Below are 62,204 nucleotides of genomic sequence, written 5' to 3' on the forward strand. Positions count from 1 at the left end.
TATTTTAGTCTGTTCAATTTCAGACGGAGGGGAAAACATTTTGGACTGCTGCGCGCCTCTCTTCCGGGATAGTTACAGAGCCCGCCCCCGCCCGGCTTTTGGCAAATCGGATTGCTGCTCCCTTCCTATAGGCAGAGACTGAGAAGGAGTCTCCGGTTACAGGACTGTGCGGCGCTGGTCTGGCCAATCAGAGGCGATCTTACAGGATTGTTTTTTACGCACGGACTGGGAGGCGTTCAAGCCAACTGGGAATCTGAACGACTGCACGAACAACGTAACCACCGACACCACTGGTTCTTATCCGGGGTTCGGTGAGCCGGTCTCAGGGGTCCGGTGCTGGTCTCAGGGGTCCGCTTAGCCGGTCTCAGGGGTCCGGTGAGCCGGTCTCAGGGTCCGGTTAGCCGGTCTCAGGGGTCCAGTGAGCCGGTCTCAGGGTCCGGTGAGCCGGTCTCAGGGTCCGGTGAGCCGGTCTCAGGGGTTCGGTCAGCCGGTCTCAGGGTCCGGTGAGCCGGTCTCAGGGGTCCGGTGAGCCGGTCTCAGGGTTCGGTGAGCCGGTCTCAGGGTCCGGTTAGCCGGTCTCAGGGGTCCGGTTAGCCGGTCTCAGGGGTCCGGTGAGCCGGTCTCAGGGTCCGGTTAGCCGGTCTCAGGGGTTCGGTCAGCCGGTCTCAGGGGTCCGGTGAGCCGGTCTCAGGGGTCCGGTTAGCCGGTCTCAGGGTCCGGTTAGCCGGTCTCAGGGGTCCGGTGAGCCGGTCTCAGGGTCCGGTTAGCCGGTCTCAGGGGTCCGGTGAGCCGGTCTCAGGGTCCGGTTAGCCGGTCTCAGGGGTCCGGTGAGCCGGTCTCAGGGTCCGGTGAGCCGGTCTCAGGGTTCGGTTAGCCGGTCTCAGGGGTCCGGCGGAGCCTCCCCCGTGGAGGTCGAGACACACCCGAGTCCCGACCCATCGTGTCTATTCGTGATGACACGCCCCTCTTGGCCGTCACTGGCTGCAGATCACGTTACATTGCTTGGCCAATCAGTGCTGCGGAAATTTAGCCCGCTCTCTCTCTCTCTCCCCGCCGCACGCACGCACACACACGCACACACACGCACTCGCATCCACACGATGAGCTCCCCATCCCAACACTGTCCAACATGGATTCACGCGCACCACGGAACGGGACGGAGGCAGCGTCCTATCGGCGATTAGTTTATACTGAGAGATGCTGCACGACAAGTCAAAGCAAACAAACACAATCAATAAAGACAATAATGCTTCCAGGGGGGGGTCCTGCACGACTCGCACGATGGGGCCCCCCAGTCTCGCACCACTTTTTGAAGCTACATGGAGATGAGGAATTGTTGTTGCTAAGAAACCGTGGAATGTTTAATACAATTTGTTACAACATCTTTGTGAGCAATCCTTTGAGGATGCTGGACATAAAAACATGAAAAGGAACAGACTTTGATGTGAGAGCAGCACCAAGGTGAAGCCACGCACCTGAGCTGTCTCTCAGGTAACAGCAGAATCACTCTGATTGGCCGGTTTGTAATCTCTCGTGAGTTCATGCACGGTTCAGTTTGTGCACCGTTAAAACGTCACACAGCCGTCTTGAATTTTATTTCCAAGCTTCCAAGAGTCTGTCCTCAAACTGTTTTGTTCCCACCGATTTGAAATACATATCACCTCAAAAAAGCACTTGGATGAACTTATGTGGTGCACCAAAGAGAGCGACGGCGAGTACAGGTGGCGCTGGAGACCTCGTTGGCGAGTTTGACATGAACCCTCATTGCATCGTTGGACAACCGACACACAACAAGGACACAAGCCGGCTTCACCTTGCTGGAGTGCGACACAACCACATCGATACTGAGCATCTTCATCAGCCTGAGCCAGAACACGGATGGATGAACACAGTTCATGGGCCCGACAGAAAGTAATCAACCATTTCACTTTCGTCATCATCTGCATTGAGCTTGCTTGATCTTTTGGCCTGGCCCAAACTTTGGAACATTGCATTCTGGGTTTCCTGTCATTGCTTTGCCACCGCACTTTCTAAATGTTTGTATTTAAATGAGAAATAATTTTTTATCGTGAAAACGTTTCTGCTGAGGAACCACATTTAACTTTTGACTGTTGTACGTAATGAAAACAGAGTCGAGTAACGAGCGGTTCTGCTAGCTGACCCACGAATACCTGACCAACAGATGACATATATGAAGTACACACAATGTATACGGCAGCAACTCAAACTGTATTCACAATAAAACGGCTCATTTTATTTCCCCGCCCCACCGGGTTCATTCTTCAGGAACTATTTGAACTGCAAACGGAGAAAGGAATCAGAAACACGTACTCATGTGTTGATGTGGAGGAACAAACTGAACATAAACTCCATCATGGCGTACACAGATATGTGCAACGCAGTGTTTGCATAGTCTCCTTATAAAGGATTTGCTTTATTCACCTTTCCCTGCTCTGTCGTTACTGTCCTCACACAATGTCAAACCTGTGTTTTAAATAGTCTTTCATAACCTTAGCAGTCGGTAAATCTTCCAACAATTGTAAGCTTTGAAGGCCGATGCAGCGACGGATTTTAATTCGACACAAGTCTTGTAGAGACCGAGGTTGTCCTGAAAGAGAAATAGAAACAGTTATTACACAGTAGAACGGAGAAATAGAAACAGTTATTACACAGTAGAACGGAGAAATAGAAACAGTTATTACACAGTAGAAATGAGAAATAGAAACAGTTATTACACAGTAGAACGGAGAAATAGAAACAGTTATTACACAGTAGAACAGAGAAATAGAAACAGTTATTACACAGTAGAAAGGAGAAATAGAAACAGTTATTACACAGTAGAAATGAGAAATAGAAACAGTTATTACACAGTAGAACGGAGAAATAGAAACAGTTATTACACAGTAGAAATGAGAAATAGAAACAGTTATTACACAGTAGAAATGCGAAATAGAAACAGTTATTACACAGTAGAACGGAGAAATAGAAACAGTTATTACACAGTAGAACAGAGAAATAGAAACAGTTATTACACAGTAGAAATGAGAAATAGAAACAGTTATTACACAGTAGAACGGAGAAATAGAAACAGTTATTACACAGTAGAAATGAGAAATAGAAACAGTTATTACACAGTAGAAATGCGAAATAGAAACAGTTATTACACAGTAGAACGGAGAAATAGAAACAGTTATTACACAGTAGAAAGGAGAAATAGACAGTTATTACACAGTAGAACAGAGAAATAGAAACAGTTATTACACAGTAGAAGGGAGAAATAGAAACAGTTATTACACAGTAGAACAGAGAAATAGAAACAGTTATTACACAGTAGAAAGGAGAAATAGAAACAGTTATTACACAGTAGAACAGAGAAATAGAAATGACTGAATTTCATGTTAAATACATTAAAGGACCACGTAATGCGTTTGAGCTTTAGTGTCCCAATAAATACTGCAGTCTGTCATAATACAGTTGCATGAAAAACAACATACCCAACTCAATACATACAGTATAAATATATGTATATATGTCAGGATCAATATGTACCATATGTACAGTATAAATTAAATACAAGTATGCACATATACTTTTTTTGACCACACAATGTCGCAAGTTGTCGGTGAACAGGGTTTGATTTAACGACAAAATCGCCGTTACTCCGTCTTTAAGTGAGGACCGCCTGTACGTCGTTCCTGTTAAAACTGAAAGGTGGGGGCGCAGATGTTGAGGATACTGGTTGTGAGTTGTACCGATAGTACTGAATGTATATCATACACTCCTTGCCATGAGATCAGTGGCTTTGTTAGCCGACTCCTCCCAAACTGGAAACAGAGATCGGGACCAAACCAGGATTTAAAGAAAAGCATCGGAGACCAACTCAAGTCAGTAGAATGAGGGACTAAAGTCCAATGAGTTTTGCTGGCAGCATCACACACTCGCGTGCCTGGAGCAGCAAATATGACCTCATTGCCATCTTGCCAGAGGAAAACTGTTTTGGGAGCCATTGGGTTTACCTTTAGCACTAGAACTGTCTGCACTTAAACATCAGGATAGATTTATTAAGAACACCAGAGTTTGTTTTTGTTCATGCATCTCTGACCCCTGCAAGACGGCCTTTTTGGGACAGTAGCTATTTGGCTGTGTAAGGGCTATTGTGTAGGTGTGTGTGGCATTTTTTATGAAAAGAAAAAAGTTAGCGGTGCTTTCAAATTGTGCGTCAAAGGGTTAGGGTCAAATTTGCTTGGAGAACTCAAAGACATCAACAGAAATTCACTTAAACATGAGATTATGGCTCATGGCAACATCATTTACATCACTCCATCTTGCAAATATAATATCATGATTGTGCTGTGATTTCACGCTGCATGCATAACTGCATCCTGAAGATGAGTGATGCATCAGTCCCGCATCAGAAACCACCACGATGACGTGTAAATGCTGCCTTGGCCAAACATGAATGAATTACATAGAAAACATAAAAAAGAAGCCTCACCTAATTTCTCTTTAAATGTTATTTCTCTTTTCAAATGTTATGTTTAGACTGACAGTCATTTTACTGAGATTGTATAATTTAAAAGTATAAATAACAAGGATGTTAATGGGTTTCAACAGGCCAAAAGTTACCACTACGTTGTACATATTATGTGTCTTTTTAATTTATTGTTATTTTGCATCTGTGCAGTAATTTATATTTATTTAAATGGTATTGTTAAATGTCGATGATTTATGTACGAAGGACTTTCAACGGAAACAAGACCGGAAGGGCTTTTTAGAAATGCTCCTCTTAGAATGGATGTTTGACTGTACTTGTACTGTAATACATGCTACTGTGTGACTGTACTTGTACTGTAATACATGCTACTGTGTGACTGTACTTGTACTGTAATACATGCTACTGTTTGACTGTACTTGTACTCCAACATTCTATCTAATAAATATATTCATCATCATCAGAGAAGGACGATGCCAGAGGAACGGAGGAGAAGAGTTCTGGTGTTCTTCAAGAAGAAGGGAGACAAACAGAGTTGTAGAAACTACAGAGGATAAAGCTGATGAGATACGATGAAGTTATGGGAAAAGGTGTTTGAGGCTAGACTAAGGACAGAAGTGAGTATTTGTGAGCAGCAGTATGTCTTTATGCTGATGAAGAGTACCACAGACGCAACGTTAGCGTTGATGCTAGCAATGGAGAAGTACAGGGAAGCTCAGAAGGAGCTGCATTGTGTCTTTGTAGATCTAGAGAAAGCCTAGGACAGGGTGCCCAGAGAGGTACTGTGGTACTGTATGAGGTACTGTGGTACTGCATGAGGTACTGTGGTACTGCATGAGGTACTGTCGTACTGCATGAGGTACTGTCGTACTGCATGAGGTACTGTAGTACTGCATGAGGTACTGTAGTACTGTATGAGGTACTGTGGTACTGCCTGAGGTACTGTAGTACTGTATGAGGACGTCAGAGTAGTTCAGGACATGTAGGACAGCAGTGAAGTGCAGTAGGAGTAACAGGGGAGTTTAGAGTAGAGGTGGGATGCACCAGGGACCAGCTCTGAGCCCCTTTTTGTTTGTCATGGTGATGGATAGACTAACAGATGAGGTGAGACAGGAAGCTCCTTGCCTGTAACATTTTTCATTCATAATAATTTGGAGGGAGCTGCTCTGTGCAGAGTTTCCACGTTTTCTTCTTGTCTATGCGAGTTCTCTCTGGGTTTTCTGACTTTCTTCCACCACCAAAAACAGGCAACGGGTAAATCGGTCACTCCAAAAATTGTTTGTAGGTATGGACGTGGGCATGAGTGGGTGTCCGTCTTTCTGTGTGGCCCTAAAATGAACTGGCGACTTGTCCAGTGGCCACCTGTAGCCAGCAGGGTTGGCTCCAGATAAAACCTGTGACTTTTAACCCATATGCAGATTAGAAGTCTTAAAATTCTAACTCCACTAGTGGTGAAATTAAGAATTACAACTCAATCAAGTGAAAGTTGAGAGTGCGGACCATATTCCATTATATTTTTATAGTTTGTTGTGGGCAAATAAAAAATAGCAAAATAGCTTGTATACTGTAGCTTGGACGCCACTGTCCTCGAACATTCAGGTGGCCATCATAGTTGCCTGACTTCAAAACAACATAAGTAAAAATGGTGGGATTAGAATGTGGTTGCTGCAGCGAAACCCAGGAATATTACATAACTAATGGCCTTTGTCTACTACGGATGGCCTATGATTCTCCACAGTCACTGCCACAAGTGGTCATGCATCGTGTAACAATAGCAAAACGGAAACAAGACCGCAAGGGCTTCTTTGAAATGCTCCTCTTAGACAGGATGTTTGACTGTACTTGTACTCTAACATTCTATCTAATAAATATATTCACCATCATCAAATGTGCTGTAAAAAGTACTAGAGACACTTGTCAGTAAGGGGCTGAATCATTTTGAGATTGTAGTAATCAAAACCATTGAGCAAAAATAAGTATGTTTTGAGGCATTACAATATTTTGTACTTGTGAAATGGGGAGTGTGTTAGTGAGACTCACTGGTGACCTCCTGCAGGAAATCCAGGCAGGGCCGGCTGACGTCAGACATGCTAATAGATACCGCTACTGGTGTCTGACCCTCATAGTTTCTGGTGTTGGTGTCAGCCCCATGTGTGTAGAGCATCTGGGCACACAACACATCATCCCTGAGTGCTGACAGGTGCAGGGGGGTCTGACCATCTTCAAGACGTCCCAGATTAGTGTCCGCTCCCCGCTGAAGGAACATACGGCAGTATGAGTGATTGCCTTTGATGACTGCATACCGTAGCAGGAAGCCATTCTGAATATCAATATTAGCATTGTGGTCCAGGAGGATTCGTACGCAACTGGAGCGCTCTCGGATGATTGCCAACTGTAGTGGCGTGGTCCCTTTATCACTCAGTGGGTCCACCTCAGCCCTAAACTCAAGGAGAAGGCGTACAAACGAGTCTCGTCCATAGTGGGCAGCGACATGCAGTGGTGTCCAACCGTCATTGCTTTTCGCATTCATGATATCACTGCGAAAATCAGATTCCAGCATGAGTCGGGCAATGCGTGCTCTGCCATGCATAGCTGCATAGTGGAGCGCTGTGAAGCCACCAATGAAGTCCTTCACAGTCGGGTCAGCTGCACAGAGGAGAGTAGAAAACAGAGACAGTCAATTTCAGCAGGGGTGGTGCCTGGTGACAAACCGGTCGGACACAGAGTCCCTATCGTGCCCTCGGGAATCTAAGATCTGAATTTTGTTGTTTGCCAGGATTTAGCAACTGTAGTTCTAACAATCAGCTATACGCATTTGTTGTTGTGTTTCTGAAGGCTACGACTATCTTACACAAACATCCCAAACATTCTATCGTCTGGACTTCCACCAAAGTGAAGGACAGTGATGTAAAACTAAATTATGTTCAAATATGTCTCACAGCAGCAAATATGTACAGTGGGAGGAAAAATGTAAGTGCAGTAATACCTCGACATATGAGTGTTCCAAGACACGAGCAAACCTGCAACCAAGCATTTTGCTTTGAGACAAGGAGACATTTGAGATACAAGCAACTTCCAGATGCGAGGGTGCTTCACTCGTTCATTCAGGTATTCACCACTTTCCATACTCAAATATGGGATAGTGCCGTGTTTCCATTATTTACATGATTTGTATGGAATCTGGGAGTATTCCTTATAAGTGATGGGCACAAAAGAGCAGGTGGGAAGGATGGCAGCGACAAGAAATGATGCGTGACGACGATGGAGATGAAGCATGAAACTATCGATAAACACGACCGTGATTTGCACACCAGTACGAGCGGAGTACAAGCAGAGTACAAGAACACAAAGCCTTCAAACGGCATAACTATTGCAGTTAAGTGTACGTGGAAGAAACAATTAGAGTACACAGGACCTACCGGTACACACTGTCTTTCTCTCAGTCTCCCCCCACTGCCGTTAGCCAAACTCATAATAAAACCACATTTTATATTACAGTAATACTGTATCAATTATTATATCATTTTGTGTGTGTATCTATATAGCAATTGAAAATAAATTCCATTGTTCGAAGACAGAGACGAAGACGAGGAGGAAGACGAGTGCATCAGCAGCGAGAGAAGAAGGAATAGAAGCGTTCAGGACTGAGAGGAGGGACTCTGAATGTTGGGACGATGATGGGGAAAGCTAGAGGACATGATGAGGAGGAGGAGGAGGAAGGTGGACGTGTGTCCAGGAGACCAGGAGGAAAGGAAGCAAGGCTAGAAGCTGAGGAGCAGGATTCAAGTTGTTTATAACGGAGGAGAGAAAAGAGGAATGGAGGAGGAAGGAAGAGTTAGAGGAGAAGGAGAAGTTCTTACGCTCCACAGGTAGGAGGTGAGTTAGAGGAGAAGGAGAAGTTCTTACGCTCCACAGGTAGGAGGTGAGTTAGAGGAGAAGGAAAAGTTCTTACGCTCCACAGGTAGGAGGTGAGTTAGAGGAGAAGGAGAAGTTCTTACGCTCCACAGGTAGGAGGTGAGTTAGAGGAGAAGGAGAAGTTCTTACGCTCCACAGGTAGGAGGTGAGTTAGAGGAGAAGGAGAAGTTCTTACGCTCCACAGGTAGGAGGTGAGTTAGAGGAGAAGGAGAAGTTCTTACGCTCCACAGGTAGGAGGTGAGTTAGAGGAGAAGGAGAAGTTCTTACGCTCCACAGGTAGGAGGTGAGTTAGAGGAGAAGGAGAAGTTCTTACGCTCCACAGGTAGGAGGTGAGTTAGAGGAGAAGGAGAAGTTCTTACGCTCCACAGGTAGGAGGTGAGTTAGAGGAGAAGGAGAAGTTCTTACGCTCCACAGGTAGGAGGTGAGTTAGAGGAGAAGGAGAAGTTCTTACGCTCCACAGGTAGGAGGTGAGTTAGAGGAGAAGGAGAAGTTCTTACGCTCCACAGGTAGGAGGTGAGTTAGAGGAGAAGGAGAAGTTCTTACGCTCCACAGGTAGGAGGTGAGTTAGAGGAGAAGAAGAAGTTCTTACGCTCCACAGGTAGGAGGTGAGTTAGAGGAGAAGGAGAAGTTCTTACGCTCCACAGGTAGGAGGTGAGTTAGAGGAGAAGGAGAAGTTCTTACGCTCCACAGGTAGGAGGTGAGTTAGAGGAGAAGGAGAAGTTCTTACGCTCCACAGGTAGGAGGTGAGTTAGAGGAGAAGGAGAAGTTCTGGACTGACTTAGATGAAGTGCTTCAGAGCATCCTAGCAGAGAGAGAGTCCTGATTGGAGCAGACCTCAATGGGCGTGTTGGTGAAGGAAACAGAGGAGATGAAGAAGTGATGGATACGTTTGTTGTTCAGGAAGGAACCTCGATTTGATTTAACACAATACTATCATTCTGAAGGCTCATTCCTCTGAGTCCCCTTCCGTAAAGTAACCGGGTAACTGTCATGGGCTTTTCCCTTCTCTTACATTTTAGCTCAGATATCTTAAGAAAAGTTGAAATCGTCAATTTCTCGTACGTACTATAAGTAAGTAAGATCCAAGACACGGCCGCCATTTTCGTATTTACCGATTGTTTCCTTCTTAAATTCAACAGTTGTTCTCAGAACGTTCCTCTTTTCTTTTCCAGTAGTTTTACTGCTGCTGGCTAAGTTCAGAAGAATAAATGTGAAAAAACACCATTCGTACACTTTTTCTCCTACGGCAGGTTAATTACGCTGAACCTACTCGGGCAGACTCCGCCTTCATTCGCACATCTTCGGTTTGCCTCGGCTCCACTCGCGTGTTCAAACTCCGAAACTCTGTTCAACTTCCGAGGCAATTTAAACTCCCTTTTTTGGTCTTCCGAGTCTTTCAAGTACCGAGGTTCCACTGAAATTACCTTTTCCTCCCAATGTACCTGAACGTAGTAAATGGATCGCAGGGTAATCCTCGGCCCCGTTGTAAAGGATTCGTTGGGCTCTTGCATAAAGAGCCTATTTTCAATGTTTGTTCCATGTGTGCTTATGTCTTGAATTACTTCTAGAGTTGAACCAAAGTCTAGTTCTTGCAGTAAAATAATGCCATCTAGTGTTGATAACTTGTCATGGCATAATGTGGACCACAAAAACTGAAGCCATTAAATAAAAAGGTAAACAATTATTAGAAGAAAACAGAAAACAAAAGCTATAATCGAGACTGACCTCCGTGCTCCAGGAAGACTCTGACGCATCTCTCCTTTCCTTTTGCAGCAGAGAAGTGCAGCAGCGTCCAGCCGTTGGCGTCCCGTATCCTCGGTGAATATCCTTGCTCCAGCATTCTCCTGACAGTGCAGACATCGCCGGCTGCCACGGCAGCCTGGATCTGCAGTTCTTCATGAAGCTCAGGGTTTCTTCTGCACTGACGGTTCAGCATTCTGTCACAATTCAGAAAAGGAACGGCCATCGGTCTCTAATGTGAAGTTGAAGGCTGATGACATTGGCTGTTATTAAAATTGAAACCATTAAAAAATAATTAGCATCTTTAACATATATATAACACCCACTCGTTTTATCTGACTTCCTTGTTTTATCATCACTACTTCATGAAAGAAGAGCCAGGTTTATGTTCAGCTGCACGTACCCACACCGATCTACGGTGTCGCGAGGAAAGGCGAGGACGTCCAAAAGATTACAACCCCATTCAGCCATTTTAAGACAAATAAAAAATGTATTATTGGGGGGCGGCGCGGTGGCCTCACAGCAAGAAGGTCACGAGTTCAAATCCAACTTGGGGCCACTCTGTGCGGAGTTTTCTCACCTTTCTCCCCGTGTCTTCGGGGATTCTCTCTGGCTTCCTCCCACCACCAAAAATACGCACTTTAGGTGAATTAGTTTTGCTAAATTGTCCGTAAGTGCGAATGATTGTCAATGAACTGGTGGCTAGTCCAGGGCGCACCCCTCCTCTCACCTGGAGACCACTGGGATAGGCTCCAGTAGATCCCGTGACCCGGATTTCAGATTAAGCAGTTAAGAAGATGAATGAGTGAATGAATTTTGAATGAAAATGAATGAATATGGTCACAATCTAAGCCGCCATGTTTGGAGAAGGGCCAACGAGATTGGATACCAAGGAAAAAGTCCTCCTCCCAAGAGTAAAGCGCGATAGTGGCGATGTGGAGATCCGGGGCTGACGGTACCGGATGATTCATTATCATCGAGGGAAACACAAATTCTACGATCAGGTCCTCAGACTCGAGCCGGCCGACATTTTGTGTGGTCAAAAAATACGTACATTAGCTATGTGCGTACGTTTGTACGTACTCACTCGCCACTCCACAGCCAGTGCATTCTGCTCGTTGGAACAGCGATTCCTTGTCGCTATTCACATGCTTTTACATTCTGGAAAGCCCGTCATCATTAAGTGAGGACCAGCTGCACCATCTGCCAGTCTTTCCCTCAATTAAATACGATTAATCTATCTTTACTCACAGGCTATGTACCCAAGTCTTTAAAACAGCAGTCATTAAACCGCTTCTCAATAAACCAACATTGGATCCTGATGTCTCGGCTAACTATCGGCCAATTTCAAACCTTCCATTCCTGTCAAAGCTTCTAGAGAAAGCAGTTTCCAGTCAGCTGTGTGAATTCTGACAAGACAATCAGTAATTTGAGCTTTTTCAGTCGTGTTTCAGAGCTCATCATAGCACAGAGACAGCATTAGTTAAAGTCACCAATGACCTTTAATAGCGTCTGATAATGGACTTGTCTCTGCTTATTTTATTAGATCTCAGTGCAGCCTTTGACACAATAGATCATCAGATTCTGTTCTGTTCAGATTCAGAGGCTTGAACATGGAAAAGACTTGTCAAAGGTGCCGTGGAGTCCAACATTCCACTGACACTCGACAGCAAAAGCTCTTACAGGAAATCCCATAAGATCTAAGGCAGTGTTTCCCAACCGGTGTGCCGTGGGAAATTATCTAATTAACCATTGTCGGGTGTCTGTGCTGTAATAAAGTGTGGCAGATAAAAAAATGCATTTATTAAAAAACAAAACAAATAATTCCCAAAAACCAGTTCTTCATGCTTTGGCTTTTGCCTACTCTACACTTTGTGAGCGCTTCGGTTCCCTTTGAGGAGGGTCATCCTCAGAGGCAGTTTGGGATCACAGCAAGACGAGGAGTGACAGTGATGGAGACGTTTTTGAGAAGAGAAAATGCAAATGCAGAACAGGACCCTGGACAAAATCCAGACCCAGATGAAGGCCCTGGTATGAGTGGTCGACCAAAGAATAAAGAAAAGACGGTGAGCTCGAGGCAACACAGCGAAAGCTATCTCTCATTTGGATTGACTTTCACCGGGGATGCAGCGGCACCGACTCCGCTGGGCTTGGTGTGTGGTGAGAAGCTATCCAATAACTCCACGGTGCCAAGCAAGCTCAAACGCCGTCTCCAAACGGAACACCCCGTTCAGAACAAGCCGATGGACTATTCTGTACGCTTACGTACAAACAATGAGAAACAGGAAACTGTTTTTAGAGAAACCACAAAGGTAAAGGAGAGAGTCCTCAAAGCTAGCTACCTCGTTGCAGATCTTGTTGCTAAATCAGAAAGTCCCACACTGTGGCAGAAACATTAATACTGCAGCTAGTAAAGGTAAACGAGATGCTCCGCCCTGACGCGGCCACAGAGTAAAGGTAAACGAGATGCCCCGCCCTGACGCGGCCACAGAGTAAAGGTGAACGAGATGCTCGGCCCCGACGCGGCCACAGAGAAGCTAAAGTGTGTCACTCTGGCTGTGAACCGCTGCTCTAAGGAACCCAGCGTGGATCACAGAACGCTGACTGATAGCTGGAGAGGTGCCAGTTCACCTCCTGGGCACTGCCAAGGTGCCCTTCAGCAAGACACCAAGCCAATAAACTGCTCCCAGGGCATCGTCATGTGGCTGCCTGTCACCGTCTGTCTGTGCTTCCAGTGTAAGAAGAATATGTCCACTGAGGGACAAAATAAATTCAGGACAAGGACAATGGCAGAATTGGTGGAGACATGGATCCCGAGCTGCACCAGCCCCCGAGGCGATGCTCAGGTAGCAGTGGGCGTGGCTTAGTGATCACAAATGTCTCATACACATGGGGGGGGGGGGGGGGGCATGTATCATGAAAACCAAGACATACCTTTTGACATGCTGAAGAGATGCGCTTCTCTTCGTCATATCGGAGGAAGAGGAGGGCTCTCAGTCTTCAGCGAATGATGCTGCAACACAGAAAACAAGTTTCTGTAAATCACAGGGGTCATGCAGCCTTTACTCATACGTATATTTATGTATATCTATGTATATCTATGTATATTTATGTATATTTATGTATATTTCGGTTCTCTGAGCTCCGGTTCTCTGAGCTCCGGTTCTCTGAGCTCCGGTTCTCTGATCTCCGGTTCTCTGATCTCCGGTTCTCTGAGCTCCGGTTCTCTGATCTCCGGTTCTCTGATCTCCGGTTCTCTGAGCTCCGGTTCTCTGATCTCCGGTTCTCTGATCTCCGGTTCTCTGAGCTCCGGTTCTCTGATCTCCGGTTCTCTGATCTCCGGTTCTCTGAGCTCCGGTCCTCTGATCTCCGGTTCTCTGAGCTCCGGTTCTCTGATCTCCGGTTCTCTGATCTCCGGTTCTCTGAGCTCCGGTTCCCTTAGCTCCGGTTCTCTGATCTCCGGTTCTCTGATCTCCGGTTCTCTGATCTCCGGTTCTCTTAGCTCCGGTTCCCTGATCTCCGGTTCTCTTAGCTCCGGTTCCCTGAGCTCCAGTTCTCTGATCTCCGGTTCTCTGATCTCCGGTTCTCTTAGCTCCGGTTCTCTGATCTCCGGTTCTCTTAGCTCCGGTTCTCTGATCTCCGGTTCCCTGAGCTCCGGTTCTCTGATCTCCGGTTCTCTGATCTCCGGTTCCCTGATCTCCGGTTCTCTGAGCTCCGGTTCGGTTCTCTTAGCTCCGGTTCGGCTCTCTTAGCTCCGGTTCTCCGGGTTCTGCGATACGAACTTTGCTGAACGTATAATTGTGTCGAACAAGGAATAATTCCGATGCCTCAACACAAAGACTCACCTGACACCGCGCCGACATTGAACTCAGCCAATCGGCTTCGAGGCGGAATCTTGCCCGTTTCACCTCAATGAACTTAATATTCTTTGACAAACGTTTCCTAAATGTTCGCTTTTAGCGTCGCTTCGTGTTGAGAATAAGCTTAAACAACAAAGTCTGTTTGACCCGAGTCAAAACAATACCAGCTTCCGCATTCACCCTTTCATAATAAAGGCTTTATTTACACCGAAATGAAGCCGATCTGGAGACAAACGCGTTTTTGGTGGTGCGCGGAAGCCGGAGAACCCACGCAGGGAACACGCGAACCCCTCACAGGTCACCAGGTCACCGTGCCGCCCTAAAGGTGGATCTAAAGTGTGACAAATCCAGAACAATAGATTATAACTGCATGTTGTGTATCAGAATAAAAGGAATCCTGGTTATTCTAGCATGTACTCGTCCTTCTACTTTTGTGGACCGATTCCCAAAAGTAGAAGGACGAGTACATGCTAGAATAACCAGGATTCTAACCTGGTTAGCCATGGACTAATAATATTTAGTCCATGTTCAAGTCAATTCTCGTAATTTCACGTTTAAAATTGTTTTATTTTGAAAGCTCCATTAAGTACTTCCTGTGCTTTTGTGCTAACGAGTCACGTGGTGCGAAGGCGGAAGTATCATGGAGGACGCCGCGCTCTGCGGACGTCGATCCACGGCGGCGGCGCGTTTCGACTGCCTGACAGATGTTTACAGATGTTTACAGGCGAGATCGAGTCCCGGCCGACGAGCAGCGGAAGCGGCGGCCGTGATCGCATCCGGGCTGGGCCATGCCGGGCCGTGCGCGTCCACGCAGCATCGCTGCGACGGGACGGGACCGTGCGCGTCCACGGTGCTGACCCACGTCAGCTTGACCCTGGTGGGGAAGATGGCTTCCGCCTTGGCGGGTCAGGAGCTGCCTCCAGCGGTCGGGTTGTATTTCACGGAGGTCCTCAGGATGGTTCCAGACCGGGATCTCATGCCACGGCTAGTGAGTCCACACCGAGTCCAGGATCCGGATAGCCCACAGGACTCTAAGAAGCCTTATCTTCCAGGTCCATCGGTTCCGGTCTGAGGATCAGATCCTCTCACATCTGGCTGCAAAGAGCGCGTCAACGTTCGTTGTGTACCGCCTCCACAGATCCGTAAGAAGTTCACTGTTCAGTCAGAAATGCGTACTACTACTAATAATACTGCATTGATTTTATACAGCTCCTTTCTAGGTACTCAGACCCTTTACATGTGCATCATTCAATCACTCCATACTCGGTAAGGTGACGGGGCGGGGCCGCACCATCCGCCTTCCTGACCCCACCGACATTCACTCGTTCACTACATTCACACAGGCAATGTGGGTGAAGCGCCTTGCCCAAGGACACAGCGGCATGTGCCCAAGCCGAATCGAACCGCCAACCTCCCGATCATAGGACGACCCTCTCAACCACCGTCGCCCCCTGACCTGTGTCGTTCTCAATCTGGGTTTATCTTAATCTGGGTTTATCTTAATCTGGGTTTATATTAGTCTGGGTTTATCTTAATCTGGGTTTATATTAGTCTGGGTTTATCTTAATCTGGGTTTATCTTAATCTGGTCTTATCTTAATCTGGGTTTATATTAATCTGGGTTTATCTTAATCTGGGTTTATATTAATCTGGGTTTATATTAGTCTGGGTTTATCTTAATCTGGGATTATCTTAATCTTTTAGATTATTATCAGTCAGTTGAGTGCAATAAAAATATGCTGCTGACCTGTTGGTGAGTATGGTGTTCCGTTTCCGAGGGAAACAATTTCAACTGGTCCATCTTTTAATTCTTTATAAGGGGCCACTCAACGATGGGGGGGGGGGGGGGGGGGGGCGAGGATCAGGCTGAGGGAGATGTGAAAAAGTGTTTGCCCCCATTACTGATGTTTGTTACACTTAAATGTTTCAGATAAATTCAACAAATGTAAATAATAGTCAAAGACAACGCGGGTAAACGCAAAATGCAGTTTTTAAGTGTTTTATTATTAAGGGACAAAAAGTAGTAGGGCTGCAGCTATCGATTAATTTATCAATTAATTATTTTGATTAATCACGTAATCGGTTACTTTTGGTCTGATGGCATACGGCACTCGTCTGGCTTTCAGAAACAGGTTTAGAGACTGACTTTGACCTGCAGGGGGTGCTGGTTCGACGGCCATACTGACTTTGACCTGCAGGGGGTGCTGGTGCGACGGCCGTAATGGCGGCCGGGTGTTAATCACTCTCAGCCTTGAGAATGCTAGAAAACATTTCCTTCCTTGTGAATCTCCTGAAATGTCGTAAAAGCTCGTTCTCGATTCTCGCCAGGAGCTGGAACGTCTCGTTTTCATGCATCCGTCAAACTTCCGTTGGCAAGCAGGAAGCACTTCAAAATAAAAGCGGCATAAAGGAAATGCAAAAGGATACAGTCAAGCGTTAAACATAAAACACGCCCCCAAGAGTCATTCACAGCGTCCACTCTTTGATCCCGGGGGTTAAACATAAAACACGCCCCCAAGAGTCATTCACAGCGTCCACTCTTTGATCCCGGGGGTTGAACATAAAACACGCCCCCCAAGAGTCGTTCACAGCGTCCACTCTTTGATCCCGGGGGTTAAACATAAAACACGGCCCCCAAGAGTCATTCACGGCGTCCACTCTTTGATCCCGGGGGTTAAACATAAAACACGCCCCCCAAGAGTCATTCACAGCGTCCACTCTTTGATCCCGGGGGTTAAACATAAAACACGCCCCCCAAGAGTCGTTCACAGCGTCCACTCTTTGATCCCGGGGGTTAAACATAAAACACGCCCCCCAAGAGTCGTTCACAGCGTCCACTCTTTGATCCCGGGGGTTGAACATAAAACACGCCCCCCAAGAGTCGTTCACAGCGTCCACTGTTTGATCCCGGGGGTTAAACATAAAACACGGCCCCCAAGAGTCATTCACAGCGTCCACTCTTTGATCCCGGGGGTTAAACATAAAACACGCCCCCCAAGAGTCATTCACAGCGTCCACTCTTTGATCCCGGGGGTTAAACATAAAACACGCCCCCCAAGAGTCGTTCACAGCGTCCACTCTTTGATCCCGGGGGTTAAACATAAAACACGCCCCCCAAGAGTCATTCACAGCGTCCACTCTTTGATCCCGGGGGTTAAACATAAAACACGCCCCCCAAGAGTCGTTCACAGCGTCCACTCTTTGATCCCGGGGGTTGAACATAAAACACGCCCCCCAAGAGTCGTTCACAGCGTCCACTGTTTGATCCCGGGGGTTAAACATAAAACACGGCCCCCAAGAGTCATTCACAGCGTCCACTCTTTGATCCCGGGGGTTAAACATAAAACACGCCCCCCAAGAGTCATTCACAGCGTCCACTCTTTGATCCCGGGGGTTGAACATAAAACACGCCCCCCAAGAGTCGTTCACAGCGTCCACTCTTTGATCCCGGGGGTTAAACATAAAACACGCCCCCCAAGAGTCGTTCACAGCGTCCACTCTTTGATCCCGGGGGTTAAACATAAAACACGGCCCCCAAGAGTCATTCACAGCGTCCACTCTTTGATCCCGGGGGTTAAACATAAAACACGCCCCCCAAGAGTCATTCACAGCGTCCACTCTTTGATCCCGGGGGTTAAACATAAAACACGCCCCCCAAGAGTCGTTCACAGCGTCCACTCTTTGATCCCGGGGGTTGAATCGCAGTTGGAGAGGCAGAAATGCTTCTGCTCATGTGTTGCCGACCACAACGGAAGCGTAAAGTGAGAAGCTCGTCCGCTAACCGCCAATAGATTCGATCATCTTTCCTTTCGCGGCTTCGGCGATCATTTTGGCCCGGTATTTTCAGAATTGCTGCTTTATTTTGTTATTTTCCCATCTTTACAGATTCCTCCCTACTAATTTCCACAGTACTGCTCAAATCTGATTTTCCCGCACAGAAATACAGGAAACCGTATTCGTTAATTCGTTATCGTTAATCATCACAGCATGACAGAGTTCAAATAAATATGAACGGATGATTTCATGAAATAGTATACCTGCAGCAAAACATGCTTGATCCATGTTCTAAGTTTATGGGTCAATCTTGAAAATAAAAATCTGGAATTTCTGTTTGAATTCCAATGCTAGCTTTGTAGCACGCTGACGTGTTCTACATTTTAAATACACACTTACTCCACTGTCTTAGGGCGCCGTCAGCCCTGTGTGGCAGCAGAAGTGTGTGCAGGCGTTCCACAGCTCACCCCCTGGTCCGGAGCTGGACGCCTGCCTGTGGTCACTGACTGAGGTTTTAAAAAGGCCCATTAAAGGATGTCAAGCAGGTAAAACATTTACGCTCTTAACTGAAATATCTGTGCAGCATGCAAAATGTTCCAGGCAGCTTTCAAACAGTCCTACATCCGAGGACAGCGACAGCGTTCTGCTCTGTGGAGGCGTTAACGGGACAATCCGGGCTGCTTGCACTGCGATTCCTGCTCTTGTCTCTGGTGTCTCAGTTTAAATCCATGTGCTTCTCCCATCAGGGATTCTTGGGGGCCTTTTGGCATCTTTTGGATCCAGCCTAAAGTTGTTGTGTTCAAAGTTTCTTCCTGAGGAGGGGGAAAAGCCATTCCAGTGTTGTACCGGCAGCACGCATTGGGGAACCACATTCTGCCTCCTCCTCGACCTGCTTGAAGTGCTGACTGCCTCCGGTTGGAGCTGCGGCGCCGGCGTTAACGTGAAGAGCTTAGCCCACGGGCTTCTGAAGATAGTCGCCTGCTGCTCCCAGTGTTTTGTCAAAAGGCGGGTGCTGCTGCTGTTAAAGAGCGCGGCGCTGCAGAAGGCCGGGGAGGACTGGTCTTTAGACGTGCTCCTCACTGCCCCAGAGCGCGAGCGCTTCGGCTCTGATGCCAGCCGCCTGGCTCAGATTGTGCTGACAGCAGTGGCTGCTCGATGGTTGGAGAGCCTTCAAGTGGGTTCCGCCGCTTTCTTTGGAGGGACCAGAAAGGTCAGAGATGAAGGTCAGACCCCCGACTGTGTGACGCTCCGAGCCGTCAGCCTGCTCGTTCTCAAGTCCTTGCAGCTTCACATTCAAACGGCTGGTGAGTTCCGTAAGTTTACAGGAAGGTTACCGCTGTTGGATTTACTTTATCATGTGTTCAATAAATCAATGCAATCCAAGGCGAGATTGTAAAGCTTCTGAGATGCATTGCAGTTATCGATTGGAATCATGAATCAGGATTAGCTTTTTGGAATATTTACCCTCGCCGAAGGGGAGGCGAGAGTAATGCAATTGGGTCCGTTTGTTTGTTTGTTTGTTTGTCTGTCTGTCTGTTTGTCTGTTTGTTTGTCTGTCCGAGCGCATAACTCAAAAACTAGTAACCCAATCAACTTGAAAATTTTACACAAGCAAGGTTCTGTCCGTGGCTTGGTCCTCCCCGAGAATGGCATTGATCCGGATCTGGATCCAGATTCTGGAATTATTTTTACATCTGGAATTGTGCCTGTGCTGTAAGCTGCCACTTTAAGAGGGAGGGACACGAATGGCATGATGGGAAAAAGAGTCCAGAAGGAGTCTTGTAGTACGTTCCGGAGCAGCAAGCTAGAGCAGGTTTGGCCCCTCTGATCCGGAAGCCCTGTTTACTGTCTCACAAGATCCAATAGTCTATTGGAGGCGGAGTCTGCAATCTCTAATTGTCTTTCTAGTTCTAATTCGTTCTTGCAATTTATGTCACTTGTCTGTCCCACGCAGATTTAAGGTGCTTTCACACTGCACCAAGAGGACTCGGTTCCTTCGGGAGCAAATTCTTGCATTCAACTTTCAGAGCAGCGTTGCGTGGCTGAAAGGGCGCTCGTCGATTGGACAAAGTAGAAGGGGAAGTCCCGCCCTCTCCCATGTTTTTTCTTTTGACTGCGCCTTTATGGCTGCTGCTCATTCAAGGAGGGAAGCTCATTTAGTTCTGGCCTCCATCATAAATGTTACACAACGCTAGTCGTTTTTAACAAACACAAAGTCGCTGTGGATCCGTAAAGTCTCCGGATCAGTTCAGAACAACGGAATGAGAAACCATCGCTGTTGATCAGCTGATTCTCCGCTCCGCGCTGGACTGTTAAAGCACCGTGGAGCTGCTGAACAAAAGATTAAAGTATTATAACGCATATTTAGTTCATGAAATCTACACACAGCGGTACACATTTCACTACTTGTAGTTTTTCTGGTAACTGAGCTTCCCCTGCAGAGCAGCTTGGAGTACTCGCTGTACTTCCTCTACCGGAGATGTACCGCGTAGCATCACTACGTACAGCTGATCCTGCCTTTGCTCCGCCCAAAGGAACCGAGACCCTCCTTTTCAGGCGGACTTTTTTGATCCTCTCCAGAGTCCAGATGCGCGTTCACACCAGCCCAAATGGAGCGGATTATCCGAGAAAAGGAACTCTGGTCCTTTTAAAAGGGAGCAAACAGCGGCAGTGGGAACGCACCCTTAAAATCAAGACTCAAAGCGTTTAGAAATGTTTCCCTGACACTGACTCAGCTCTGGTGCTGAACGCATGGCGGGTGGTTTATTTTGCTCCAACCTCCAGTACAACATGTTTTGTGTATTCAGCTGGTAAACGTTATTATGCATGCGTGTACGACAAAAACAAACTAAAAAAATTACAAGCTCCGTAACCGAGAAGGTGATGGGATGAAGCCGAGACTCATTTTTGCCTACCCTGGACAATGTGCATTGAAAACAGCAGTACAAAGAAGTGAAGAAGAAAAAAAGACTTGCTCTAAGTTTAATCATTTCATTAATCATATCAGAATAATCATTTCACATCAGTCATTTTAGGTTTTAATCCGTAAAAGTTGAATAAATGCAAACATTTTAAAGCTTAAAGTGAACCCTAAATTAATATTTAGTGTAAATGTTTTGATTCAAGCAACATTAATTGTGTTTTTGCCACTTGGAGGAGCAGCCTGTAAACTCCAAAGAGAGACACGGGATTCTCATAACGGTAATGTGGCATTCAGTATACAGTGCAAAATATGTACAGTATAAACATATGCAAATACAAGCATTTTTTGACCACACAAAATGTCAGTGGAGTTTGTCATCAACGGGGAGTTTCATTTAACGGCAAAATGGTTTAGCGATGAGGTAGTCTGGACGCACTTCACTAAGTGAGGCCCTAGCGCCATTCCTGCACCGACATCACTTTGATGTCAAAATGAGCAATTATATATGTGCAGACTGCAAAAACGAAATATGCACGCCGTGCAGGTGAGGCTCTTGGACATCGATGTCGTTCTCGGTGTTCTGCAGGGAGGGCAGTGGCGTCCTGGCGATCTTCTCAGCAGTCTTCACCGATCTCTGCGGGTCTCGCTGCCATGGCGATGCAGAGAAACGGCACGCTGTATTATTGCATTTTGCACAGGGAGCAATCCTTTCCTGTGCCATTAATAATTACCGCTGTGATCTCCTCCCTGTGCGTTCTGACAGCTGGAGCGTGCAGTGCCAGAGAGGTGTATGGACATCTACAGTGTCTTTTGAGCTTCCTGAGGAGACACTCTGTCCAGCTGATGGAGTTAACTCACCTCTGCTCCTGGGTCAGCTTGCTGTTCGGAGAGCAGGACGACGATATGATGGAGGCAGCCAAAGCTTTGCTCTTCATATTCCTCTATCACAGGTATAATGGCTGCAGACACACCTTTCATTCACTGCAATCTGGAGTAACGGGCAAAGGGGAAGCGAGGAGCTCTTTCTTTCACCAAAATGTCCCAGGCGGCTGCAACACGTTGAGCAAATCACGACCAGAACTCCGAAAGTTGTTTCAAAGAAGACAGTCTAGAAGGTTTTGGATAAATAGTGAACTAATGAGACAACGCTACAAGCTTGTCCTTTGCCCCAGGAAAGTAAGTACTGTCATTACTTACAAGTGTCCGGAGTGTCCCAATTTGTCCCACTTCCAAAATGTTTCTATTGTCTCCATCTCTTCCTTCTTTTTGGTAAACGCGCTGAGGTAGCGCTTTCTACACCTTCATGGTGCCCAAAGTGTTTGACAATTCACATTCCAGTGAGCGACGGCTTGCTATGCAAGGCGTTGCCAGGCCCACTGGGCTCAGCCCAATGGCACTTCGACACGTGGGGTCGGAGCCGAGGTCGAAGCCTCTTTGTGTACTTCTACTACAATCACACAGCTGCGCCACAATATTTATGTACATCGCAGAAGAGCAAGATTTTTTTTTAATTATTTTTAGTATATTTGTGATTTTATTTCGTTATCATTGATTTGATATGAAAGAAATAAAATGACAAAAACATGTGAAAAATTAAATAGGTAAAATGCTTGCACTCACCAAAACGGCTGTCCCCCAAAACACTGATTTGAGCACAAAATCCGTTCTCCATTCTTTCCTGAAGAAGACTTCAGTGACTTGGTTGTTTCTATCGATATGGAGGACAGAGAGAGAGAAAAAAGCTTATCTTGAATGGTCAGTCTTGAAAATGGTCTTGCGAGTATATCTGCAACCAAATCTACGTTTCCCCTTCGTGGGTTAAAAAAGCAAGTTTATATATAATCGATTTTTCTGCTAATGGCCCCCGGGTGTGGCTCTGGTCACGTCTGGTGTGACTTTGTCGATCTGCATAGCGCTGCCCGGCTCTCACAAGTGAGTATCCAATCACAGGACGCGTGCATGTCACGAAGGCCAGCTAGAGGGCCTTACTGTCGCCAACTCGTGATCTGATTGGCTATCGCAACTATCAACTATGTGTGCCCGTTCACTCACAGTGCACAAGTCAGCATTGTTGATTCTGAAGGCCTCGGACAGATTTCATACAACCTGGCAACAGAAACTAGCTGAATTCTGATTGGATAAAAACTCTAACCTAAAAATACAACACTGGGATATGATATGACATTGTATATATATATAGGGGTAATAAATGTAATAATACATTCACTTTTATCATAAATATGATCCTGATTTCTGGTTATTTTAGGCCAGCAGAGAAAGCCTTGCTGGCCCCGACGGCCCACCACTGAAAAGCGCTATATGGGAGGAGTCCACTTACCTATTTTCATATAACACAAACATTTGGTAGAAAACAGAAAAAGACGATTAAAATCACCGCAGTCGTAATGCGATCCTACCTACGAAACATCCCCTATAAAGTTTAATTTGTGTGAAATGTTAGGAAAACCTCGATTTTCTGCGCACAAATCAATTACAGTGAACGACTTGGGCTTGGATGGAATATTTGGTACGGTAACGCATGTTTTAGCTTGAAATCCGTGGGTTGGACTGATTTGGCTGAACTCACATCCGTGCCGTGTTTTACCGCTCGTCGGCTGGAACTGCAGCCATCATTTCTTTCATCATCTTTGAATGCTGAGCACAGCACTCTGGTTGGCATGGAAACCTGATTGCCTCTGGCTGAGCCCAATGCAGAAATAAATATTTTAATAGAGGATTGGTCCGAAGTGATCCAAATACACCTGCACAGTAATCCCTTGGCATTCGAGAGTAATTTGTTTCTGGGCCAAGCTCGTAACTCAAATCAGTTTTTCCCACAGAAAAAACTGAAAATTGTATCAATTGTATTACGGTGTCAAAAAACACTCAAATCAACGCTTTGAATTGCTATGTAGATGCACATAAAATGATATAATGAATGATATACAGTATTACTGTAATATGAAATGTGGTTTTATGATGAGTTTCACATTCAAGACATACGGTAGCGCTAACACCGTCATAGGCTTTGTCTAGCTACTGCTCCGACACACTTGCATACCTCCACAGGTATGTCATCTCGGCCAACTGCCGTCCCATTGTTCGTCCTATTCATCGCCTTTCTAGCTTCACCCTCGCTAATCTTTGGCACTCCCTGGTCCACAACAGGTGCCTCTACTCCCCTTTGTTCTCTCTCAATTCTAGTTTTGCTTACTGACTTACTAACTCTTTTGGAAAATGTTTATATTCAGAACGCAGACAATGTATATTTAAATTCCTTCCAGACAAAAAGTCTAGTCGGAGTTCAAAATGATCGTGAGAAACTGTCACTGTCGGTGGCGGAGCAGAAGGAGGGGCTTGGTTGCATCGTGGAGGAATGGCCCCCTAATGAAACTGGAGTGGTTGGGCAATGGATGTCATTGCAGAGTTTTCTTTTCAGTGTAGACGACCTCTAGCTTATGATCTGAATGTCCTTTTTGCACACTTGAACATGTGGATGTAAATGAAGTCTTGTCTCAACCATCAATGAAAGCAGAAGGCCCAGTTCAGAAGGTGTCTTGTGTCCAACACGAGACACCTTCTGAACTCCTCGTCTCCCCCTGCAGGAAATACTCGGGGCTCGATGACGTCGCTGTGTTGGAGGTAGCCTGTTCCTTTGGCTGCAACCCTCACTGCCACTTCCTGCTCCTGCTCCAGAGCGTTTGCTTCGACCAGAGCATCCTCCTCGACTTCCTCATCTCTGCTGAAACCTGTTTCCTGGAGTACTTTGTGCGATATCTGAAGTACCTCAGAGCTGACGTGCACGGCTTCAGAGCAGCGAGTGGAAGAATCAGTGCGTCAGGCTCTCCTCTCTCGCAGCACAAAGTGCTCGTTTTATCAGATAATGGTCACATGTTTCCACCAACATGTAAAGACGAGCCAGAAGGAGCTCAATCCGGCGGCTGCGTCCGGCCTGCAGGTGTACCTGCACCAGTGAAGGCGGTCAGTTTGGCTGCAGGGCTCCATTTGGTTCAATATGACACCTCTGATGAGTCCGATGACGAGAGTCTGAATGACTCGACGGAATTACTGAGCAGCCACGCGGTGGGAAGGCCTGAAGGAGCGGCCCCAAACCCGGCTGCCCTGTCGGCGTGTCGGACGTCAGCCCAAGCCGTGGGCTGTCTTTCAGAGCTCAGAGACACGGTGACGAGGCTGCACACCAAGAAGCTCTTCCCCTATAACGCTTCTTCCCTCTTAAAGCTTTTGGCCCAACTGTAGAACTGTTCCCAGCTTTCTCCTCTTTAACACGTCAATAAATACATTTGAATTCATAATGAATATTTGAATGTGATTACCAGTATGTGAAATAAGCTTTTCTTTAACAACCATCAGGGTTTAAATCAAATCACCTAAATTAAGAATTCTGTTCTCTTTCTTTCGTTCGTGGGCATCTGCCTGGGGACGGAGCAGTGGGTGAGGAACAACTGGGAGGGCGTTTTAGAAAAAGCTGAGAACAAACTGTCAAAGTGGGGGTGGATCCACGCCCAGATGTCATACAGGGGAAGGGTGTTGGTTCTAAATAATCTTGTTGCAGCACTGCTGTGGCACCGGCTCATCGTGTTGGACCCGCCCTCTGGGCTCTTAGCTCAGATACAGAGCAAGTTGATCAATTTTTTGGGGAGAGCCACTGGGTGCCACAGTCAGTGCTGCTTCTATCCAGAGACGAGGGGGGGCAGGGCCTTATCCACCAGGACAGCCACCTTCAGGCTTCAGTTTGTGCAGAGGTTCCTGACGGGACCTCCACAGTTGGTGTGGAGGGACGTGGCTAGCTGCATATTCAGGCGGTTCAGAAACCTGGGCCTGGATGAGGCTCTGCTTTGTGGGGTCTGCCCCGACCCCACAGACCCTTTCCCCGACCTCTGCCTTACCCCCGACTACAAAGAGCTGAGCGGGCCCCTCCTCAAACAGACCGGAGACCTCACCATACAGACGACCAATGCTAAGTGTCTATACAGCAACGTCGTTACAGCAATAAACAGTAAGACCCTGTGCGACGGGGCGACAACCGTCTGGACCAGCAGGCTCGCGGGACACGCCCCGCAGTGGAGGATCCTCTACAAGGCCCCCCTGAAGAAGAGAACTGGAGACCTGCAGTGGAGGATCCTCTACAAGGCCCCCCTGAAGAAGAGAACTGGAGACCTGCAGTGGAGGATCCTGCACGGAGCGATCGCCACCAAAGCTTTCCTGGCGGCGGTTGACCCGGGAGGGAGGAACGAGTTCCCCTTCTGCAGCCTGCCTGAGAACGTGTTCCACGTTCTTAGCGAGTGCAGCAGACTCACTGGGTTCTAGATTCTTATCTGGTTTTTAATCTGCTCACTGTCGTTTTCACTGTCCCTGCTTTTATCTCTGGTTTCAGGAGCAAAAAGACGGACAAAGCCAAGAGCCAAATCCTAAATGTTCTAATTGGGGAGGCAAAGATGGCGATATACCTGAGCCGGAGGGACAGGCTGCAGGGGGGGCCGGAGGGACAGGCTGCAGGGGGGGCCAGAGGGACAGGCTGCAGGAGGGGCCGGAGCTGGGCCCGGCGGCCCTGTGGAGGCTGGACCTCAGGGCCAGACTGAGGCTGGAGTTCGGGTTCCACAGGGCCACGGGGAACATGGGGGACTTTCTGAAGATGTGGGGGGTCGACAGTGTCCTGTGCCGTGTGTCTGACGGGGGGAGCTGGTCCTCGGTGACTTTTTATGAACGTGTAGCATTCCTTCATTTACTTGTTCTGCTCAGACCTCGCTGCCACAGGGGCTGAAACGTGATGTAATTAAAGGCTTTACAAAAAACTTCCTTTCTTTCTTTCTCCCTTTCTTGTGTGTGAGTGAGTGTGTCTGTGTGTGTGTGAGTGAGTGAGTGTGAGTGTGTGTGTGTGTGTGCGTGTGTGAGTGAGTGAGTGTGTGTGAGTGTGTGTGAGTGTGTGAGTGTGAGTGTGTGAGTGTGTGTGTGTGTGCGTGTGAGTGTGTGTGTGTGTGTGTGAGTGTGTGAGTGTGTGTGTGTGAGTGTGTGTGCGTGTGAGTGTGTGTGTGTGTGTGTGTGTTGTGACAGTCCTCCAACCTGCCTGCACTTCCTGGAGGGCAGAAAGAGAGAAACCGGTCACTCCACCTGTTCTGGGCGTGACACTAAAGAATGTCAAACAAAAGCGAGGGCTGTCTGTTGGCGTAGTGAAGCCAGAGAGGATCTGAGTGTGTTCATTTCCCGCAGCAAACAGAGGAGTGAGCAGGTGAGGAAACCGCCCTTACCTATCTTAGCGCAGGAAGGTAGACAAAAGGTAAGTCTGAGTTTTACTCTGACCTTGGAATATGACTGAAGAGCCCAAAGACTCTAATTCTGACCTAAATTCACTGTCGAGTTTTGTGGCGAGATGCTCCAGTAGCCGCTGGAGTTTCTGTTACGTTCTAAGGGAGCTCGACTTGGCATTGATGACATCATTATTCTCAGAAAGGTAAAAAACAGAGCTTATGGGATAGAACTTGGAATATAAGGCTGAGAATTGCTCGGTGGCTCTGACATTTTCAAGAACCTGTATTGCAGGGTCAAATGTGCTGACGTCACGGCTGTGTAAAGGAATCGCAAGTAAGTTCTCTGGAGGCTAAACGTCTGTCTTTTAACAAAGGCTTACAGACAAACACGTCTTCAGCTTATTTATTTACCCTGAATTAAACATTTTCCTGATTGACATGTTTACCTTTTTAGCTTCTGATCAATTTTAGCCACGTTAGCAGCGTTGAGGCAAATTATGTCCATGCAGCTGCTTTTACAATCCGCCTGAAGTTTCTTTTAGAATGAATAACTCGTTAAACTCGCTTTGAGCAGCGTGCTGTGCAGTTGCGACATCGGTGAAGCGCAGCATTACCAGGAGCGAAGAATGAGGGACATCAAGTTTAATGGCATTCCGAAAACCGACTGGATATACCAGTTAGCATATTCATTCACTTCCTCATTTGAAAGCACATTGATTACAAACTGCAATGTTTTAGCATCAGTCGACTGATGAATATATTAGATAGAATGTTAGAGCAGTACAAGTACAGTCAAACAGTAGCATGTATTACAGTACAAGTACAGTCACACATTAGCATGTATTACAGTACAAGTACAGTCAGTAGCATGTATTACAGTACAAGTACAGTCAAACAGTAGCATGTATTACAGTACAAGTACAGTCACACGGTAGCATGTATTACAGTACAAGTACAGTCAAACCGTAGCATGTATTACAGTACAAGTACAGTCACACAGTAGCATGTATTGCAGTACAAGTACAGTCAAACCGTAGCATGTATTACAGTACAAGTACAGTCACACAGTAGCATGTATTACAGTACAAGTACAGTCACACGGTAGCATGTATTACAGTACAAGTACAGTCACACAGTAGCATGTATTACAGTACAAGTACAGTCAAACAGTAGCATGTATTACAGTACAAGTACAGTCACACGGTAGCATGTATTACAGTACAAGTACAGTCAAACCGTAGCATGTATTACAGTACAAGTACAGTCACACAGTAGCATGTATTACAGTACAAGTACAGTCACACAGTAGCATGTATTGCAGTACAAGTACAGTCACACAGTAGCATGTATTACAGTACAAGTACAGTCACACAGTAGCATGTATTACAGTACAAGTACAGTCACACAGTAGCATGTATTACAGTACAAGTACAGTCAAACATCCTGTCTAAGAGGAGTATTTCTAAAAAGCCCTTGCGGTCTTGTTTCCGTTGAAAGTCCTTCGTACATAAATCATCGACAATTAACAATACCAATAAAACTAATATTAAATTACTCAATTGATGCAGAATAACAATAAAATAAAAAGACACATAATATGTACAACGTAGGTGGACAAAAAAAAGGGGGGGGGGGATTGATCCGGAGAGAGTCGTGATGACCATATCCGTTTCCGCCCCCCCGACTTCAGATTTTCTAGCCAGCGTTCCCTGAGATCAGGTGAAACCTGTTAATTTGTCTGAGATATTAGCCGCTGCATTGAGCCATATTCGTACATTACGACATAAAACATTTACATGTAAAATAAATGGGGCATAAATCTGAACCTAATAAGGCAAATCGTCTCTGTTGTGTTCTGATATAAATTTCAATTCAATTCAATTCAGTTTTATTTCTATAGCGCCAGATCACAACATAAAGTCATCTCAAGGCACTTTACAGGATTAGCAGGGAAACACAGAACCCAACTTGACCCACAAGAGCAACGGAGGCAAGGAAAAACTTCCCTTTAACGGGCAGAAACCTTGGACAGAACCTAGGCTCATGGTGGACGGCCATCTGTCTGACCGGCTGGGTTGAGAGAGCGAGAGAGAGAGAGAGAGAGAATGGCAGGTCGGAGACGAGGCAAGGAGATGGATAGGGAAGTGATAGTGAGACAGAGCAGGAGCAGACAAAAACTAAATGCTAATGCTAGCATTAGACAGACACTAAAATCCCTTTATTAGAACTAAGAACAGTTGGAAAAGCGTGTTCCACCACCGACTGGACTAAATTGATGTTAGAATGGATTAAGAAATATACATAAAGTGTTTAGCTCACAGTCACTGTGAAAAAGTACCACTGTCAAGAAGTCACCAAGTACAAAAAAGTTCAAATTGTTGTAATATCATAAATGGGAATCAAATCTATTGATTTGAATAAACTGGTGAATGATTGGGTAAATTATTCATGTCAGAACATCGATGGTTTTCCCAACACAGTCAACTGGGCCTCAGCAGCATCCCGGTCCCACAGATTTACAAGCATTTCCCATTCAGAAAGACTTCAACATGCTGAATGTCCCTTGATGCCTTTGAAACCAGACTCTCGTCTTTCTGATGACGGGAGTCTAAATATTGCCGCGTCTCGAAACAAAAGCTGCAGGCTGTGCTGAACGTGCGGTAAGACCCAAACGCGAGGCAGTCAAGTGGAAATGCAAAAACAGCCTATATTGCCGGTTAGCACGGTCAGGCAGACAAATCCGAGGGGGCAGGCACAGGGAAGGTCCAAGAGACAGCCAGAGGTCACAAACCGGGGAATCCAGGTAGGCAGGCAAAGAGGCAGAGTCCAGGAAGCAGGCAGGGTCGGCACACGGGCGGTCGGGTCAAAGTGCTGGAGAGCAGGAGACATCACTGACAACCAGGCGGGGGTGTGGCATGTGAGCAGAGTCTATGTAGAGTCCGGGCTGATTGCTGATGTGGTGCAGGTGATGACGGGAACACAGGTGATGGGAATGAGCTGATTGCAGGAGCACCGGGAGGGGAAGACAGGGAGAGATAGTGGGGGAATGACGCCGGCCCGCCTCAAGGCGTGACAACAACGGACAGTATGGAGACGCTTTATTCCATAATTGTACCTTAGACAGACACTAAAATAAACTTAGACATAATAGTTGAGCCTCTGGAAGGATCGTACAATTCGGCGATGTACTCCGCTTGTACTGGCCTGTCCCATCACTTACGGACACCACGGTCATGTTGATGGTTAATTTCATGCTTCATCTCCATCATCATCATCGTCTTTACCTGTCACTGCCATCCTCACCACTCGCTTTCTTTGGACCCGTCACTTGTAAGGAACATTCACAGATACAGCCAAAATAACGTGAATAATGGGAAAACAACAAGAGAGACACACAGGAGACGAGGACGGAAGGTGCCGAACGCCTGAACTGAACCAGTGAAGCGCGCTTGGAGCGAGCGCAGAACTCTGCAATTGAGCGGCAGCATCTGGAAGTTGCTCGTATCTCTAATTTGTGCTCGTGTCTCGAAGCAAAATATTGCTTGCAGGTTTGCTTGTGCCTTGAAACACTTGCATGTCAAAGCACTCGTATATCGAGGTATTACTGTATATATATGGATGGCCACTGCAAGAGATGCAAGCTACCAGTATCAAGACAAGAAAGCTCCTTACAATGCATGGAGGGTTCCACCTTAAGTCCAACATCCTGAGGCTGCACACGAAGCGGAAGGAAGGAGGCAGAGGACTAGTGATGATGATGAATATATTTATTAGATAGAATGTTAGAGTACAAGTACAGTCAAACAGTAGCATGTATTACAGTACAAGTACAGTCAAACAGAAGTATGTATTACAGTACAAGTACGGTCAAACATCCTGTCTAAGAGGAGCATTTCTAAAAAGCCCTTGCGGTCTTGTTTCCATTGAAAGTCCTTCGTACATAAATCATCGACATTTAACAATACAACATAAATTCCAAGGACACTTAATATGTACAACGTAGATGGACAAAAAAAAAGGGGGGGGGGGGGGGGGAATTGATCCGGAGAGAGTCGTGATGACTATCTCCGTTTCTGCCCCCCTGAAAGGTGTATTTTTAGGGCCGTTTTGAATGAGGCCAAAGAGGTGCATGTTTTGAGGGCAGGAGTCAAACAGTTCCACCCTTAGGGGGCAGTATTGTAAATGTTAGTCCTATAGGAGGGGGTAATCAGGTTGTTGTTTGAGCTCCCTCTAGTGTTGTGGCTGTGGAGGTGTTTATTCAGGTATGCAGGGATTGAGGGGACTGAGGGCAGAGCTGCATTGACTATTTTAAATGCCAATCCCATTTTGAGCTGTTTAACCCTGTCTTCTACCCGGAGCCATTTTAGGCTAGCAAAATGTCCAGGAAGAAGGTGGGTCATGGGCCCCAGATTGAGGAGTAGCCGAATCAGTTTGTTTTGGGAGGTTTGGAGCCTGGTTTTCAGGGACACTTTGATGTTGGAATACCAGGAGGTGCTAGCATAGTCAAAGAGGGGCTGAACGAGGCTCCAGCAAGAGTCCGGAGAGCACTTCTGTTGACAAAAGCAGACATTCTGCCCAAAAATCTTGTTCTTTGATTGACTTTTTTGATCACCTTAGTTGCCATACTATCACCAGACAGGCTGTGCAAAGACGCCACTGAGACAGAGCAGCACATCACAGCAGGGGGTGAGATGCTGCCAGGCAAGGCATGCATGAAACGACACAACCAGGAAGCAGCTGGAGGTCAAGATGGAGGTCAAGATGGAGGACACCTCCAAAGAGGGTCGAGAACAACCGAGCTAAGATCCTGAGGGACTTTCTGATCCAGACGGACAAACTGGTGACGTCCAACCAGCCTGTCATAGTGGTGGTGGACGAACATCAGGAGAGAGCGGGAGTGATAGATGGAGCGATCTCGAGCGATAGCAACATCTGGAAGAAAGAACACAAAGAGCTGGAGAAAATGTGATGAGTGAAGGCAACAATGGTGCCAGTAGTGATCGGGGCACCAGGGGCAGGAGCCCCCGAGCTGGGTGCCTGGCTCCAGCAGATACCAGGAACAAAGTCCCACTTCTCCGTCCAGAAGAGCTCAGTCCTGGGGACAACTAAGATCCTGCACAGAACCCTCAAGCTCCCAGGCCTCTGGTGGAGGAGCCGAGCTTGAAGGAGACGCCGTACAGCCTGGGTGGACGAGACAGCAATTATTTTTTTGTATACAGTATATATATATGTTGTGTCCTATGCTTATGCCACAAGAGGACGCAGGGACTCTGATGCTGAGAAATAGACACTGCAGAAGAAGTGCGAGTCGATAATGCGAGTTTGAAGAATGCAGAGTTGATGTTGAACCGAGTTGTTGTAAATATTTCCTGAGCTGAAGTTCTGATAAAGTTAAGTGGTAGGAACTGCTTTCGGCCTCTTGATTTACTACCCAACACCAGAGTATATACAGTAGTGCTTGATAATTGTACCAGTATTATGGTACATCCATCTCAAATCCATTACATATCACTGTGTTTTTCATGGAGGAGTTGGATGGCGATCCGGATTCTATCCCCGTAGATTGAACCACTGAATCATTTAAAGGTCCCATATTATGAAAAACTCTCTTTCCCATGTTTCTACACTATTATGGTGGTTTTGGGTCCTTATCAACCCAGAAACAGCAAAATAAACCATCCATTCATCTGAATCTCCACCGTATAGCCCCCCCCCCTCGATTCTACTCAGCAACGCCCAGTCCATCAGGAATAAGGTCGATGAGACCTGAGCCAACGTTACTCACCTGGAGAGATTCAGAGATGCACGCATCGTGGCTTTCACCGAGACCTGGCTGACTCCAGAGGACCTGGACCTGGACCCAACTCTCAGCGGTTTCAGCGCCGCTGAGGCTTGACAGGGACGCTGACGTCACAGGGAAATCCCAAGGGGGGGGGGTCTGCCTCTACGTCAACCAGCGGTGGTGTAAGAGCATCGCTGCCAGAGAGACTGTGCACTGAGGACATCTAGCTGCTGTCTGTGTCAGTGCGCCCCTTCTGTCTCCTCCTGTTGTGGACATTCACCCCAAAGCCAACATGAAGAACGCAGTGGCCACTGCCCGCAACGCTACGGAACGGTTACGGTCCATCTCTCCTGATGCTCCTCGCTTCAATGGTGACTTCAATCAGTGTAACCTGAAATCGATGAGCAACCTTTAGCTATCTTACTCCTCCTGAAAAGGACTAAAGCTGCCCCCAGAGAAGTGGAGATGTGGACTGGAAACGCTGTTGAGGAGCTCAAAGGAGCCCTTGAAAGCACAGCCTGGAATGTTTTTGGTCGCTCAGATACTGATCTTGATGAGAGGGTTGACGTCATTTCCTCGTATATTCTTTATCTAAAAGACACATCATCCCCACAAAACGGGTGAAGGTGTTTGCTAATCACAAACCTTGGTTGAATAAGGCAGTGAAGGACGCACTGCACAAGAAACATGATGCCTTTTGCATGGTCATGATGGAGATAAGGGAGAAGCTAAAAAAGAGGTTAGATACGAAATTAAGAGGGCTAAGCTACAATATAAAACTAGAGTAGAGGAGAGATTCCACAGCAATGAACTAAAAGCAGTGTGGGATGGTATGAAAGCCATGACAAGCCAGGCCAAAAAAGTAATCAATCAATCACCATTGATGGTTTTAATTCAAATTCAGAGCTCAAAAATGCACTGAATGATTTTTATCTACGTTTTAATGGTGAACATGATTTTACAGATGTACATGGTGACTTGTTTTTAGAGCTGAGTGAGTGTCTTACCCCTCCCAGCCTGTAATCAGTGCCCATGCTGTCAGCTCCATGTTCCATAAATGTAAGATCAGGAAGAGCTGTGGGCCTGACATGATCACACGTAAATGTCTCAAAGTTTGTGCGGATCAGTTATGTTTTATTTTTACCGATCTTTTTAACTCATCACTGATCCAGCACAAGGTACCGAGACTGTGGGAGGAGTCTATTGTTGTGCCCGTGGCCAAGAACAAACACCCTAAGGAGCTCAATGACCTTAGGCCGGTAGCTCTCACCTCAGTAGTGATGAAAGGTCTAGAGCGATTGGTTGAAGACATTTTGACCAACCAGGTTCAGAGCCTGCTCGACCCCATGCAATTTGCATATCGGGCTAATAGAGGGGTGGAGGATGCTACTGCCTCCTTGCTTAATTACCTGTACAAGCATCTTGTAGGATGAGGGTGTGTGTGTGTGTGTGTGTGTGTGTGGTCTTACAGACATCACTATATGCTTACTGATCGTTACTGACTTAGTCCTTGTGCTTGTGTGACATGGAGGCAGGACTAAGGTGGAGAGATGTTTAACACTCTCTATGAGTGGTTCTGGACCGACAGGATCTGGCTCCCTGTGAATCTGACGTGGGCTGACCTGGAGGACAAGGATGGCCGGACCTATGCCAAAGCATCACATCTCTATGTCACTGTCCCCTATGCGTTCGCCTTCTTATTCATCAGATACCTGTTTGAGAGGTAAGATTCACATTTCCTCATTGTCCCACATGGGTGTCACTAGTCCAGAATGTACCATTGCACACCATACAGCCTGCTATTCCACATGTCTCTTGTTAACACCAAGTTGGATGATGGGAGATGTCCGTGTTGTCACCTGACACACCAAACCAAGCCAAAGCAGAAGGAGCAGATGAATTAGCATTTTTTTCTGAAGAAGAAATCCATGATGTGCCTCGGCTTGAGACGAATGACGACTGCACTGAAAAGTGGTGCAAGATGTGCCTCTCAAATCGGCCCGAGGACGTCCAACCAGCCTTTGTTTGAGCAAAATCCCAGAATGCAATTCATTGTCATAATACCGTGTACAACAAAATGCATCCTCACAGGTAGCAAGGTTAGCAGGAGCTAGCATGAGCCGGTACCAAGCCTGGATAAATGCAGAGGGCTGTGGCAGGACTGGCTTCTTTCAGCTTGTCCCCTGAGGGGTCGCCACAGCAAACCAACCGTCTCCACTTCACCCTGTCCTGTGCATCGTCCTCCCCAACACCAGCCACTCTCATGTCCTCCCTCACTACGTCCATGTCTCTTCTCCTGGGTCGTCCTCTAGTCCTGTCCTTTGCATCGTCCTCCCCAACACCAGCCACTCTCATGTCCTCCCTCACTACGTCCATTAATTTTCAACATTCTTCTACAAAAATAGTCCCTGTCTCTGCTGTGGACATGTCCAAACCATCGAAGTCTGGCCTTTCTAATGTCTTCTCAGAAACATCTAACCTTCACTGTCCCTCTTATTGTCTCATTTCTAATCCTGTCCAACCTGGACACTCCCAAGGAGAACCTCAGCATCTTCATCTCCTCCACTTCTAGCTCCGCCTCCTGTCTTTTCCTCAGAGACACTGTCTCTAAGCCGTCCATCATGGCTGTCCTCACCACTGTCTCTCAGCCGTCCATCATGGCTGTCCTCACCACTGTCTCTAAGCCGTCCATCATGGCTGTCCTCACCACTGTCTCTAAGCCGTCCATCATGTCTGTCCTCACCACTGTCTCTAAGCCGTCCATCATGGCTGTCCTCACCACTGTCTCTGAGCCGTCCACCATGGCTGTCCTCACCACTGTCTTGTAGACCTGTCCCTTCGTCCTATCACAGAGCACACCTGATACTCTCCTCCCCCCGTTCCAGCCTGCCTGCACACGATTCTTCACCTCCTTTCCACATTCTCTCCATCACTCTGCTCTGTTGACCCGAGGTACCTGAAGTCCTCTCCCTTCTTTACGTCTCTTCCTTGTAGCTTCACTGTCCCCCCTGAGACCTTCTCATGTACACACATGTACTCTGTTTTACTCCTGCTCACCTTCATCCCTCTCTTTTCTAGAGCAGACCTCCACTTCTCTAGATTCTCCTCTACCTGCAGATCACAATGTCATCTGCAAACATCATATTCAGAGGAGCTTCCTGTCTCACCTCATCTGTTAGTCTATCCATCATCATGGCAACAAAAAGGGGCTCAGAGCTGATCCCTGGTGCATCCCACCTCTACACTAAACTCCCCTGTTACTCCTACTGCACACTTCACTGCTGTCCTACATGTCCTGAACTACTCTGACTTACTTCTCTGTCCCTCCAGACGTCCTCATGCAGTACTACAGTACCTCATGCAGTACTACAGTACCTCATGCAGTACCACAGTTCCTCTCAGGGCACCCTGTCCTAGACTTTCTCTAGATCAGTGGTTCTTAACCTTGTTGGAGGTACCGAACCCCACCGGTTTCATATGCACATTCACTGAACCCTTCTTTAGTGAAAAATGTAAAATGTGATTTTTTTTCAAGTACAAGACGGGTGTGTGATGTTTTAATGGTGCACAAACTGAACCGTGCATGAACAGAACCGACTCAGTGCATGAACTCACTAGAGATTACAAACCGGCCAATCAGAGTGATTCTGCTGTTACCTGAGAGACAGCTCAGGTGCGTGGCTTCACCTTGGTGCTGCTCTCACATCAAAGTCTGTTCCTTTTCATGTTTTTATGTCCAGCATCCTCAAAGGATTGCTCACAAAGATTGTAATAAATTGTATTAAACATTCCAGCGTTTCTAAGCAACAACAATTCCTCATCTCCATGTAGCTTCAAAAAGTCTTCCTTAATTTTTGCCAGTGCGAGACTCGAGCTGCTCAACTTGGCATTGAAGTCATGCAGATTCTCCCCCTGGAAAGATTATTGTATTTAGTTTTTGTGTTTAATGTTTTGTATTGACTCGTCATGCAGTATCTTTCAATAATTCAAAGAGAAATCATGCCGATAGGACGCTGACGTGCTCACGTTGCATGATGCGTGTGAATCCATGTTGGACATATTTGTCCGACACAGTTAGTCTGGTGTTGTGAGATGTCGCTCCTGTGTTGGGATGGGTCGCTCATTGTGTGCGTGTGTGTGCATGCGGCTGAGGTGTGCGCTCTCCCCCGTAAGAGAGAGAGAGACGCGCGGAGCGGAGATAGAGGAAAAGGACTTTATTCTATATTTATTAAAGTGGCATAAAACATCTTCATCTATTCAGCTAGTCTGGCGTGTCCCTTTAGCATTGCTGCACTTTAGCTTCGCTAGGGGCGTGTCATCACAAATTGACACGATGAGTCGGGTGTGTCTTGACCTCCACGGGGGAGGCTCCGCCGAACCCCTGAGACCGGCTCACCGGACCCCGGTTAAGAACCAGTGCTCTAGATCTACAAAGACACAACGCAGCTCCTTCTGAGCTTCCCTGTACTTCTCCATTGCTAGCATCAACGCTAACGTTGCGTCTGTGGTACTCTTCATCAGCATAAAGACATACTGCTGCTCACAAATACTCACTTCTGTCCTTAGTCTAGCCTCAAACACCTTTTCCCATAACCTCATCGTATCTCATCAGCTTTATCCTCTGTAGTTTCTACAACTCTGTTTGTCTCCCTTCTTCTTGAAGAACACCAGAACTCTTCTCCTCCGTTCCTCTTCATCTTCTTCCTCTAGGATTGTATTCAACAACCCCGTTAAAAACTCTACAGCTTCCTCTCCTAGACACTTCCACGGGTATGTCATCGACCCTCTGTTTGACCTTTGACCTCTACATTTGCCTTGTGTCTCCTCTCCCTGTACTCTGTTTACTCTCTTCTGTCCCTCTTCTTCTTAGATAACCTCTTTTCCTGTCTACACTTCTGCACTTCCTGCTTTCACCAGCAGGTCTCCTTATCTCCTGTCCTTCCAGAAGACACACCCAGTCCTCTCCTACCTGTCTCCCTGATCACCTGAGCTGTTGTATTCCAGTCTTCTGGAAGCCTGTCTTGTCCACCCAGAGTCTGTCTCACCTCTTCGTTCTTCAGCCTCCACCACTTTGTTTTCTGCTCTGCCTTCGTCCTCTTCCTCTTCCTCACCTCCAGCCTATGCTGGCTGGCTACACTCTCTCCTACCACGACCTTAAGGTCACCGACCTCCTTTAAACTGCTCCGTCTACACAAGATGTCCACCTGGTGCTCCTCCCTCCACTCTTGTAGGTCACTCTATGTTCTAGTCTCTTCTGGAAATAACTGTTAACGACTGCCATGTCCCTCCTTTTGGTAAAGTCCACCAGCATCTGTCCTTCTAGGTTCCTGTCCTGAATACCAAACTTGTCCATCACTTCTTCATCTCCTCTGTTTCCTTCACCGACACGCCCATTGAGGTCTGCTCCAATCAGGACTCTCTCTCTGCTAGGATGCTCTGAACCACTTCATCTAAGTCAGTCCAGACTATCTTTGGAGACAAGGTCAGGTAGACCAGACTTCAATGGTTTGGACATGTCCAGAGGAGAGACAGGGACTATATCGGTAGAAGGATGCTGAGGATGGAACTGCCAGGGAACAGGACTAGAGGACGACCCAGGAGAAGAGACATGGACGTAGTGAGGGAGGACATGAGAGTGGCTGGTGTTGGGGAGGACGATGCAAAGGACAGGACTAGAGGACGACCCAGGAGAAGAGACATGGACGTAGTGAGGGAGGACATGAGAGTGGCTGGTGTTGGGGAGGACGATGCAAAGGACAGGGTGAAGTGGAGAAGGTTGGTTTGCTGTAGCGACTCATGACGGGACAAGCCGAAAGTACAGTAGTAGTATTACAGTAGTAGTATACTGTGTACGATGAGATTGAAAATCTTCTCCTTCATTGATCTTAAAATGTATAAAATAACAGAAGAAAGTACAATATATAATACAGTGGTGGTATCACAACTTCAACTAGAAAACGACAATCAGAGACTGCAGACCCCGCCTCCAAAAGACTATTGGATCTTGTGAGACAGTAAACAGGGCTTCCGGATCAGAGGGGCCAAACCTGCTCTAGCTTGCTGCTCCGGAACGTACTACAAGAGTCCTTCTGGACTCTTTTTCCCATCATGCCATTCGTGTCCCTCCCTCTTAAAGTGACACTCCCATGTTCAAGCACAGGCACAATTCCAGATGTAAAAATAATTCTAGAATCTGGATCCAGATCCGGATCAATGCCATTCTCGGGGAGGACTGAGCCACGGACAGAACCTTGCTTGTGTAAAAATTTCGAGTCAATTGGGTTACTAGTTTTTGAGTTATGCGCTCGGACAGACAAACAGACAAACAAACAAACAAACAGACAAACAGACAGACAGACAAACAAACGCACCCAATTGCAATACCCTCGCCTCCTCTTCGGCGAGGGTAATAAACTTAACTTAAACGTATATAATTGTGATTATGAGTTCTGGTTAGGCCAGCAGAGAGGGCCAGCCCTGCCGGCTGGCCACTGCCTGCCTTTTCCCAAGCCCAGAGTAATGGTACTTGTTTATGCTGGCAGGCAGTGACAGTGCAATACATAAAGGTACCTAACAATTTAGGAAAAACATTTGATGTTTAATGTTTAACCACATCCTGACATGTTTATTGGACTGCAGGTGGATAGCAACACCATTTGCAATTTCTGCTGGGATCAAGCAGAGAGTTCACCAGAAAGCAGAGGATAACCACATCCTGGAAGTCTACTACACGACTCAGCATAAAAATCCTGCTCAGGTAAGTCCCACAGAAATACCTGACAGCGCATAAGACGGCATCAAGCAGAATGCGCACTTCTCAATTTTTGAATTTGGAGGCAGTTTAATTTTTTAATGATTAAATATCATGAGAACACTTTATTAAACTAGAAAGACAATCAGAGACTGCAGACCCCGCCTCCAAAAGACTATTGGATCTTGTGAGACAGTAAACAGGGCTTCCGGATCAGAGGGGCCAAACCTGCTCTAGCTTGCTGCTCCGGAACGTACTACAAGACTCCTTCTGGACTCTTTTTCCCATCATGCCATTCGTGTCCCTCCCTCTTAAAGTGGCAGTTTACAGCACAGGCACAATTCCAGATGTAAAAATAATTCTAGAATCTGGATCCAGATCCGGATCAACGCCATTCTCGGGGAGGACCGAGCCACGGACAGAACCTTGCTTGTGTAAAAATGTCAAGTCGATTGGGTTACTAGTTTTTGAGTTATGCGCTCGGACAGACAGACAAACAAACAGACAAACAGACAAACGGACCCAATTGCAATACCCTCGCCTTCCCTTCGGCGAGGGTAATAAATGTCAACTTATTTGCTGAATGCATTCATTGGTTCACAGCAGTCTATCTGTAGGTCTGTGTACTCTTCTGTGTACTCTTCTCTGTACTCTTCTGTGTACTCTTATCGTTATAGGCAGATACTGTTGGGCTGTCAAAGAAAAGCACTTTGTCAGTGAGACAAGTTGAGCGCTGGTTCAGGAAAAGACGCGATCAAGACCGTCCTGGAGTTCTGAAAAAATTCACGGAGGCCAGGTACACGCCCCCTAACCCCCCCCCCCCCATCCCTCTATGTGCCTGAGCAATAACGACATTGAACCTCCAGGCACCTCATTCTATACACGCTATCGTCTCTTCTTTATTTACTGCAGCTGGAGGTTTGTCTTTTACCTGTTTGCATCCTTTGGAGGATTTGGAACATTGTATGATGTGAGTAGTTTTTATGATTAGAAAAGTTTGTTGTATACATTATTTACTTATACATCCTAACAATCCTACTAAAATATAAATGTTTCTGTATTTTCAGAAAGAATGGTTCTATGATACACGGGAAGTATGGCGAGGTTTTCCAAAGCAGGTTTGTTTGCACTGTTTGGTATTGTGCGCTCAACTCATATCGCATAATCATCATAGAAAACTTCATATCATCCATGTTGTGATACTTCTCAAAAACCTTTTGTGTCGACTGTAAAGCTTGATTGTGTGGGGTGTAGGGGCAGACAGTGAATAAATGTAGGGTAGACAGGCATGCCGCATGGTGCCCGCATGGAGCCTGTTTCTTCACCGCTGATCCAGAGTCGGGTTGTGGAGACTCAACCCGACTCAGAAAAGCGATATGCTTTCCAGACTTTCCTCTCCCCCAGCTCTTTTGGGAGAATCCTGAGGCGTTCCCAGGCTAGCCGAGAGACATAGTCTCTCCAGCTTGTCCTGGGTCTTCCCCGGGGTCTCCTCCCGGTGGAACATGCCCGGACCGGAACACCTCCCCATCCGAAATAGATGCCCCAGCCACCTGAGCTGAGTTCGGCTCTGATGACTGAGCTCCTCACCCTGTCTAAGGCTTCGCTCAGCCACCCTGCAACTAAAACTCCACTCGATCCGGGACCCTGTCCTTTCGGTCGTGAGCCAAGCTCATGAAAATTGTTGTTGTTGTTGTTGACGTTTTCTCAAGTCTTTCAGCTAAACACACTGCCTTCAGTATCTTTTACTGACTTGAAGAAGACATCAAACAGTGAACGTATATACATCTCCAGCTTCGATGATGAGACACAGAGCACAGCGTTCCGGGACAAACTGACATTATATTTCAGATGTTGTCTGTCTGTCTCTGACTGTGGTCCTCGTCTCTCTGTCTGCAGTCCATGCTGGACTCTCAGTACTGGTATTACATCTTGGAGATGAGCTTCTACGCTTCTCTTCTCTTCAGTGTTGCCTTTGATGTCAAGAGGAAGGTCAGTAGTCGATTGCTCCTATCTAGCGACGGTGGCGCAGGTGGTCGAGCGGGTCGTCTCTAAATCAGGGGTGTCAAAGTGAAATGGACGGAGGGCCAAATAAAAAATGTAGCTCCAAGCCAAGGGCCGGACTGATCGAATGCTCATTGATAAATGTTCAAATGGCCGCATACAGTCAAGCTGCTCTTCAGATTGATCTATTGATCGACTGGTCTATTCGCTCTGAACGGTGTTCCTGCTCAGGCTCACGTTTAAAGAGTTCCTTTTTTTCAGGGTAAACTTTGTACAAACTTTAAGCAGACGGTCTTTGATGAAATCCCCGTCTGTAAATGGCCGGGCTGATTTAGCGATCTCTTCTGCCAGAATAAAACTGCCCTCGACAGCCTGCTTTGTGATTTAGCTTTTCTGAACAGAGCCTGTTGAGATTTGAGGCCTCGTTTTAATTCCTCAACCTTCTGCAGCCTTTGTTCCGTGTCCATATTCTTGTTTTTGTCCGTGTTTTGTTCCATAATGTCTCAGATTATACTCTTTCAGTACCCCACACTTCCTCCACACAGAAGACACGCAGGTTCTCCAGCTCCCTCCATGAACATGGACTCCGACCCCCACCTTGTCTGAAACCCCGGTTCTCAGGGTCCACCTTCCGTTCTGCTGCGTATCTGAAAGCTAACTTATCTGAAAGCTAACTTTACTGTTATGCTAACGCCTGCAGACGATGATATGCAGACCAAAATGAAAACCTTTGTGGAATGCTGGTCGACCACACGTCATTCCTCGTCTGCCTGTTTCACGGAACATTTTTCAACTAAATTAAATAACAAATGACACCAAACTGATATCAGTTCGTGTAAATCGGTAGAACCTTTTTGTAGCTTGACCTATTTACGTGTGTGTGTGTGTTTTTATTTCGTTTCCTGTCTCTCAGGACTTCAAGGAGCAAATTATCCACCATTTAGCAACGCTGGTCCTCTTGTCGTTTTCCTGGTGTGTCAACTACATTCGCGTCGGAACCATGATCATGCTTGTGCACGATGCCTCTGATGTTTTACTGGAGGTCAGTCACAGCCACATAAGGGCCTAAACCTGCTGCAATATCTCATTGTATATCATACGTAATGACAATAAAGGCTTTCTATTCTATTCTTTCCAAATCCCACACTTTTTTGGTGGCATTAATTAAAAATAATATCCATCCTTCCATTGCTTATCTGGTTAAATATAAGTAAATATATATATATATATTTACTTCATATATAAATATATATATTATATATTAATAGAACTCAACTTGACCCACAAGAGCAAGCACTTTGGCCACCGAGGCAAGGAACAATTTTCTTTTAACAGGCAGAAACCTTGGACAGAACCTAAGGCTCATAGTGGGAAGCCATCTGTCTCGACCGGTTGGGTTGAAAAGGAGAGAGAGAGAGAGAGAGAGAGAGAGAGAGAGACAAGGACAGGTAGGAGGAGAGTCAAAAACAAAGAGAGGGAGAGAGAGTGATAGAGAGACAGAGAGCAGGAGCAGACAAAATCTGCCAAGGAGGATGGAGAAGGAACTGGTTATGGGTTGAAACAAGAGCTGTGTTGCTTCACTATCATTGTGTGGCGCTAGACCACGCCTTACCCGTAACCCAGACGATGCCTTTCAGCAGACTCGAAGTCCTTTGATGTATTTAAATGTGCTACACAAATGAAATGACAGCTTGGCTTCACCCTTGACAGGAAACCACAAATGGCCCACGGGCTGCGAATTTGTAACTTCTGACTTTGAGTATATCATGCAAGCATGAAGGCGTTTCACTTACAAGTCAGAATGTTATGCTGCAAAACGTGACAACCCTGTTCTGTGTTTGTTTATTAATTTTTTTTTAGTCTGCCAAGTTATTCAACTATGCCAAATGGGAGAAAACCTGCAAAACCCTCTTTGTTCTGTTTGCCATAGTGTTTATGGGAACACGACTGATTATTTACCCATTCTGGTAAGTTCACCGGTATGCCCTCATTGTACTGCAATTCATTTGGTGATCATTTTGGTTGTGTTACATCTTGGGGCATGTATTTTTGCAAAACCCCTCTAGCTCTTCCGGGGGGGATCCCAAGGCATTCCCAGGCCAGCCAAAAGACATGCTGAGTGTCCTTGGTCTTCTCCGAGGCAGTAAAAATTAAAACTGGCATTTAAAGGTCAAAAATCCCCCCAAAATATTTAATGTTTGGTTGTTTTGAGCAAGTTTCAAGTTGTATAAGGGATTTATGAAAACTATCAAAAAAAAAATATTGATGTATCTTATTGCATTTCTTTGTGTTGTCCAGAGGGAGTATTTGGAACTACATAAAAAATACTAATGTAATGAAATCAATTTTGTTTCTAATCTTTAACACATCCAATATTCTAATCTCCACCCAAGTCCCATCCCTCTACCATTTCTTAGATGTAATATATGGACTAAATGCACACAAAACCTACAAATAATGAAGTGGAATAAAAACGTAGTTTCATTTTACTGACTCAGTGTTTAGTTAAAGCTAATATTCCCGCAGGAACTTGCAGAGAAATAGACGACTTCAACTACCCCGAGTAGCGCTCTTCTTTTAGTCAAATGTTTTTTAACATTAAATGTTGAAAAAACAGCAACCTTATTTTACAATTTAAAAGAGCATGTAAAAAGCAATCCTACTATGTCTTACCCTTATCTGTGCTTGGTTCTAATGTGTTCTGTTCCAGGCTGATCCACTGCACCTGGGTCTACCCCATTTATGACTTCCCTGCATTCTTCGGCTACTACTTTTTCAACGTGATGCTGGTTGTACTTCTCTGTCTGCACATATTCTGGGCATACCTCATTCTCCGCATGATCAGAAAATTTATAAGTGGCTCTGTAAGTATGTTCTGTATGTTCAATAGACTTCTCCAGTATTGAAATGCTCAACCCACCAGCCGGTCAGAACTGAAAATGCTTCTTGGATGTGAGGCAAAATATCTTCAAGCTTTACCTACAAGTCCAGTGAACTTTACTCAGTTCAGAGAGCCGCCACACCAAATAGTCCCTATTTGCTCGTTGGTTTTTGCTGCTGACTAATAAGTGGATCTAGGGGTAGAGCCAGAAGGGCATTGGATAGGGCTAAAACTTTATTGGTACCCGACACGCACTTTTTTGCTTCTAGCTCAAATGCATCTTTTAATTAAAACTATGGTATATATTTTACGGGGAGGGAAAGATCATTGTCATGTCATCTGCATAGAGGCAAGTCTGGAGTTTCTATTATCCACAGAAGATTTATGGAAAGCTGTAATTCACCACACAATATAGTATTTTTAACAACAACCTACCGCAGTCACAATTGAAGTGGACTATGAAAATAACCATGTTAATGCTTCACAACTGACAGCTGTCAGCTTTACTTGTTTTAACGAATGAAAGCTAAGGTCAGCACAGCCACACACATAAAGTCAAGGTATTGCCCCCTTCCTAGAGGCAAGGCAAATTCAAATGATTGGGGTTGCACTGCAATATTAGGTGTATGTGGATGGGAGCCGGAACTTGAAGTTTTTATAATTTGTTATTTGTTTTATTCATTTATTTGGCTTTTGGGCAAATAGAAAAAAGATAAATGGTAATGGATAATTGATAAATTGGTACAAAGGAATGAGCAAAAGGAGAAAAAGGGCAGACAATTATCATTGTTTGGAAGATAAAAGATACGTGAAGCTTGGTTTGACTAATTACCTCGCCCGGCGTTTGTCTGTCTGTCCGTCCGCTTGTTAGCAACTCAAATGTTCTGGACGGATCGTGATTGAAGTTTCAGCAAATGTTGGGAATATTACCAGAAACAGGTGATTACATTTTGGTGATGATCCAGAAGAGATCCTGGATTCTTAATCACTTTGAAATCTTGGGTAACATTGGAGTCAATGCAGCTTCAAAGTCTATTCCTCAATATCTCGGTTGATTATGAACCAATGTTTATGAAATTTGACACAGTTATGTAGGGGGGGGGGGGGGGGGGTCTCTATCTCACCACCAAATTTCATCCAGATCGGTTTCAGAATTAAGTCAGCCACAAATATTTAATTTTAACATTGAAAACCACATTTATGGATTCAAAACTAAATCTGTGAGGGAATTATATTCCCCCTCATAACTTCTTTCTTTCTTTGCATCAATTATATTTTCTTATGTCACAGATGACCAGAGATGAAAGAAGTGACAATGAAGAGGAAGAGGAGGAGGAGGAGGAGGAGGAGGAGGAGGAGGTCATGGAACAGCACAAGCTCAGCAATGGATCGTCAGTTGATGAGGGGAGGACAAGAACAGCAGCTTTGGATGCTTCTCTCCAGCAGCAGGTGTCTGCTGGTCATAGACTGTGTGCTGACATCCGACATGGACCTACACATTAGCACACATAGGGATTTATTACTTGATATGCCAGAACATAAAGTATCTAAGTACAATACTTGCATAAAGGAGTAACACTGAAATATTTTTGTTCAGCCATTGTTCATTCTCGGGATCTCTCCATCTATCACTCCCGCTGTCTCCTGATGTTCGTCCACCACCACTGTCAGGCTGGTTGGACGTCACCAGTTTGTCCGTCTGGATCAGGAGGTCCCTCAGGATCTTGGCTCGGTGGTTCTCGACCCCCTTTGGAGGTGTCCTCCATCTTGACCTCCATCTTGACCTCCAGCTGCTTCCTGGTTGTGTCGTCCCATGCATGCCTTGCCTGGCAGCATCTCACCCCCTGCTGTGATGTGCTGCTCTGTCTCTGGGCGTCTTTGGACAGCCCGCACCGGGGGTCCTCTCTGGTGTGCTGGACCCCGGCCTCTATTGATCTTGTGTTTAGGGCCTGTTCTTGTGCTGCATTGATCAGTGCCTCCGTGCCGTCTTCCAGTCCTGCATCTGAATCGGGGACTCGATGTCACACAGCTTGATGTAAACTTGAGTATATATATATATACACACACCACATATACATATATACACATCTATATACACATGTGTATATTTATAAAATGTATTGATTTATTGTTGTGGTCTTGTAATTGTAATTCATTCTAATTGTTTTGTTTGATTTTGGGGTAATCTTTACCGTACGACACGCCCACTATAAGTACAGCCTGTTAGCACTTGTAATAAATATCAAAGTGTGACTTCTGACTGTAATCAATGACTTCCTATAAAATGTATTTTATTGGCAATTTTAATCTCCATTTTTGTTTTATGTTGGTTTTAATTGACTTTTATCTTGATAATAATCTACGCTACATTATATAATGAGCACAACTGAAACACAGCATTAAAAAAATACAGTGCTCAGAGTCAGGAAGATGCTGTACAAAGACACGTGTCTATTATAAAGACAAAGGGTGTTATTTTGAAGGCCTATAAAGTGGCAGGCCGTTGATGAAGACCCATTCGTCTTGCGGGGTGACGTTGGGGAATCTGTGCTGCAGTCTAACCCCAACCCTAATCAAGAGGTCCTACAGTGTTCAGGGAAGCGCCCATTCCACGCTACATCTATCCACATTAGTGCTCACACTCAAAGCTTGGTCGTCCTGCTCCATGAGCTTTACAGGCATCCTATGTAAAATTCAATTCAATTCATTTCAGTTTTATTTCTGTAGCTCCAGATCAGAACAGGAAGTCATCTCAAGGCACTTTACAGGATTAGCAGGGAAACACAGAACCCAACTTGACCCACAAGAGCAACGGAGGCAAGGAAAAACTTCCTTTAACAGGCAGAAACCTTGGACAGAACCTAGGCTCATGGTGGACGGCCATCTGTCTGACCGGCTGGGATGAGAGAGAGAGAGAGAGAGAAAGAAAGAGAGAGAGAATGGCAGGTTGGAGGAGAGTCAAAAACAAGGAGATGGATAGGGAAGTGATAACGAGACAGAGCAGGAGCAGACAAAAACAAAATGCTAATGCTAGCGATATAAAGCTATAAATGCTAATGCTAGCGATATGGACAACAGTGGTGAGGGACACAGGTCCAGGTTCTGCAGCACCACGGACAGAAGGACCAGAAAGATAGAGAGGGACAAACAGAGGGAGAGAGAACACAAGACTACAGGAAGAGAGAGAGAGATTACTGACATATATTTACAACATGAATAACCGGATAAAGGGGGAGGAGCTCAGTGTGTCATGATGTTAAGCCACCAGTGCTGCCTAATGACAGCAGATTGATTACCGTAATTGCTGAACTATTATGCGCACCTGTGAAAAAGCCGCACCCACTGAATTTTAAAAAAATATTTATTTTGTACAAAAATAAGCCGCACATATTCGTAAACTGCAGGTGTCTACCGGTACATTGAAACAAATGATATTTAACGGAACACGGCTCGTAACGATATCCGCAGCAGGTCTTCAAGGTGAACAGCGTCTGGCATGTTAGATCAAGGGAAGTCGGCAAATCAGATCCGTAACTTCGGGATAAGGATTGGCTCTAAGGGCTGGGTCGGTCGGGCTGGGGTGCGAAGCTGGGCTGGGCTCGAGCCGCGGCTGGGGGAGCAGTCGCCCCGTCGCCCTCCCCTCTCCGCCCGTCGGAGGCTGCGCGGCGCGCGCGCCTGCCTGGCGGGGTGTCCCCGTCCCCCTTGCCCCCCGTGCCCCTCATCCTCCGTCCGCGCGAGCGTGGTGCGGCAGGGGTGGGGACGCCCGGGAGGTCGAGGGGGTGGGTTCCTTCCCCGCGGGGCGGCGCGTCCGACGCCGCGTGGCGGATGGCGGGCAGGCGGCGGGGACCGGGTACAGCGGTCCGGCGGCGGCGACTCTGGACGCGCGCCGGGCCCTTCTTGCGGATCTCCCCAGCTACGCGCAAGCGGGGCTTTCCCTCCGGGCGGGCGGGCGTTAATTTCGTAACGAAAATAAATAGGCTTTAACGAAACACGGCTCGTAACGAAAGTGGGAAAATATACGTAAATTTGCCGCGTCGTTGCATAAACCGCAAGGTTCAAAATATTGGAAAAAAGTAGCGGCTTGTACACCGGGAATTACGGTATATTGATTACTGCATTGATTAGTTATAAGCTTTGTTAAAAAGGAAAGTCTTTAGATTGTACGTTCCCTTTATCTCCGATCTCTTGTCTACTCGGTGACTTGGCAGAAATCGTTATTTCTAAGAAATATACGCACCCCACACTCGCAGCCCTCGCCATCGCCAAGAAAACAATCCTCGTTAACTGGAAAAATAAACAGTCTTTAAACATCAATCATTGGTTGAATCTCCTCATAGAACACATATCAATGGAGAAAATCTCTGCTTCCAAAAAAATAAATAAAAAACATTTGAAATATTTTACAGAAAGTTGGTCTCCTTTTATTAAATCATTAAATATAAATATTACAACCTGATTCTGCCTGCTAGCGAAAGCCACCACAACGATGTAAATGGTGATGCTGCTTGTTTCTGTTTTCTGTATCCAGGACCGAGTGGACCTCAGAAATACATCGCCGCCCAGCCATTCTAACTTTCTATGTTTCAGCTCCAGTCTCCAGCTCAATGTTCTTCACACAAGGATGGTTGATCTCCGGGACTGTTGGCATGCTGGGCTAACTCTTCAGGGGCTGTCCCCGTGGCTTGATATGTGCAACCCGGTTCCTCGGGTCTCTGCTGGGTGGCGCATGCGTCTCGGGCGGCCGCCGGTGTTCCGCTAGGCTGCCATGCGGGGGTGCTGGCCTATGCGCTCGGGATGGCACTGAGCTGGCGCAGTCTGTCACTCCTCTGCTGGTAGTAGCGGCCGGGGTCCGGCTGGTGACCTGGCGTGGCCATGGCCCCCTCACCTCCCCTCCCTCCTCCCTGACCTCTCTCCTCTACCCTCCCCGTCCCCTGCTCGCCCTCTTCTCCTTGGTCTCGTCTCCTGTCCTGCCTCCCCCTTGCCCCTCTCCCCTCTCCTTCGCCTCCCTTCCCCTCCCCTCGTGGTCTCCCCCTTCCCCTCTCTCCCCGCATCTCCTCTTCCGGCATCCTGCCTCCCGCCGGGGCCTCGCGGCTCCCTCCTTCCTGGGGGCTTGATTATGGGGGATGGGTGGGATGCGTCGGGGGCGGCGCTCGATCCAGGCCCTGTGCATGGTTGGGCCCTCTGACACATGTGGGTGGGATGGGTGAGGCTGGGGACTATGGTCGGGCTCCCTCCTCCCCCCGCCTGGTTGGCTGGGGCCTCATGTGCTGCGCCTCTTAACTCACCACCTTAGCACAACACATTTGTAAATATACACATAGGGACATGCACCTGGGGGGCCTGGTGCTGGGGGGCGTTCACCGAGCGTCCCTCTGCAACCCCCCCCCCCCCATTTTAATGCACCACATGGGGTTACGTGGGTGCTAGGCGGGGAGATAAGGGGGAGGGCGCAGGGCAGGAGTGCGCCGTTGCCCTCCTCCGCATCCCCCGTCTGGCCCCTCCTGCCCCAAATTTTAACGCACTACATACATGTGTATATAGCACCTGGGTGTCCACACAGTCACGGTGTTGGGAGGGTTCCCCAGTCTGGGATCTGGGGAGCCATATAGACAGGGTATGGGGGGGGGTTCACAATTAATTTATTTATTTTTGGCCTTGGCGCGGCATGTGGGGGCCTTAGCGGGCTGGGCTTGGGGTGGGACGGTGGTCCGGCCTCCTGCTCCCTACTCTCCATCCCAGGGAATAATACTCTCCTCCCAAATGGCTGTATAGGGTCGGATAGGGCTGAAGCCCCTGCACTGTCTACTCCCGTTCCCCAGACGCTGGTTCGCTGGGTTGGGGGGTTGCCCGAGCTCGGCGGTGGGTTGGGTGGTGGGGGGGAGGGGTGCGGTGGGGGGGAGGGGGCGGGGGGGGCGCGGGGGGTGGGGGTGGGGGGCGGTGGTGGGGGGTGGGGGGTGGGGGGGGCTGGGCCGTGGGGGGGGCTGGGGGACTGTGGGGGGTGTGTGGGATGGGTGGAGGGTGCTGGGAGGGGGGCGGGTGGTTGGGGGGGGCGTGGTGTTGGGTGCTGGTGGGGCGCCAGGCCGGCCCGCTGTGCCCCGTGCCGCTGCGCTGGCCTAGGTTTCGTCGGCTGTGTTGGTGTAAGTCGCCCCCGGGCCCTGGACTGGTTCTTCTGCGTGTGGTTCTGGTGGGGCCATGGTGGTCGTTCTTGGGTTGCTGTAGCTGCTTGGGGTGATCTGGGGGCTTATGTTGCCATTGTTGGGTCCGGGATGGCTGCCCCGTTCTTAGGTGGAGGTTTCACGCATGCCAGATCCACCACTCCAGCACCTATTAAAACTCGTTTAGAGAGTCAACCCCGCACACAGATCTCTGAGTTAGTGGAGGTTGCTGGTTCAGTGTTTGTGGCTCTCACTATGCTCTCTCTCTTTTTCCTCAGATCTGAGAACTTGGTGATCCATACTTTCCTCTAGAGACGAATGTGAACCTGGTGTATTGGGACAACTCTTGGTGATGATTGGATGGAAGGGGTAGAATTAAGGGGCACAAATAAATCCATTGCACTTTCTTCTCAGAACACTGTGTTTTTGTCACTTTTTGTTTGTTCATGTTGTATGTTCACTGCGGTGTGCACAGCCCTCTACGGCGGTAAGCAGGTAATAAAACAAATAAAATAGGAATAGGCTAGGCTGCCAAGAGGGCAGGTGACGGTCACAATCACTATAAGAATAAAAAAATTTAAAAAAAAGAAGAAGAAGAAAAAAGGAAAGAAAAAAAAAGAAAAAGAAAAGAAGGAAAAAAAAAATAAAAAAATAATAAAAAAAAAAAAAGTTATAAGCTTTGTTAAAAAGGAAAGTCTTTAGTCTACTCTTGAACATAGAGATGGTGTCTGTCTCACGAACCAATCAGGGAGCTGATTCCACAATAAAGGAGCTTGATAACTGAAAGCTCCGCCCCCCTGTCTGCTCTTGGAAATTTTTGGAACCACGAGCAGGCCAGCATTTTGGGACCGCAGGGTTCTAGTGGGGCAATACGGGATAATCATCTCTGTAAGGTAAGGAGGGGCCTGGCCAGTGAGGGCTTTAAAAGTGAGCAGAAGGATTTTATATTCAATCCGTTCCCTAACAGGAAGCCAATGCAGAGACGCCAGAACAGGGGAAATGTGTTCTCTCAGTCTGGTTCCTGTCAGAACCCGAGCTGCTGCATTCTGGATCAGAACACGGGCTGCTGCGTTCTGGATCAGCTGGAGATGTTTAATAGACTGTGGTGTTTAATAACCGTAATAAAATACTTAGCTGGGGAGCTCATGTGCTTCAGTCTGATACTTTATTCTTCTCTACTCACAGCAATCCATTTCCGCATCCGCACATTCCTACAGCGCCCCCTAGGTTCAGATCTGCATAACAGAACACAACATTTCCCTTTTCCTTGAAGGAATTACTTCCACACACAGAATAAACGAATCATTTTTGTAAGGTAACAGCATTCTGTAACAACAGCAAATCTCGACTGCTTAACGATCATAAATGAACAGCAGGAATATGAAATTATAAGTATGAAAGAATTGTCTAACTGTCTAACAGGATGATATGTAGAACAAACAAATAAACAGTAACTTGTTTTTGTATTCACATCCTGTAACCAAGTTCACTTTTTAGAAGCAGCAATACATCAGTGCATAATCATATTTCCTTATCTAACAAATCCTGTCAGCCAATTTGGTTTATTTCTTGTTCTCTTGCTCTGCCTTGGAACTAGCTCTGGTACATGATGGTGTACATTCTCAGGCACCATAAACTCATCAAAAGTAGCATTGCTGACATTTCCACTTCCCATGGCAGTCAGAGCTTCCTTAGGGAAGGCTGCTAGCTTGGATGCATTCCATTTCCGTCCATCGCTGAGCAGGTAAGCGTTTGGTCCCACTTTCTTGATGACTGTCCCTTTGGAACATGTTCTGGTCTCCGGACACGCACAGTGTCGTTTATCTGGAACCTCGGTACTCTTGCACCAACCTTTCTGTCTGTGTACTCTTTGCTCTTTTGTTTTACTGTTTCTTCCACTTGTGTGTGTGTTTTGACTTTGTGTGAGACAGGGAGTACATGCAGTTTTGTACGCATCTTTCTGTGTCTCAGCAACTCAAATGGTGTAGCTGATGATGATGATGAATATATTTATTAGATAGAATGTTAGAGTACAAGTACAGTCACACAGTAGCATGTATTACAGTACAAATAACGTCAAACATCCTGTCTAAGAGGAGCATTTCAAAAAAGCCCTTGCGGGCTTGTTTCCGTTGAAAGTCCTTCGTACATAAATCATCCACAAAAAACAATACAAATAAAAATAAATCCAATATTAAATTACGCAATTGATGCAACGTAACATTAGAAAGACAAAAATAAAATGTTATTACACCGCCAGTGCAAACTAACAATTAATCTAAAATAAATTACACCACTGATGCGAAATGACAATAAATAACTTACATAAATTACAATAAATTACTAAAGCAATTAATATGTACAACATAGGTGGACAAAAAAAAGGAGGGGGGGTTTGATCCGGAGAGAGTCGTGATGACTATCTCCGTTTCTGTCCCCCTGAAAGGTGTATTTTTAGGGCCTTTTTGAAGGAGGCCAAAGAGGTGCATGTTTTGAGGGCGGGAGTCAATCCGTTCCACCCTTGGGTGGCCGTATTGTAGAAAGATGATTTACCCATGTTAGTCCTGTAGGAGGGGGTAATCAGGTTGTTGTTTGAGCTCCCTCTAGTGTTGTGGCTGTGGGTGTCACTAAATCTGTGGAGGTGTTCCGTCAGGTATGCAGGGATTGAGGGGACTGAGGGCAGAGCTGCATTGACTATTTTAAATGCCAATCCCATTTTGAGTTGTTTAACCCTGTCTTCTACCCTGAGCCATTTTAGGCTAGCAAAATGTCCAGGAAGAAGGTGGGTCATGGGCCCCAGATTGAGGAGTAGCCGAATCAGTTTGTTTTGGGAGGTTTGGAGCCTGGTTTTCAGGGACACTTTGATGTTTGAATACCAGGAGGTGCTAGCATAGTCAAAGAGGGGCTGAACGAGGGCTCCAGCAAGCGTCCGGAGAGCACTTCTGTTGACAAAAGCAGACATTCTGCCCAAAAATCTTGTTCTCTGATTGACTTTTTTGATCACCTTAGTTGCCATACTATCACCAGACAGGTATTTGTCAAGAACACAGCCCAAATAGGTAATCTCTTCTTTGCTGGAGATTACTGTATTATCGACTGTGACCTTGAAATCATTAACATTTATCTCACGTAGAGAGTGTTTAGACCCAAAAAGAATAGATTCGGTTTTACCAAGATGTAGTGACAGTTTGTTATCAGTAAGCCAAGTACGGATTCTGGTGAGCTCAGAGCTGAGAGCCTCCTCAACCTGCACTTTGTCCTCTCCCGAAATCAGGAGTGCTGAGTCATCAGCAAACAGGAACAATTTGCAGTTACAGGCAGCATTCATGTCGTTAATGTATAGGAGGAACAGTAACGGTCCTAGAATGCTGCCTTGAGGAACCCCGCAGCTTACCGGGAGGGACGAGGACACGGTTCCGTTTATGTCCACCATTTGTTCTCGTCCCTCAAGGTACGATTTCATCCAGTTTGTTGATGTGCTATCAAAACCAATCGCCCCTAGTTTATTCAATAGGATTGAATGGTTAACGGGGTCAAAGGCCTTCTGGAGGTCCAGCATGACCATGCCGCAATACTTGCCCGAGTCTACTTCACGCTTAATGTAGTCGGTCAGATATATGAGGCACGTGTCAGTGGAGTGGGATGTTCTGAAGCCCGATTGGAATTCAAAGAGCAGGTTATGCTCGGCGAGGTAGCGGTTGATTTGCTCCTGGATTATTCTCTCCATAACCTTTGAGATGGAGCAAAGGATGGAAACAGGGCGGTAGTTGCCAGGTTCTAATTTGTTTCCTTTTTTATACAGAGGGATAACCCGCGCCGTCTTGAATTCCTGTGGGACGTGGCACTGATTGATGTATAAATTTATCAGATGGGTTACCACGGGGGCGATAGAGACAGCTGCGTCTCTGAGGAACCGGGTGGGTATGTGGTCGAGGCCTGTGGCCTTGTTAGGTTGAAGGGCAATTAGTTGTTTTAGCACATCAACGGTATTTACAGGTGTGAAAGAGAAAGTGTCCTTTTTAGCACCTAGCTTCTCATAGTGAGTTTGGATGTGGTCAGAACCGTACAGACCTGAATGTGGGGGGAGTTTGCTGACCAACAGGGGGCAATAGTGGTGAAAAAGCTGTTAAAACAATTTGCTACCACCAGCCTGTCGGTCTGGAGCGAACCACTTGAGTTAATGCAGATATTACTGGTTTTTGTTTGGAGTCTGTTGCTGCAGCCTAATTGTTTTAGGGCCTCCCACAGTTTTTGTGGGTTGCTTTTGTTTGCCTCAATGTTCTCATTTAAGAAATTCTTTTTGGCATTTTTTATCATTTTGTTAACCTCATTGCGTAGTTTTCTGCTTTTTTCAAGTAGTTCCTCGTTGTTGGTTTTTCTGTACTCAGAGTAACATTTGTTTCTGAGCTTGATGGCATTCAATATTTCCCCCTTCATCCAAGGTTCTGTACGGGCTCTGACCCGAACAGCAGTTATGGGTGCTATCTTATCGATTACGGACAGAAATGCAGATTTAAAGGAAGACCAGGTCCCCTCGACAGAGGCGGAGTTTAAAGTTTCAGACCAATCAGTTTCCTCCAGCGCTGTTGTTAGAGCGTCTGGGAAGTAGAGCTCCTGTTGTAGCGTGTTGTGTGGCACGATAGTTCTGTAAGAACTCTGTTACAGTTTGTTTCCATGGTCTGTGCATTCTGTTGGCAGTCTGAACACATTCTTTAAGCACTCTGTTGAATCTTTCAATGGCTCCGTTAGCTCTCGGATAATACACACTGGAGCGCAGGTGCTTTATCTCTCTCTCCCTCAGAACATTTGCAAATGCATGGGAGGTGAATTGACAGCCATTATCAGAAACCAGGGAAGAAGGATTTCCCTCACGGCTAAAGACAGTAGTTAGAAACTGAATAACCACGTCCGTAGTGACAGTGGGTGCAAATGCTACTTCAGGCCACTTACTATAGTAATCAGTAAGAGTAATGGCATAGCGACAGTCCCATGTAGCATGGTCGAAAGGACCCGTGATGTCAATTCCCACTTTTTCCCATGGGCCATTTGGAAGATCCACAGGTATGAGTGGTGCAGGCGCAGTTTTCACAGTCTTATCAGAATACTGGCATGACACACATGAAGCGATCATGTTGTGTACGTAAGTATCCATTTGTGGCCACCAATACAGCTCACGCAGTCTCTGTTTTGTGCGTACCAGTCCTTGGTGTCCTTCATGAGCCAGATCTATCACTCTGGATCTGAGTGAAACAGGAACAATCAAGCAATCTGTGCCCCTCATGATAAGTGAGTCATCAACAGCCAGTTCATCTCTTACATTGAAGTACAAAGCGAGTTCCGGTGTCACATTCTTCCGGCATTTGGGCCAGCCCGTCTGGATCTGACGTCTCAGTTGTGTCAGTTCAGGGCATGCTTCACAGGCTGCAGTGAATTCCGGCAGGGAGATGGCATGCAACGAATCCTGGAAGATAGCAGCAACCATGTCCGGCACCTCCGCAGCATCCCCTGTAGAGGAAAGTGGAATTCTGGAAAGACAGTCAGCTGTCACATTCTGCTTGCCTGGATGGTGAGTGACATCCTAAGTGAAACAAAGCAGTCTAGCTGACCATCGTGCAATTCTCAGTCCAGCACGACCAGTCCCTCTGGATGTCAGGAGGAATGTAAGAGCTTGGTGGTCTGTGCGCAGTGTGAAGTGACGTCCCCACAGGTAGGTTCTCCATCTCTCCACTGCCCAGACACATGCGAGAGCTTCCCGTTCAATGGTAGAGTACTTCCTTTCAGCAGGAGAAAGGGTCCTGGATGCAAAGGCAACGGTTCTCTCTGTGTTGTCTGGGTGAGCACAGCCCCTAGCCCATAGTTAGAAGCATCTGTTGTCACTTGAGTCGGCAGCTCAAGGTCATATAGTGCCAGAGCAGGGCTCTCCACTATCAGTCTTTTAATTTCAGTGAAACTGGACTCAGCCTCAGCAGTCCAGAAGAACCTCTGGTCAGTAAAATCCTTGAGAGCAGCACGTAGTGGTTCAACAAAAGTATAAAGTCAGGAATGAACTTACTATACCACGATGCAAGACCAAGGAAGGATCTCAGGGAGTGTGCATCATGTGGTGCAGGTGCATGAGTCACTGCACTGACTCGGTCTTTGTCAGGGTGGAGTCCATCTCCGGATATCGTATGTCCTAGGAAAGACAAAGTTTTCTGATTGAATTTACATTGAGTCATGTTCAACTTGAGTCCCGCCTCATTCAAGGCATTCAGCACCCTCTTTAAATTGGCATCTTGTTCCTGCTGGTTAGTGCCATAGCATATGATGTCATCCAGGTAGGCTTGAACTCCTGGAAGGCCAGACAGTATAGTAGACATCATCTTTTGGAATGCTGATGGAGCTGAAGCGAGGCCAAAGGGAACACGGCAGAACCTGAAAAGCCCCTCGTGTGTGATAAACGCAGTTATATCACGGCTATCTGGGTGAAGCAGCAGTTGGTGATATGCAGAGGCAAGGTCAATAGTAGAAAAGACAGAAGACAGTAGCCCCTCACAAATTGGTCAGCAGTTCATCCATGTGAGGCAAGGGGTAGCAGTCACAGACAATCGATTTATTTGGCTCCCTCAGGTCAACACACATGCGAAGCTTTCCTCCGCCTCGTCTCTGGGTGACCACGATGGGGGAGACCCACGGAGATGCATCAATTCGCTCAATTATGCCTCTGTCTTGTAGGTCTTGGAGCTCCTCAGTAACAGCTTGTCTTACTGAGAACGGAAGTCTCCTCAATTTCTGCTGAACTGGAATAGCATGTGGCTTCAGTTGTATTTTGTGCACAAAGCCTTTTGTACATCCAACTTCTCGTACAGTCAGTGGCATCGATGCTGGCAATGCAGGCCCAGAATCAGGTGAACCATTTGGGTTAGCAGCAGGGATTACTTTGTTACCCTCAATACACATACGCAGAGCAACAAACAGGTTTAACCCCAGTAAAGCAGCACCTGACTCAACAATCACAAATGAGCATTCAGCCGAATGTCCCTCATGAGACACTGTTGCACGTAATTGACCCACTACTGGTATTTCCTCCTTAGAATATGTGCACAGGGTGACAGTAGACGTAGTGAGATCACATGTCGAAAAATACTTCTGGTATATGTTCACAGGAAGAATAGAAACGGATGAGCCTGTATCAACAATTAGCTCAACATCATGTGAATGTTCATTAGCATCAACATGCACAGTACAGCTTATCTTATCCTGGACAGCATCATTCATGTAAAGTACAGTCAGTTCATTGATCAATACTTCACGCACCTCTTTTCATCCAGACCGACAAACTTTGGCAAAATGTCCAATTCTTCCACATGAATTGCACTTGACTTTGGCTGCAGGGCAGGATGGCTTGTTAGCCAAGTGGCTAGTAGAACCACAACGGTAGCATGAGCGATTTTTACCGGCGTTTGAAGTTGTAGCAGGCGCAATCCTCTGAGCCATTTTCTTCTTCCCCCACGGCCGGGTGTCCCGCGGTTGCGAGCGAATGGCTCTCACCTGTGCAGCAGCCATGTTGTCAGAAAGAACGTCCGCGTTACGTAATCCAGTCTCGATCTGCAAAGCTAATGTAGTAGCCTTAGCTAGGTTCAAGTCCGCTTCCAGCAGCAGTCTGTCCCGTATGCGCGTATTGGCAACACGCTCTATCATCTGATCACGAAGCATCTGCTCCTCCATCTCTCCAAACTCACAAGCAGCAGCGAGTTGGCGCAGCGCAGCTAAGAACTCGTTCACCGTCTCATCAGGCCTCTGTGCTCTCTGGCGGAATTTGTGACGTTCTGCAATCACCTTAACTTTGGGAACGAAATGCTTTCTCAGTCCCTCAACAGCCGAAGCATAAGTAGTGCCTGTATCCGGCAAAGCGTAAAACAGTCTCTGACCCTCTGTCCCAAGGGCATGGAGAAGAACGGCGCGCTTCCTAGCATCGGGCCAGCTATCCCACGTAGCTCCGATGACTAGCATGTAGTTCTCGAACATCTTCAACCACGTCGTAAAAGCGATAGTAGGTTCGCCTGGGCACGGCATGAAAGGTGCAGGTAAAGGTACAGAAACTGCCATCCTCGTCGCCAAAAATGTGGTGTTTAATAACCGTAATAAAATACTTAGCTGGGGAGCTCATGTGCTTCAGTCTGATACTTTATTCTTCTCTACTCACAGCAATCCATTTCCGCATCCGCACATTCCTACAGCGCCCCCTATGTTCAGATCTGCATAACAGAACACAACATAGACCTTTTGGGCAGCCGGACAGTAAGGAGTTGCAGTAGTCCAGTCTGGAAGTCACAAAAACATGGACTATTTGTTCTGCATCTTTTCGGGTTAGTAGGTGCCTGACCTTTGAAATATTCCGAAGGTGAAAGAACGCAGTCCTTGAAATATGCTTTATCTGGGACTGAAAGGACAGGTCCTGATCAAAGATTACCCCCAGATTCTTGGACGTGGTGCTGGTGGACACTGAGACGCCATCTAGTTCAACTACAACACTCGAACAAACATTTCTGAGATGCTTTGGCCCAAGAACCAGAACCTCAGTTTTATTTAGATTTAATAACAGGAAGTTCTCGGTCATCCAGGAGTTAATGTCCTTCGACGCCAAAGAGCGAATATTCAAAAGTCCACATTTAATGGTTTTACTATTGTTAATTTCTGTGGCGGCAGTTTTTATTTTTATAAGGTTTCCAGGAGTAACACGTCTCCTGTATAATTTAACAACCTTAGGGGGTCGGGGAACAGACACCATCTCTATAGACACCATCTCTATGGGGTTCTGGGTGGGGTTCTGGGTGGGTGACTGATCCAGAGGATGCTCAGAGATGGGTGTAAGACTACTTCTCTGACTCCTGGTCCCGACAGAACCCAACTTGACCCACAAGAGCAAGCAAAAATGATTAAACACACACAAAATGAATCAGGCAGATAAACTTTGATACTTTACCAATCCGGATCGGGAGAGATCTCTGCCGATCCTCTCCCTGAGGGCACTTTATTAACACCGTAAAAGTAGGCGGTTCTCAGGTATTTGCATAGAACCCTACCCCCCAATATAGCCCAGACAAAGGGATTCCTCTAGACCCGCATGGGTCCACCATCTTTAAAAGACTCTACTATGTGTAGTATGCAAGGACAATAAAGGCTTTCTATTCTATTCTATGTGACAATGAAAATTAAATAATTATCCTGTAGGGTTTTACCAAACCCTCTTCCGGTTCTTGTTCTCCGTTGTGGGTGCGTATTCAGTGAGGAGAATGTGGGTTTAGATTAAGACATTTATATAATTAACAGATCAGTACAAGTTGGTTCAGATATCAGCGCTGAGGTTCGATCCTGTTTCGTGTCTGTGTCTCAGGTCCGAACAAAGGGCCGCTCTCTGCGTCCGCGTCTTTCTATGTCCATGAGTCCGTCCCCTGAAGGGGTGGGGGTTCCGCCCCAGCCAATCTAAGCCCATGTTTATCTGTGTTGTGTGTGACATCACTGTTGTGATGCGTTCAGTTGAAATCAGTCATTACAATAACAAACTAAATGTGGTGCGTTCCTAGTGGTGTCGGCGTGTAATCACGTTGTGGAATCCCATCTACTATGGGAATTCCCTACAACTCTAACAGTCTACTAATGTCAAAATGCATCCGGTAAAGCAGAAGAAATCTGCTGTCACCAGAGACATGCGAGGCGACGAAGAACACTGCAGCAGATTTGGGTGTGGCTGGTTTCCGTCCCCCTGCAGTTTCATACTGATGGCTTTACTGTTTACTATTCAGTGATTCCAGGCTGCCATCTTAGTTCAGACAACTGCTGTCTCTTTTCAAGCAAGGCCCCTTTTCTGCTCACTGAACAGGTGAGAACGCTGACAATTTCTCCTGGGTTGAAATACATATGACAAGAAAAGCGTTCTATCTTTCTTTCATGAGAGCACAGCTGCTATAGTTTGAGCACGTATACTCTGCTGCTGCACACATCGCACACATCGCAATGCGCCCGGGCAATGTGCGACTCTGCGACCAGCAGCAGAGTGTAACTGCTGTAAACCAAATCTACCAAATCTACCTTCGGGTACAAATAAAGTCACCTTACCTTACCTTTATATGCAGTGGCGTTGCTAGGGTCTCTTGGGACTCCAAGCAAGAAATCCCTGGGGCCCCCACCCCACCTGTGCATGGTGCAAAAGGTTTTTGTTGCACATTAAAATGAACACTGTATAAGTAAACAATGTATAAGGTCACATCAAAAGAAAAATGAAGTTGGCACAATATATATAAAACAACAGCGTAAATAAATATTGTCAAATAAAATAAATAGTACAAAATGCGGGACAGCGTCTCAATCGGAGGGACGATGAAAAAGGGATGAAAATGCGGTGCAGTTCTGCACAAAGCAGGACGCCTGGTCACCCTAGTAACACCTCTCCAGTATAATTTAACAATCTTAGGTGGCCGGGGAACAGACACCATCTCTATGTGGTTCTGGGTGGGTGACTGATCTAGAGCAGGGGTCCCCAACCACCGGGCCGCGGCCCGGTACCGGTCCATGAGGCATTTGTTCCCGGGCCGCAAAGAAAGAACAACTAACGTACACAATTTCCGTTGTATCGATTATTAACGTCTAAAAGGTGTTTTATTTTGAAAAACAACCAGATTTTCTCCAACGTAACAATCGCGTCTTGATACGTTGCGAAAAAAAACAGCCGTGAACTCGCGAAAATTAATAAAAAGAAACAAAAGTCTTTGGAGAGCTTCTTTGCTAAGGAGAAAAGTCCAACTGAGGAGGAAGAAGAGGAGGAAGAAGAGGAGGAAGTGAAACCAGGACTAAGACTTAAAACTCGGGTTTCTCGGTAAAACAGCTGACTGGCTGATTAGCTTCGTTAACGAGCAATGAAGGGTTCAAAACTGCTTCGGGACATAGAGAACAAGAATCTGGATTAAAAGACAAGAATCTGGATTAAAAATAAGAATGTGGAATTTATGAAACAAAAACCATGAAGGACAAGTAATTATTGGGACAACAATTTATGGTGAGTAGATGTTGTGTTATTGCAAGTGCATAATATAAAGTTTATTGGTAAGATTATATTCCTCTTTTTAAATGTAATTATTCCCCCCCCCTCCCGGTCCACGAAAAAAATTCACGGCATAAAACCGGTCTGTGGCAGGAAAAAGATTGGGGACCACTGATCTAGAGGACACTCAGAGATGGGTGTAGGACTACATCTCTGACTCCTGGTCCTGACTCTGGACTATATATCTGTCTCTTGGTCCTCGTACTGACTCTGGACTACGTCTCTGACTCCTGGTCCTGACTCTGGACTATATATCTGTCTCTTGGTCCTTGTACTGACTCTGGACTACGTCTCTGACTCCTGGTCCCGACTCTGGATTGTCAGGGTTCTGGTTGTCTAACAGACTGCCGTAGAGGGCTGTGCACACCGCAGTGAACATACGAACGAATGAATGATGTGTGGAATGGGTGAGAATAGTCCTTCACTGTGGACCACTGTCTCGCTGTGGACCACTATCTCGCTGTGGACCACTATCTCGCTGTGGACCACTGTCTCGCTGTGGACCACTGTCTCGCTGTGGACCACTGTCTCGCTGTGGACCACTATCTCGCTGTGGACCACTATCTCGCTGTGGACCACTGTCTT

General features: G+C 46.6%; 4 protein-coding genes across 6 annotated transcripts in view; 2 read left to right on the forward strand and 2 right to left on the reverse strand.

Moving 5' to 3' along the window:
* The window catches only part of lrrk1 (leucine-rich repeat kinase 1), a 94,818-nt gene extending 92,921 nt beyond the window's left edge, over positions 1-1,897 (reverse strand). The window contains exon 1 of the mRNA XM_068741549.1: positions 1,720-1,897. Within this exon, the coding sequence (XP_068597650.1) occupies positions 1,720-1,897 (178 nt within the window). The remainder of the gene's footprint in view (positions 1-1,719) is intronic.
* A 335-nt stretch (positions 1,898-2,232) lies between these two features.
* asb7 (ankyrin repeat and SOCS box containing 7) lies at positions 2,233-10,344 on the reverse strand. The gene is made up of 3 exons (XM_068741847.1): positions 10,133-10,344; positions 6,533-7,138; positions 2,233-2,608 (listed from the first exon to the last, which is right to left on the reverse strand). The coding sequence occupies exons 1-3, from the start codon at positions 10,341-10,343 to the stop codon at positions 2,469-2,471; spliced, it is 957 nt and encodes a 318-aa protein (XP_068597948.1). The 5' UTR covers position 10,344; the 3' UTR covers positions 2,233-2,468.
* Positions 10,345-14,647: 4,303 nt separating this feature from the next.
* lins1 (lines homolog 1) lies at positions 14,648-24,996 on the forward strand. The gene is made up of 6 exons (XM_068741658.1): positions 14,648-14,995; positions 15,060-15,149; positions 18,193-18,325; positions 18,527-19,093; positions 21,467-21,653; positions 24,309-24,996. The coding sequence occupies exons 1-6, from the start codon at positions 14,648-14,650 to the stop codon at positions 24,958-24,960; spliced, it is 1,977 nt and encodes a 658-aa protein (XP_068597759.1). The 3' UTR covers positions 24,961-24,996.
* A 1,920-nt stretch (positions 24,997-26,916) lies between these two features.
* cers3a (ceramide synthase 3a) lies at positions 26,917-45,887 on the forward strand. Of its 3 annotated transcripts, none has more exons than XM_068746491.1 (11): positions 26,917-26,950; positions 34,283-34,474; positions 39,391-39,508; positions 40,180-40,298; positions 40,415-40,472; positions 40,570-40,620; positions 41,399-41,491; positions 42,417-42,545; positions 43,364-43,470; positions 44,214-44,367; positions 45,675-45,887. In XM_068746491.1, exons 2-11 carry the CDS (start codon positions 34,302-34,304, stop codon positions 45,885-45,887), a joined length of 1,215 nt encoding a protein of 404 aa, XP_068602592.1. In that variant the 5' UTR covers positions 26,917-26,950; positions 34,283-34,301. The 3 variants fall into 3 exon arrangements, with proteins under 3 accessions (XP_068602592.1, XP_068602662.1, XP_068602519.1); XM_068746561.1 differs by having other exon boundaries at positions 26,934-26,950; positions 34,287-34,474; XM_068746418.1 differs by having other exon boundaries at positions 26,936-26,998.
* Positions 45,888-62,204: the final 16,317 nt, after the last annotated feature.

Source organism: Brachionichthys hirsutus, chromosome 1 (genome assembly GCF_040956055.1).
Source record: "Brachionichthys hirsutus isolate HB-005 chromosome 1, CSIRO-AGI_Bhir_v1, whole genome shotgun sequence".
NCBI lineage: Eukaryota > Metazoa > Chordata > Actinopteri > Lophiiformes > Brachionichthyidae > Brachionichthys > Brachionichthys hirsutus.

What these genes read in the sequence shown, in the direction of transcription:
- asb7 (XM_068741847.1), bottom strand. Translation starts at nt 10,343, where the DNA reads ATGCTGAACCGTCAGTGCAGAAGAAACCCTGAGCTTCATGAAGAACTG. An exon ending in AGTCTTCCTGGAGCACGGAG is followed by an intron (nt 7,139 to 10,132) that starts GTCAGTCTCGAT and finishes TCCTCTGTGCAG; the next exon opens with CTGACCCGACTGTGAAGGAC. An exon ending in TTTCCTGCAGGAGGTCACCA is followed by an intron (nt 2,609 to 6,532) that starts GTGAGTCTCACT and finishes TTTCTCTTTCAG; the next exon opens with GACAACCTCGGTCTCTACAA.
- lins1 (XM_068741658.1), top strand. Translation starts at nt 14,648, where the DNA reads ATGGAGGACGCCGCGCTCTGCGGACGTCGATCCACGGCGGCGGCGCGT. An exon ending in CATTAAAGGATGTCAAGCAG is followed by an intron (nt 18,326 to 18,526) that starts GTAAAACATTTA and finishes TTCTCCCATCAG; the next exon opens with GGATTCTTGGGGGCCTTTTG. An exon ending in TTCATATTCCTCTATCACAG is followed by an intron (nt 21,654 to 24,308) that starts GTATAATGGCTG and finishes CTCCCCCTGCAG; the next exon opens with GAAATACTCGGGGCTCGATG.
- cers3a (XM_068746491.1), top strand. Translation starts at nt 34,302, where the DNA reads ATGTTTAACACTCTCTATGAGTGGTTCTGGACCGACAGGATCTGGCTC. An exon ending in GATTTGGAACATTGTATGAT is followed by an intron (nt 40,473 to 40,569) that starts GTGAGTAGTTTT and finishes CTGTATTTTCAG; the next exon opens with AAAGAATGGTTCTATGATAC. An exon ending in CTGATTATTTACCCATTCTG is followed by an intron (nt 43,471 to 44,213) that starts GTAAGTTCACCG and finishes GTTCTGTTCCAG; the next exon opens with GCTGATCCACTGCACCTGGG.